This window comes from Mytilus galloprovincialis, chromosome 7 (assembly GCF_965363235.1).
Source record: "Mytilus galloprovincialis chromosome 7, xbMytGall1.hap1.1, whole genome shotgun sequence".
Lineage (NCBI taxonomy): Eukaryota > Metazoa > Mollusca > Bivalvia > Mytilida > Mytilidae > Mytilus > Mytilus galloprovincialis.
The window spans coordinates 13,465,769-13,537,857 of NC_134844.1; the positions used below are offsets into that span (position 1 = coordinate 13,465,769).

The 72,089-nt window shown below is 32.1% G+C and overlaps 1 protein-coding gene and 1 long non-coding RNA gene across 2 annotated transcripts; one reads left to right on the plus strand and one right to left on the minus strand.

Moving 5' to 3' along the window:
- Positions 1–6,719: 6,719 nt before the first annotated feature.
- LOC143082350 (uncharacterized) lies at positions 6,720–30,398 on the minus strand. The gene is made up of 9 exons (XR_012980356.1): positions 30,324–30,398; positions 29,482–29,790; positions 27,679–28,035; positions 26,548–26,622; positions 23,369–23,437; positions 15,604–15,699; positions 14,774–14,827; positions 11,372–11,478; positions 6,720–9,917 (listed from the first exon to the last, which is right to left on the minus strand). It is a non-coding gene; the product is annotated as an uncharacterized LOC143082350 (long non-coding RNA).
- Positions 30,399–32,427: 2,029 nt separating this feature from the next.
- LOC143084406 (uncharacterized) lies at positions 32,428–43,171 on the plus strand. The gene is made up of 11 exons (XM_076260785.1): positions 32,428–32,501; positions 33,357–33,440; positions 34,580–34,912; positions 35,451–35,492; positions 36,017–36,136; positions 37,699–37,764; positions 38,533–38,622; positions 39,344–39,415; positions 40,742–40,783; positions 41,471–41,534; positions 42,114–43,171. The coding sequence occupies exons 2-10, from the start codon at positions 33,380–33,382 to the stop codon at positions 41,521–41,523; spliced, it is 879 nt and encodes a 292-aa protein (XP_076116900.1). The 5' UTR covers positions 32,428–32,501; positions 33,357–33,379; the 3' UTR covers positions 41,524–41,534; positions 42,114–43,171.
- Positions 43,172–72,089: the final 28,918 nt, after the last annotated feature.

Genomic DNA, 72,089 nt, shown 5'->3' on the forward strand with positions numbered 1-72,089 from the left:
AACCTCCAATGGTAAAGCATTGTCTTGTGCTCATTGTATTGGGTATAAGATTTTGGGTTTTCACTGTTAAAATCTATATTCCTCAAAGAATCCAGAAAATATTTGATTCTTAAATGCCTATATTTCAGATTAAGAAATGTTCTCTGCTGTTATTTAAAAAATAGATATCCACAGATTGAAAGGTGATGTGACTGGCAAAATTTCATATCTTCAGTTTACTTTTTTTGACCAGCTCAAAGCGGCTCGATCATCGAAGAGCAATACCACAAAGAAATACGAGTATGTTCTGTTTGGAATACTAAAAAATAATGCAATTGAAATTAAATTAACTTACTTTCTTTTTTGAAAAGCAAAAACTACGTGGCGTTTGCTTGGCATGTACATCAAACATTACAAAGGGCACTGATTATATAATATATAAATGGGCCAATCAATTACACCTTTTTAAATTTTTCTAAATATAAATTTTGTTATCTCATGAAAAAGAAAGTCATATAACACATTTATTATTTTAAATCGTACTGGACCTTAGACGTACATGTAGTTAAATGACGCAGTAAAACTGATCTGTAAATACTAGTTTAGCTTATCTGGCCTTTATATGGGCCACGTGAGCTTTTATCATCGTTTGCCGTCCGTCGTCAGTCATCTAGATTAACAAAAGGTAGCACCCCACAGTTGGAAAATGAAATTAAAAAAGAGCCACAAAATGTTTTATCATCTCCTATTCCTGGATTTCTAATACATTAACTTAACTGTTTGTGTTGTACATGTGCATATGTATGTAATCAGTATATTCCAAAGATTTAATTTTTTAAAGTTAAAAGAATGAAAATTAACTCCTTTTGAGTGTATCCATGGCAACATTCTGCATTTATTTACCATAAAATATTGCAAAAAGGGGGGTGAACATGTCACATATCCCCCAAAAAATTTGGATCAAACTAGAATTTCAATGCCTTTGAGCGATACCTTTTTAGAAACTGTTTTTTATAAATCTTCCTAATGATCAAATAAAAAATTGATGTCTTTCGCCTCATTTTTTCGTAAAATCCAATCACAAAGTTCGTGCGATAAAAAGTTGGAAAAAAACATTGCAATATTTGCCGGACCAATGTATGGTAGGGACATGCAAATACGGACTGTCATACAGAAAACAGCCTATATTACATAACAGTCGGAAACCAGGTTGAAATAGAACAAAAGAATCGAAGCTCTCTATTAGATAAGGCGATAAATGTTTACTGTATTGTTTACTATAGTGCCAATTTTTTTTAAAGTTAATAGAAACAAACAAAACTGCAATTTTCTTCTCAATTACGAGGTGTTTTATTTCAAAAACACCATTTGCAGAAGTTTCAATTTATCTAGTACATAGTTAAGCAGAACAATTAGATATCAAGTCGACGACATGGATGTCTTTCAAGTTGGATGACAAAAATGCATAACCTCCGATTTTTTTGAAAAAAATACCACGGACGGAAAACATATCAATCTATTAGTTCAGTAATTTTCGTGTCTGCCCTTCCATTATGTGACTGAAGAAAAAAATCCAAAAAATAGGTAACAATTGTATCGAAAAGACCGAGTGCACCTTTTTATGTCAGGGCTACAGGTTGCCTTTATAACACAAAAAAATAACAGTACTAAAAGATGAAATATATAGGTCAAGTGAAATACCTATCTAATGAGTCACAAAAGCAGGGAAGGTGTGTTCGAATAACTATTTTTTTACTGAAAGTACTTGACGACAGTCTTACAAGTTGGATGATGAAAATGCATATCTTCGAAAAATTCTATTTTTTGTGTGTGATAACTAGGGTTTATAGTCTTCAACCACTAAAAAAATCTAGTCTGCCCTTCCACGAAATATTTAATTAGATTTTTTTTAAATGTTTATGATTTTTCGAAAATTCCACCTGACAACCGATCAGACAATAGTTTTAAGTTGAATCAATGCAGACAAGATCATTAACTGATGCTCATTAGCTAGTTGATACATTTGTCTTTTAAAATATTACTGAATATAAGGATCGTATTGGTGCAATGTGGATAAATTTATCGGTTTCCAAGAGCAAAATTGGTAGCGCGTCATCGCTACAATGGCTTCCATTTTTACCATTGTGAAAATGAACTGGCCTAATGGGGAGTTAATTTTGACGAAGTAGGATCCTAACTGATAAATTATATAATCTTGATGTACATATTAACCCAATACAAAGGCTATTTTAATACTCAGCTATCCAAAAATTAATTTATTGCACACTAGCTTTCATATTTGAAAAATCCACAGGGGCCAAAATGCAAAACTACACACTTAACTGTGGAGTGCGACCTAATGTGTCCGATGACCCCGCCTACAAAACAGCATGGCCGCCATATAGGGGTAAAATGCAAATTTTTGAGTTATTGTCCATTGGTTACAATTTTAACGAATTTGTTCCGATTTTTCTTTATATCTTTTTAAATTATAAATGATAGATAGAAACTTAAACAAAGTACTGAAGCACTGACATCAGATGACCGCAAGTTTTGATGGCTGGACACAAGCACTTGTCTGAGAAAGAAAAGCAGATCTCTATATGTGAAAGTTTGGTTAATTAAAGGTACATATCATGTAGATAATAATTAAAATAGATAAATCAGCAAGGCAAGATCTACTAACAAGTCTAATACTTCCGATAAAGTTAGTTGCCTGTCACTCTTTATAGGAGTAATTGCCCTTAAATGAGGATTTTGTTTTAACCTGCATTGTGTTATGAGCAAAACCTAAAGAAAGAGAGAAAATAAACAGAATAAATGATGAGCAATAATAAAATCATCAAATCAAAGAATTTTGTCATGATTTCTATTCTTGTCTATAATGTTGTAGAGTGTACTTTGTGTAGTATGCAGATAGACCCGGTTGAGCGACACATACCCGCGGAGGTAGTCAATATGTATATAATGTTATTTTCCCCTTATTAATTTTCTACTATTGACTTAATTTTTTTTAAAGTCTGAATGAGCAGGTAAAGCTGTTCAATGCTTAATATACGTTATTGATATTATCAAAAATGGCATGGTTGTAAATAACGAGAAAAAAAAGAAACAATATTCGATGGTATAATTAAGCTGTAGAAATAGCAGTATAATAACAAGAACAGTTAGAAATGTACGTGAAAATTAGATTGAGACCTTATGTGGATCCAAGATCATTAAACAAAAACTTCAAATCAGTAGATACAAGTCCTGCATCATTTAACAGTCATATACTTTTTAATACTAACTGTAAATATGTTAACACTTTAAAATAAAAAAGTAACTTCTCAAAGCTTATTCTAAATCCTTTTCACACTTGTTTTACTTCTAAATAATCAAAGTCGATATAGCCTCAATTTTTGTCCTTTAATATAATTTAAATGTGTTTATTGGCAAAACAGCATATATAAATAATCATAGTATACTATATGGTATAATTATGAAAGTAAGTCCATAGTACATCAGAAAAATCAAGATACGCACATATTGTTGATTTTTTTTTTAATTCATTTGACAAACTTGTAATTGATACTGATAAAAAAAAAACATTGTTTGGCAGTAAAACTGTTACAGATAAACAGAAACTATATTACTGGGGTCGTCAAGTCGGTGACTCTTGTAGAGTGCAACGCACTTAAATCATCAACCCAATATCACAGCAACATTCATGGATTTGAAAGTAGCATGTTGATATCGAATGATCTTGCCCTTTCAAACGTTCCTTCGTTTTCTAGTGGTGCTTGAAATTCTTTCTTTTTTAATTAATTTTTTTTTTGAAAAATATAGCAAACTATTGTATTCATAATATGACCAAGTTGATAGGGTATGGAGTTGAATCTTACAGTGTTCCGATAGGATTTATGAAATTAGGAAAAGATTGGTTTTCACTCTATAAAGACAAACAAAAAGATAAAATTCTGATTTTGTTTTTCCCTTTCATTTCACAAAATATCAAAAAATCTACTCTATATTTACCTAGGGACTTAAATTTCAGTAAGCAAGGGCATGCTTACTTTAATGGTTGTCTTCAAATGATGAAATTGAGTATAAAAATAGGGAATGTGTCAAAGAGACAACAACCCGACCAAAGAGAACAAAACAGTCAAAGGCTTCCAAGGGGCTTCAAGAGAGCGAGGAAAACCCGCAACATAAGCTCCTGCTACTGCCCGGAACTGGCTAAAACGATCGCCGGGGTTAAACATGTTTTTTAGATCTCAACTCTACCCCTATACTTCAAGCTTATATAGAAATCACAAATATAATAATTGTAGCTTTTAGTTATATTTATGTATGTTCTCATAACTTAATAATTGTAGTTTTATGAGAAATAAAATATTTGTATTCGTACAAACAAGATGAGTACAGGTAATCAGACAGACGTACTGGTTATGGATTTCTCTAAATCGTGCGACAAGATCAGTCACAGTGCCCTCGTACATAAACTTGAACACTACGGAATCAGAGGAAATGTTTATATTTATATTCAGTATTTCCTATGATTAGTGACTTTCCGTTTTGAATTTTCCTCGGAGAATAACATTTTTGTGATTTACTTTTCAGTGTGTTGATTGTGGTCATTATCCGGTAGAACAAGAAGAAGTAGAACTATCTCTATGTAGTAAATAGTATATTTTCCTTGGCTTTTTAAATAGTATGTCGTCTTTGATTTCCTATGTTAACGTTTTTCCTGTTAGCAGTTTTAATCTGCAGTTTCACTTCATGACAAATGATATAAAACAGAATGGCTGCATGTTAAGCTGGCCAATGAACTTTGACATAACATAATCCTACTAGGTATCCAAGCTTTCTATCAAATAGTCCCTAAATATGATTATTGCACCGCACGTAAATTTAGTGTTTGACGTTGTGATTGTTTTGTTGCCGTCGGGTAAACGTTATAATAATGAAAAATGTTACTGTTGTCACCCAGCTATTTGCTTTTTTCTTGATACCACCAAATTGCAAACAACAACATATACACAAATACTAAGTATAGACGAATATGCACCAACATCTAGTCAAGATACAGAGAAAGAACAGATACTAATGCCATTCAACAGTAGAGTATAGAGGGTATATCGAAAGCCAATTACGAATGTTTTCTGTCATATAAATTCCAGGCTAGAACGAACCTTAACAAATTGATTAAATCGTTTAGACATTTAGTCCTGTATTTGAATGATCTTCAGATGTTTTATATTGTGCTGTCTTGAGCCTATTGAAGTTTTTTTAAGTTATTTTAATGTATCAATAATGTCTTAAAAATATTTTGCAAAAATGGGCATTGACAATTTTAATATTCGCTAACATGGGTTAAAAAATCAGGCGCTAAACTGGTTCTAATTTGGCGCTGAAACGCCCGCTTTTTCTCTCGCTCAAATGCCCTATCAATGCATTAAAATGTCCTCCGCCGGTTATGTTGTGACTCTTATGGATCCGTAGAGGGTAAGTACATTTGAAATGAGGCTCATGACGTCATATCTTTTAATTTGTTCATGGTGACGTTATCTATTGATGTCGTTGTACTTCATTTAAGAAATACTTTATGAAACCAAAAGAAATTTTGGTTATTTACACATGGCATGGGCCGTGATATTCAAAATTCATCTTGAGCGTTTGCCATTTTTAATTTTTTCTTGTAAGCTACCGTCAAATCCAAAGTTGACATTTTGTAACCGAGGAGCCGCCATTTTGACTTGCTGAAATCAGTAAATATTGCAATAGAAAATAAAATAAAACAAACCCTACCTCAAAAAACATTTTAATAAATCATTAAACGAATTTCGATGTTTCACGTAACGGAAAACCTTCAACTCTTGCGTATGACGTCATGTTATGAAATTACTTAAATGCACCAAAAACATTAAAAGACATTTTCTAATTTCAATTTTCAAACAATAAAATCGATCAAGCGTTTGCAAGTAGGTTCCAATACATGTGGATTTACGTGGGAGGTATATCTTACCATCCATTATTATAGAGATCTTTAAGTCTGCGCTAACTATAGATATATCGAGAATTTTATCACGGTGTTGTTTACAAAGCGAAAGAAACACGTAATATTAGAATTTTTATTTTTCTACAAAACTCAGCAGGAAAAGATCTGCGAGCGGTAAATGTGTTATACGGGTCACTACGGACCTCCGACGGACAATAGAGACCACACACCACTTTAGATACGGATCCGTATACGTAGCTTTATAGGTAGGTCAGTGGCGAACCATATAACTTATTATTAATTTTGTTTTAGGGTTTCAGAAGTATTCAAACATTAGTTGTGGGTTCTGCCTGAATGTAGTAGAGGGTATATGTTTATATATCCGAATAATATGTTAATGTTAGCTAGTCCAGTACACATAACAAAATTCTGTTATTAAAAGTATCAACTATTTGTTTTTACAAAGACAGAAAAATGGCATTTCTCATCATATAGTTCAGTTCTCTGTGTGTTGCATTGTCATTTTTTGTACACTTCAATGATTCTGTTATTCGTTGTTTCCCTCTCATATTTGATGTGTTTCCCTCAGTTTTAGTTTGTTACCCGGATTTGTTTTTGTCTGAATCGATTTATGACTTTCTAACAGCGGTATACTACTGATGGCCTTTATTTTGGTAATTTCTGTGATCATTTTGTGTCTAAAACATTTAACATAAACTCTTAGGATAGAATAATAAAAAAATATCACTTTGTTAAAATAAATAACGGCAGCTTTATTCTTTATATAAATAACATGATTTCATGAAACAAAAATAAAGATATTGAAGAACGCATCATAATTTGAATTATGGTCCTTAAAACAGGATTTAAACATACATCAACAGTAATACTAGTAACAATGCAATAAATATAACATCAAAAATAACTTTTTTCACTATAATAACATATAATAAATATATGAAACAAAAACAAATCAAAACTGCAGTACTTACAGTTCGGTTGAGCACGTACAAAAATATATGCTAAATTTATACAAATGCCATTGCATGACGAGGTAGTGGTTAATGAGATCATATTCCTTAATTTCAAAAAAGATACACAGTAGAAAAATGTTAATTTAATAGCGTTAAAATCAACAGATATTTATAATATGAACTGATCATAGTATTCAATGTTATGATATATTTTGTCTCTATACACGACAGACTTATCGCCGACACTTGAATCAAAACAAATGGGGTTTTGGGGATATTGATTGGAAACATTAAAAACATTTTCAAAATTCCAGATCTTGTCTTTGACTGAGAATTTGAAGATACGTAGAAATTTCATTCATGCTGCTCGATTAAACCAATTCGGAAGTTTTTGGTCCTTTATGCTTTTCAACTTCGTAGTTTTTTTTCCATTATTAATACTGTTTAATTCGAGCGTCACTGGTGAGTCTTTGTAGACGAAACACCCGTCTGGTGTACAAAATTTTAAACCTTATTTCTGCGATCAGCTTATTAAAAGACACACAAAACGAATTGTGTCCTGTAGTTATTATACACCTTCTCTATAGTTCAAAAAATAGTTTAGTATTAATCATTTTTCTCTGAATTTCTAACTAAAGTCGTTTTGTAATCTCTTATTTTAAATCTTTCTTTGGATTAATATTATGAGAGTCGTTGTCGGATACAAACTCAGCTTATTACCAATTGAAAGTAAGTGAGTAATGGCATGTAACATGATAAATTTCCTGTATTGGCGCATTGATATGAAATATGATTATCCGAGAAGATATCCCTCTTCAAACATAGTTGGTATTACAATATGTTACTTTTGTATTTAACGACAATTTGCTATTTGTTAACCAAACCATGACAGTGCACAAATATGCATGTCATTATATATGACATCCACTTAATTAAGTTATATGAAACTAAAAGGATAGTTATTTAAGAAAAGGATACTGATTTGGTTCTGAATCCCGTCATTCAGTAATAAGACTTTAATTTTTAGCCATACAAATTTGCAAATAGTACATATACTTACAATTATCAATGCGTGTCTAATTTAGGTTCCTTCTATCGTTCTTATGGCAGTTATTGTTTATCTAAATATTTGATGAAACTCAAAAAGAGAACATATATTAATTTGTAAGACAAAATTAGGTTTTAAAAATGGAAAACATTTTCAATATGGAAAACATTTCCAATATGGTTTGCTACTTTTGAGTATTTTTACGTTTTAAAACAAGCAGCTTATACATCTAATGTATCTGAGAAAATATGCTTATACATGGAAGTCCAATATCTTTTTCTAGTAGATACAGCTTTGTATAGTCGTTATTGAAAGTAAACGCCTTTGTATTCTCTGTTTTAACCCGTAATTCAATAATTCCGAGATCTTCGCCTCCTTTCGATAGTTTGTGCACACCATGTTTTGTGGAATCCATAAAATAAATGTTGTTCTTTTTATCAACACAGATACATTTTAAATTTGTTTGGATTTCTATATTTTTTGTGTCAAAGGGAGAAAATGTTTTTCCTTTTATATCAACACGGTGAAGTTTATCAGACCCATTTGAGCTGAAATATATTAAGTCATTGCTTTCACAAAACGATAAGCTTTTTACTGAAAAATTAATCTTTACTGTTTGCAAGTACTGTGCCGTAGTTCCCTTGTGTCTTAATATATCAATTTTGTTGATCCCGCCCAAGATTATATACAGTTCTGTGCAGGCAATACAGCATTTCGCACTGCCCTCGAAACTTATTTTTCTGCTTAAGCTTCTTTTACAAGCATCTTTGAAAAGGATAAAGTCATACTCAGTGCATATAATAACAACGATTTCTGAATATGGAATGGCTGCAACTTCCCATGGTTGAAATTCTAGATTCATAGGTGTTTGTTTGTCCCCAGTTTCATTCGTCACAATGATTCTTGGTTTTCCTCTATCGCAAAGAATTATCAATCCACTTGTTGTTATGGTAATACCACTGATCACCATGTCTGGAATATCATAAATATTAAACCATTTTAAAAGTTCTAAATCTTTCGACATAGGTATCGTAACTGGAATTTGTGATTCACGTAGGATTTTATGACGGAGTTCGATGCTCTCTGGTGTATTGTATATTGTTTCGACACGTCCTAGCGATTTGTGTAGATCGTTTCGATCTTTTTGATAACGTAAATTAACGCAGATTCTATTCTCAACATAGTTTTCTAACTGTCGTTCGCTATCTCCTAAAAGAGACTCTAAGTATTTCATTACAAGAAACAAATGCTTCTCTGATCCATTTTTCGATGTGAATTTCAATAAATAGTCTTGTTCTTTTGTTCTTTTAAGGACTATCTCTAATTGATTTTTTTTCTCCTCGATATTGAAAACAATCTTTTTCAGTCTGTTTTTTAAGTCCAAAATCAATCTCGTCCTATCATTTTCAATTGCATTCTCGATTTCTTGACTAGGGTTTATATCACTTATTGTTTTTTCATAATCGTGATGTATCTGCATCTGAATTTGTTTCTTGTGATGTTCAACACTTGTAATGTTGCAGTTGTAGCTTTGTATTAAATGTTGTAATGATTTTGATAATGCACTTATCCGTTCCTGACAATCAACTACCATATTTGAAATTTGGAATCGACGTAAATTCATAAAAAGGGGTGATACAGAATCACAATCGACATGTTTTTCAACTGCACATTTTTTACAGCAGATTGTATTATGTAAGCCACAAAACAATTCCGATTTTAATTGGGAATGGGCTCCGCATAAGAATGGAATATCATAATTGTTTGGAAGTTCGCTTATGTCAACAAAAAGGTGTGGATCACCAAAATCCATTGATGAATGATAATCAATACATGTATGACAGAAAGGCGCTACACAATCAAAACACCATACAGTTGCCTTTGAAATGATTGCCCCTCTTTTTTTACACGATGCGCAGGTTTTATCAACGACAGCCTGTAAAATATGTATGTATTAATTACAAAATATGACCATATTTTATATTCATTATAAATGTAAACAATTAATATTACTTCAAACAATTTTCTTTTGTTAGACATAGCTACAATGTTTGCAAAGGTTGAGAAAAGTTATGTCAGGGTTTTATTTCTTTCAAGATTTAAGAATAATTTACTTTTAATTAACTAGATGCGTTCATGTTTTTAGAAGTTAATATAAAAAAGGTAAAATTCCACCTCAAGCCCAAACTCCCTGAAACACAGTTAATTTGTTTGTTAGCTTTTTGGTCATGAATGTTTGTCTCTCATATTTAATTAACTATGCATTTGTATTCAGATATCGCAGATTAAATTTATTCGTTCATTGTGTAATCTTACGTTTTTTTATTGAGTTAAGTCTGCCAATTGATATTTTATCGTGTGTTTTTCTATGTTGTGATGTTATCCTATTGTTTCAGAAAAAAACGAGAAGGTTTGGATTCATTAAAACGTTTAATCACGCTGCAAATGTTTGCACCTGTCCTAAGTCAGGAATCTGATGTACAGTAGTTGTCGTTTGTTTATGTAATATATACGTGTTTCTCGTTTTGTTTATATAGAATAGACCGTTGGTTTTCCCGTTTGAATGGTTTTACACTAGTAATTTTGGGGCCCTTTATAGCTTGTTGTTCGGTGTGAGCCAATGCTCCGTGTTGAAGGCCGTTCTTTAACCTATAATGGTTTACTTTTTAAATTGTTATTTGGAGAGTTTTCTCATTGGCACTCATACCATATCTTCCTATATCTATTGTCACACAGTGTATGTGCCTGTTCCAAGTCAGTAGCCTGTAATTTAGTGGTTGTCGTTTATTTATGTATTACAATTTGTTTTTCGTTCATTTTTTACATAAATAAGCCCGTTAGTTTAGTCGTTTGAATTGTTTTACATTGTCATTTTCTGGCCATTCATAGGTAACTATTTTGTATGGGCTTTGCTCACTGTTGAAGACCGTGCGGTGACCTATATTTGTTATCTTCTGGGTCATTTTGGTCTCTTGTGGAGAGTTGTCTCATTGGTAATCATACTACATCTTCTTTTTTTACTATATTTTTCTAGTTGAATTATTATACACTAGTTATTTGTGAGCCACGTCTCCATTTTTAAGGTCATACTTTGACATATTACCGTTACACTTTGCTACTCGGATGGGGATTTGTCTCATTTGCGCTCATACCACATCTTCTTGTATTTACTTAGATGCATTTGAATATTCTCTATAGACCTCTTTTGGTAAATCTGCATGTGATTAGCTGACTCATACATCCTTTGGTTCGACAGCACCTTTTGACAGTTAATATACTAAAGTGCTTAGAACCCACCAGCATTATACAATTATAATATTAAAGGTATTCTAAACAATGCTTTCAAAAATTTGCTATGCAATAATATCATATATTCAAACATTAACTTACTAGTTCCGCTTCTGGTATCTTTCGCCCCTCTTCAATTGTTACATTTATACACTCGTCTTTAATTGAATAAAACTTTTTGTCTCGTGGTTGACTTTCGTTAGCTTTATCTACAATTGAAACATAATAGCTGATACCAATGATATATTACCATTATCCCATTGTCATGAAACAAAATGTGTTCATACTACACGGATGCCCAAATTGCACTATCATGTTTCTGTTCCGTGAAATTGGGGTCAAAACTCAATTTGGCATTAATATTAGAAAAATAATATCATAAGGAACATATGTACTAAGTTTCAAGTTAAAAGGAATTCAACTTCATCATAATCTACCTTGACAAAAACTTTAACCTGAAGCAGGACAGAGGGACGGACGAACGGACGAACGACCGCACAGACCAGAAGTCATAATACTCATATATAGGGCCTGCAAACAGATGCACAGCTAGACGGTTGTATACTAAAACGGAGATAAACGTTAATCTATGAATAAACTTCGTCAGCCTACCAGGTCAAAATACCAGTTATTTATTGGTATTACCGTTTAAAATAGGTATATATCATTCGTATCTGAAAGAAAAATCAAATCTAAACGAATGCTTACAGTTTACGGTTATTTAAAAAGCACAGTAATCACCAATTCCTAAACTTTGAGTCTTATTAGGCTGTTGCGATCTATGTCTTAGGTCGGAAAAACATAAGTGAAAACGCAGCTTTTCATTCATAACCTTATAAAATGATATGAAATTCAGTAAGGACTCAGGACATAATATGAGTTCATTTAGTTTCCTATCAATAATGTTTTTTTTTGTATTATAATATGATTACAGCAATACTTTACGATTATCAAAAATAAGCATCGCGTACAACTTATGAGTGTCATACAATATGCCAATACCTGAGTGTCCAGCAAAAGTTACTTCGCTAAAAAAAAAATGATATGCCGGATGTTTTTTTCAAACATGTAATTGTGTGAATGTTTAATTGTTGATTTCTATTCAGGTAGGGATCATTTTTACGGAAATGTTGTTAAGCGTGCCCAGAAATTTAGAAATGATCCTTTTAAACTTATCACACCTTTAAATTAACTTATTTTAAAAGGTTACAAATTCAACACACTGTAATTAGATCATTGAATATTGTTTTTATTGGTATTAATATTGATTTAATAACCAGTAAAGTAAGGGCAAACTAAATATTATCAGTATGTTATATACATAAACACATTCGTGGATCTACAATCTGTCGATAGCTGTAACTTGGCATTGCACAAGGTTATGTTTTTTTCTCTGACTGTTTATGACGTCTTTGCACTTTATCTATTGGATGTTGTATGTGTACGGATTGAAAGTCTAGTCTTGGATGCATGAGTTTTTCATTAGTTCTCAGTGGCTTTACATTAGCTGTCAGATAAGTAGTCATCATAGATACCAGGACTAAATTTTGTATATACGCAAGACGCGCATTTCGTCTACAAAATACTATTCAGTGACACTCAAATCCATAAAAGTTAAAAGGGCCAAATAAGTACTCTAAGATCTGTTCCTAGTGTCTTTGTGTTGTACACAGCCACGTCCACTTGTATTTTTGTCCATCTGATGAGTTAAGCCTTTTTCAACTGATTTTTAAAGTGCGTTCTTATGTTGTACTGTTATACCACTGTTCGAGGGTAGGGGGAGGGTTGGGATCTCGCTAAGATGTTTAACCCCGCCGCCACATTATTTGTGTACGTGCCTGCCAGGAGCCTGCAATTCAGTGTCGTTTATTTATGTGTTACATATTTGTTTTTAGTTCATTTTCCTATAAAAATAAAGGCTGTTTGTTTTCTCGTTTGAATTGTTTTACATTGTCATATCGGGGCTTTGTATAGCTGACTATGCGGTATGGGCTTTGCTTATTGTTGAAGGCCTAAAGTAGTTCATGTCTGTGTCATTTTGGTCTTTTGTGGACACTTGTGTCATTGGCAATCATAACACATCGTCTTTTTTATATTCTCTTTAGGAATAATATGGCTTCAAACGCCTTTACTTTTGTGTCAGAATAACACAGAAGACTTTAGAACTGTGTTGCCTGGAATTTAGTTTTTATATAAAAGTAATACTGTTTGGTTTTCCTTGTATTTCCTGTTTTCGTAACAAATCTTCCGAATGTGAGACCTCTAATATTGAGACCCATGTTATCGTTTATATGACTCGTTACTATATACAGGTTGTATTTCTGTAAATATAGACAATGCAATTCCCAATATGAACTCCCTTTGCGGCTAAAACTGTGCCACTTTCACTATAAAGTTTCGTGAACGAAAAGTGTATATGCACTACCAATTTATTCAAAGATCAAAAAATTGGTCTGTGCGGCATGTTTTCAACATTTATAGGCCCTGAACTTCTAAGAGTGTAAACTTATGCTAAAATTTCATTCTACCCCTACCTTCACTTTTAGAACTTCTTATTAAAATTAAGTTATGTCTCTATAAGATGAAATACAGTCAGAGATCATATCTGGGAACCAGTAAAATAACAAATTAACATAAATTGAGGAATATTATATATCTACACGAAGAAGACGTGGCTTGTGAAACAGCTGAATTTACAAAGTTCAACCTACAATCGCAAATGCATGTATCTAAAAGATAAAAAAAGACAAAAGGGGAAGCAGCTATACACTGTTTTCTGGTTGGTCACTTCGTAAAAAGAACAAACCGTTGCGTTCGACTTTTGCCGAAAAAACGAGACATAGCTTTCCTACATTCCATCGTCGTCGTCGTCCCACAAATATTCATTCTTTGGTTAACGTTTTTGAAATTTTATTAACCGTCTTAAACTATCCTGGATTTTTACCACACTTGGACAGAGGCTTGTTTATGCTCATCAGATAAGTTCCCGAAGTAATTACGTAAACAAAATCCTATTTAGATATAGGAAGATGTGGAGTGAGTGGCAATGAGACAACTCTCCATCCAAATAACAATTTAAAAAGTAAACCATTATAGGTTAAAGTACGGCCTTCAATATTTGTCCGTATCTTACTCATAAATGGAGTTACATTTGTTATTCTGCCAGTTAACTTTACATTCACTCTGTGGTTTAAGTTTTTAAAATGTTAATAACTTTTTTTACACTATCCTTGATTTCTACTCATTTAAGACAAAAGCTTGTTTATGATCATAAGACAGTATCCAGTAAATTTTGTAAATTTAAACAAAATACTGTTTTTCCGTATTTAAGTTATAAATGAACTAGTTTTTCTGCCAGTTAACATTACATTCATTCTGTGGTTAACGGTTTTAAAATTTCAACTTATATATGAAGAAGCGCGCGTTTGCCTTTTAAATTGATAATTCGGGTTTTGTGATACCAAAAGCTAGATAGATGTTTTAAAGTGTGCGTTTTATACTCACTTGGTGGTAATAAATGTATTGCTTCTTTTCTATGCTTCACTTTCTTCCGTTTCTCTATATCAATAAAAAATATCCTAAATAACAGGTATTAAAAGTGATGTTTTTGCAATTGCAATGTTTAGTAATATAAAATAATTGAGTCGACAATTCTGATATCTGAAGACTTTAAAAATATGTAGTATGTGAGTTGATACACATACGTACTGCATTGGTCAATCAACGTGTACACATTTTAGTCTTTCTAAACTCTGCTTGTGCAGTTTTTATGTAAGGAGCCTATTTTTCAAATGATGTCCATATAGTATGAACATATTAAAATAACATATTTAATTGCCAATGTTACAACTCTCCAAAAAAAGGCAACAGGACACAAACATTAACACGTATAAATCACAATACAGCCTTCAACATTGTGAAATAATCATAACGCTTAGTTAGTTACACAAAACCTTATATCTTAGGCGACACACCTACTAACAATATAAAATTGAAACTGGAAATGGAAAATGTGTCAAAGAGAATAACCCGACCAAAGAGCAGATAAGAACAGAAGGCCACCAATGGGTATGCAATGCAGCGAGAAAATCCTGCACCCATAGGCGTGCTTCCGCTGGCATTTAAACAAAAATGTGTACTGTTTCAGTGATAATAGACTTTGGACAGGCGCAAAATTGCGGCGAGGTTAAACATGTTTTTGAGATCACAACATTCCCCTATACTTCCAGCCTATGTAGAATTAACAATATCCTTATTAGTCGGAAATTAAATTCATGTTAGCACATTGGTAGTATCAGTCTAACTTTAAATATGTGAATACAAAATGCACTTACTGTATTTTCGATACACACAATACCATAACGGTATGAGTATCCCAGGCAAGACAATCGCCGTCACAGCAATCACCAATATCCATAAAAACATTCGATCTGCAAAAAAATATATGAAATTTTGCTTGCGTTTATGGTTTGCAAGAAAACATTTTCATAGTGTTACGGCCAGAAATCGCCTTTAAATTGTAGCCAACAAAAGACACAAATCAATAGTAAAATTTAACAATATTTAATATACAAAAGTTTACAAAAGTTATTACACAAATATTACTGTTAACTTAACTGTCAAAATATGAGTCCAATCTGTTATCTTTATCTGTATCCGGAAATCTTTCGGAATCCAATTTGAATATTACGTTCACTACTAATGTCACAATCCAGTATGATGTTGTTTGTAGAATAAAAGTGTCAATCCAAATGCTGTGAATACTAATGTCTATCAATGTCTATGTCCAAGATTAATTATGAGAGTTTAACTTTAGTGTCTGTATATATAGTGTTGTCAATGGAAAATTCTAGAACACTCTATAATGGAACATTGTGGAAAATCCTGGAAAGTTACAACGGAAGTTTCTGGAATAACGTAGAAGTTTAAATTACGCATCTTTTTAAGGATCATTCTAGAAAGTTCCAATCATTCTGTGATTGTTCCAGTGATTCCTAAACTGCACAATTATAAGATTATTTGGTAAACAACTATCAGGCCATACAACACAAATTAGGCCAACATAAATAAACATAATAATTACAATATCATAACACCTCCCCCCTTAAAAGAAGTTTTAGTGTAACAAAAACTTATCATGAATAATATGAACAAAAATACATAATATATACAAAGTGATTTAATAAGCTCTAGATAAAGCATCAGCTATTACATTATCTTTACCCTTAATATGTTTTACAATTACATCATATTCCTGTAACAATAAACTCCACCTAGTCAACCTCTGATTCTTGTTTCTCATTTTATGCATGAAGGTGAGAGGATTATGATCAGTATAAACAAGAATAGGATATACAGTGGGATTCAAATATACATCAAAATGTTGAAGTGCTGACAACATTGCAAAACACTCTTTTTCAATAGTTGAATAATTTTTCTGATGTTTATCTAATTTCTTAGAAAAATATGATATAGGTTTTTCAACATTATCATCTGTCTCTTGATATAAAACAGCTCCTATTCCTACATCGCTTGCATCAACAGCAAGTTTAAATTGTTTTTCAAAGTCTGGAGTAATCAGAACTGGACTATTAATTAAAAGTGATTTGCTATTTTCAAAAGCTTTTTGACAATTTTCACTCCAGATAAATTTAGAATCTTTTCGTAAAAGATGAGTCAATGGTTGAACAACAGTAGCAAAATTTGAACAGAATTTCCTGTAAAATCCAATCATGCCTAAATATCTCATAAGTTGTTTTCTATTTGTAGGAGGAGGAAATTTGGAAATAGCTTCCACTTTAGCCATAATAGGTTTCACTTGACCTTGGCCAACTGTATGCCCTAAATAATCAACAGTGGCCTGACAAAATTCACTTTTACCAAGATTAACAGTCAAATTTGAATGTGACAATCTATCAAAAGTATAATACAAATGTGTTTAATGCTGTTCCCAGCTATCACTACATACAATAAGATCATCAATATAAGCATAACAACAGTCTAAATCTTTTATAACATTATTGATCATTCTTTGAAATGTAGCTGGAGCACTTTTCATGCCAAATGGCATTACAGTATATTGAAATAAGCCATCTGGTGTAACAAAAGCTGATATTTCACGAGCTCTCTGTGTCAATGGAACTTGCCAATAACCTTTCAATAAATCAAATTTGCTCACAAATTTTGCTTGACCAATATTGTCAATACAATCGTCTATCCTTGGAATCGGATAGGAATCAGATTTTGAGACTGAATTTACTTTTCTGAAATCAGTCACGAAACGAAAAGTTTTATCTGGTTTTGGCACAAGGAGACAAGGAGAGCTCCATTCACTGTGACTCGGTTCAATAATATCATTGTCAAGCATATATTTAATTTCTTTTCTCATAACTTCAAGTTTGAGTGGATTGAGCCGATAAGGATGTTGCTTAATTGGAGAAGCATCTCCTACATCAACATCATGACAAACAGCAGTGGTTTTGTTTGGCACATCTGGAAAAAGATTTTTAAAAGAAAATACCAAAGTTTTTATTTCTTCTCTATGATCAAAAGACAGATGTGCAAGTTTTGAGTCTAAATTTGACAAAATTTCTGAATTTTTCAATCTAACTGTCTCTTCCAAAGTTTTAGAACTAAAAGGTGGTTCAATTACATCTGGTTTGTCATGATTGTTCTCAAATTTAACCATGCCTAAAGTGGCAACTGGTTTACTATCACATAGTACATTAGTACGCTCAAAATATGGTTTTAACATATTAATATGACACACTCTATTTTGTTTGCGCCGACCTGGAGTTTTTACAATATAATTCAAATCATTAATTTTACTCTCTATTGTATAAGGACCACAATATTTAGCCTGTAAAGGATGTCCAGGGACTGGCAGAAATACAAGTACCTTATCACCAGGCTCAAAAATTCTGTCCCTGGCATCTTTATCATACCATATTTTTATTTTGTTCTGTACATTTTTTAAGTTTTTCTGAGCAATTTGACAAGCAGTAAACAATTTTTCTTTAAATCTAGATACATAGTCTAAAAGATTCAAGTCAGTATGTTCAGTAAGCCACTTTTCCTTAATCAATTTTAATGGTCCCCTTACAGTATGACCAAATACCAACTCAAAGGGACTAAATCCAAGGGATTCTTGAACAGCCTCTCGAACCGCAAAAAGTAGAAAGTGAACTCCATCATCCCAGTCTCTGTCAAATTGAAGACAAAAAGTTCTAATCATGTTCTTCAATGTTTGATGAAAACGTTCTAAGGCACCTTGAGATTCTGGATGATAAGCACTTGATCTGTACTGAGCAATCCCTAACTGGTATACGACTTGCTGAAATAAACCCGACATGAAATTTGATCCCTGGTCGGACTGTATAGACTTAGGAAGTCCTACTAATGTGAAAAATTTGATCAAAGCTTTGACGATAGTAGGTGTCTTGATATTTCTGAGCGGAATAGCTTCAGGAAAGCGGGTAGATGTACACATGATCGTCAGTAAATACGCATTTCCAGTCTTGGTCTTTGGTAAAGGTCCAACGCAGTCAATTAGAACTCTGCTGAAAGGTTCGTCAAAGGCTGGAATAGGCAGAAGTGGTGCTGGTGGTATTTTCTGGTTAGGCTTACCAACAACCTGGCATATATGGCATGATTTGCAGTATTCTGCGACATCATTTCGAAGTCTGGGCCAGTAGAAATGCTGCAAGATCTTAAGGCAAGTCTTCCTTATACCTAAGTGTCCAGCCAAGGGGGTGTCATGGGCAAGACCAATAATTTCTTGCCTATAAACTTTAGGCACCACTACTTGGTATACCACTCTCCATTCCTCCTCTGGGGTAGCATCAGGAGGCCTCCACTTCCTCATTAAAATGCCGTCCTGATGGTAAAAGCATTCGGCCACTTTGTCTGCTTCCTCCTGTGGTTGAGCCCGCTGGTTGAGCTGAAGACCCTCAGGGTCTTTATGTTGTTCTTCGAGTAAATTATTTCGGTCTAATGAATGGCTGTTTACATCTGGCCATGGCATAATAACATTTTTGTTAACACTAGGTGGTTTTATAATAGCCTTTTCTGAGTTACCAGGATCTTCAATATCAGCTATAAAAGTGTCAGAAAGGTCCATGTAATCAAACTTGTCTTCTTGCAAATTCTCATTTTGTTGTTTTCTAGCCATCGCCCTAGTAACAACACAAGCTGGATACAATTCAGCATCATCTTCAGGTGATTTAACATCCACCACCGGTTCACTGGTAACAATTGGTTCAGCAACCACTTTGTTCCTAGCTAGATCATTTCCTAGCAATAAGGTAACACCCTCAACAGGGAGATTAGGACGAACACCTACAACAACTGGTCCAGTTATCAAATCTGACTTCAGATAAATACGATGGAGAGGAACATCTATACAACCTAACTCTACACCTTGTAACAAAACGGAGGCACCAACAGAAGTCTTCTCGGACAAAGGCAACACACCTTCTAACAATAAAGACTGAGAAGCTCCAGTGTCCCGTAAAATCTTAATAGGCTGAAGAGTGGTATCATCAACAATAGAAACAAACCCATCAGACATAAAGGGTTTGTATTCCTCCATGTAATCACAAAAACTGGACTTAAAAGCCTGACTCGCAGGACATTCCAATGTACTGGTAATATAAGGTGTCGTACAAGCACTGGTCTTCGGCTTATTATCTCGTTCATTCTTCTTCTGGAGTCTAAAACAATCAGCCATCAGGTGACCAATCTTCTTACAATAAGCACAAGTCAGTGACTTCTTCTCAAAAGTATCAAATTTTGGACTAGACATATTATAACTGGACTGACTCTTATTCTGTGGAACAGGCTTACTATCAGTACGCTCAGTGCTTTGATTTTTGTAATTTCCACTGGAAGTATTAACATTTTGACTCTTGAAACTTCTTTTATGTGAAAGAGTATAATTATCTGAAATTACAGCCGCATCATGTATTGACTCAACAGTTTTGTCGTCTAAATGTGTTTTTAATTCTGAATGAACACATTGTTTAAACTCTTCTAATAACATCAATTGTCTTAGTTGATCAAAATTGTTTTTTGTTTTCTTTGAAGTAAGCCATTTATCAAATAGATCTTCTTTTTCCCGAGCAAATTCCACATAGGTTTGCGAATCAAACTTTTTATAAGATCTAAATTTCTGTCTATATGCTTCTGGTACGAGCTCATAGGCTTTCAAAATTTCCTGTTTCACGGTGTCATAATCGGAACCTTTTTCTGATGGAAGTGCAGAGTATATTTCAGCGGCCTTTCCTTCAAAAACACTTTGTAGCATTGTAGTCCAATATGGCTTTGGCCATTTCAAATTATTAGCAATTTTCTCAAACTGTGGAAAATATTTATCGACTGTTTTTTCACAAAATTTTGGAACCAAACGTATATTTTTTGCTGCATCAAAATAATCTGATTTCGACTGGACTTTAGTGTTGCTTTCTTCTTTGACCATTTCAATTTTCAGTTTTTCCATCTCTAGCCTTTCTCTCATTTCAAGTTCTTTTAATTTTAATTCATCTTCTTTTATTTTCTCCCTCTCCTTCATTTCCAGTTCTTTTAATTTAAATTCATCTTCTTTTTCTTTCTTTTCCATTTCTAACCTTTCCTTCATTTCCAGTTCTGCTTGTTTTAATTTAAATTCATGTTCTAATTCAAGCTGTTTTAATTTAAAGGCATCTACATTTTCGACCTTAAGTTCAAGAGCCTCTTCACCTAAAATTTCTGCGTCAACTAATTTGTCTATAACCAAATTTTTTATAATTGGTTTTCTCATAGATACTTTAAAATTTAACTGCAGATGTTTAGCAAGCAACACTAATTCGTTTTTCTTTAAATTATCAAAACTCTCCAGGTCTGGCGTTTTCAAAAATTTACCGGCATCAAATGCCATTTTGTAGAATTTTGTTGGCTAGTTATAATAAAAATATTGAAAAAAATTTTGAATAATATATTTTCAGTATCCCGGACGAGCCCCCAATTTCTGTTACGGCCAGAAATCGCCTTTAAATTGTAGCCAACAAAAGACACAAATCAATAGTAAAATTTAACAATATTTAATATACAAAAGTTTACAAAAGTTATTACACAAATATTACTGTTAACTTAACTGTCAAAATATGAGTCCAATCTGTTATCTTTATCTGTATCCGGAAATCTTTCGGAATCCAATTTGAATATTACGTTCACTACTAATGTCACAATCCAGTATGATGTTGTTTGTAGAATAAAAGTGTCAATCCAAATGCTGTGAATACTAATGTCTATCAATGTCTATGTCCAAGTTTAATTATGAGAGTTTAACTTTAGTGTCTGTATATATAGTGTTGTCAATGGAAAATTCTAGAACACTCTATAATGGAACATTGTGGAAAATCCTGGAAAGTTACAACGGAAGTTTCTGGAATAACGTAGAAGTTTAAATTACGCATCTTTTTAAGGATCATTCTAGAAAGTTCCAATCATTCTGTGATTGTTCCAGTGATTCCTAAACTGCACAATTATAAGATTATTTGGTAAACAACTATCAGGCCATACAACACAAATTAGGCCAACATAAATAAACATAATAATTACAATATCATAACAATAGTATTATTCAACTATATTTCAATCTTTAGGGATTGTGCATAAGACTTTTTAATGCTTATTTTCAAGTGTAAATGTTTCGATTTAAACAGTTTATCAACTTTTCGTTCAGGAGTAGATCTCGGGCAGGAACATTTCCAGACACATTCTCATAGTTCATATCGTATGCCGAGGTATACGATATAATGGAAGTACAGTTAAAGCCACATTATTGTTAATTATTACTTTAATCGTCATTAACTAGTAATGATGTGAAGACTGCTAATATTATACAGTGCGCAAAATGTTTAATTATGTCAATTGGAATTTTTCACAGTTTTAAATTTATATCGGGTGAGTCGAAGCCAAACTTGATATGAATTTTATTGACACGATCAATTCCGTATTAGAACAATTGAACACTGTGAAACGAATTTATCTTGATTTTGTTATATTACATATTATTATATTCAATATTGGGACAATACTGACCAAATATATTTTAGATATCTTATCTAAAACTGTAAAAATAAAAAAAATATTAGGACCATATTTAGCATCTCCCAATTTTTTTTGATAGGTCAATGGTAAAAGGGAGATTTTTCCAATTAACGTAATACAAAACTTAACTGAAATTTATTAGGAAAACATCAGTCAATCAAATTGTGAGAAATAACTCTTAATTAGGATAATGACATATCTTTCCCCTTAAAAACACATGCATTCATTTACAGAAAACATGAATAATTTGGCACTATTTAGGCTAATTCAAGGTCAACTAAGTGTATTGCCTTGATTGTTCACCTATACATATATCTTGTTCACAAGACAACTCCTTATGATAAACATAAATAACGATATAACCTACTATAGTCAATGTATATGAAGACATATAAATGATATCATGATATAAAAGATAGCAATGTCATATAATCTATTATTTAAAAAAGGAGAGTTTATTTTAATAGATACAAACATTTAGAGAAAACTATTTGAAGCGTTTTCGAGTAATCATGCTCTGAAAACTGATAAATAAGGTCATAATACTTCAAAACTTTAAAGTAAAAATTTCAAAAAATATCAAAAGCGAACAAAGCACTACATTTTGATGGAAATTGCACAAAGCTTATTTGCAGTTATAGTCCAAAAACTGGAAATGCAAACAATAAACTCAGACGGGTAAAATATAAGACTGGCAAAAAAGGAAGCTTACATTCATAGATACATTTTTAAACCATTGACCAAAGGTTCGTGGAAATCGGTGTAAGCATTTTGAGTCATTATCATGAGTACTAGTGTTGACGAAGACCGGACGGATGGCAGACGGTTTATCATAATACATCCCGTCTTTCAAGACGAACGTATGACAATATGATCTACCCTTAAAAGAAACCGTGGGTTTTTTGTTTGCTATTCATTTTTTTAATAACAATTTGTTTAATCCGACCCATCAACTCAGGAGCTTGTCTAAATATTTTTACGTATCGCTATGTATCTGAGTTTACTAGTTACCTCCAGAAGTATCCTCACTTCCCAAGTCATCTACTCTTGAAGTTGTGGTTATGGACATGTTGTTGACATCTGAAAAACAAAATTAATGTTTTTCAAATAAATCACGACCACAACCACTAACTAGACCGGGTTAGAGCGAGCGAGCGATTTGAAAATTTTAATAAAAAAATAAATATGCAAACTTTTTAGGCGACGCCTTAAAAGTAAAGGCGAGCGATTTTTTTTTTTTTTGTAAACATAAAATAGTAGGTTTTGACTATATTAAAACTTAACTCATCACTTGTACCTTGACATTTCTTTAATTTTAGAAGTATTTTTTCCCTGTTCAACAAGAAATAATTAAATCTGGTCTATGTATGGGTGACTGACAATGAGACAATTCTCCATCCAAGTCATAATCAGTTTCAGAACAACCCCTTAATGTTATGAATATCCCTTTTATGAGGGGTCAATATAAGTTATAATATATATTTTTTGTAAAAACACTTTTAGTACAAAAGGGCTAATACTTTCCCAAAGAACTATAATATCTGTATGGTATTAAATGGTCAAAACATGTCCAAGAATTTTGTAATATTTCTGGACTTAACCACGTTGTCACATTTACTTCAACAGTTTAACTGTTTAATATTATTCAAAAAAAAGTGGACCCCTCTTTTAGAAAAGTCGTTAAAATATAATGCATTGCTCCTCTTTTTGAGTTAAAAAAATTTAAGTTTTCAAAGGTTTTGTATTGTAGTACTACCGGTATACAAATCCTTAGTATTTCTATTTTCTTTTCTACAACAGTAAACATGGTAAAATGACCCCTTCAAGGCCGTTGTCTTAGAGATAACAAACATTCATGTCTAAGTACGGCCTTTTACACAGAGCTTTGATTCAGACCAAACAGCAAGCTATAAGGGACCACAACTTAGTACTGTACACAATTCGAACAGGAAAACCAACGATCTATAGTCGCCTTCACGTAAAATTGGCACCATGTTTTAATTTTCTTAAATATCGACCGCGTTTACTCGAGATCATGTTTTTCAATTGGGGGAAGAAAAATCCAAATATGTACTACTGTCCTACCTTTTATTGCGTTTACACAGTACAATCCTGACCTGGCTTCACATGATCCAAGATAATTTTGTATGGTGGAATCCGACATTGCTATTATCGGAAGTGTTGCCGTGGAGTTCCACGTGCTCTCAATGTTCTTGTGTCTCTCGGGGCTTTTCTTCATCTTTACGTAAAACGCGCGGGAAATTGTATCATCACTGACTATGATATTACCGGAGAGTAACGAATGTTATGTAGTAAGGGATCCTCAAAGAAACCAAGATGGCGGTTTTACAATGTAAACAATCTTGAAAAATGTGAAGGTCAGGATTATACAGTGCAAACACAATAAAAGGTAGGACAGTAGTATATATTTGGATCGGATTTTTCTTCCGCTAATTGAAAAACATTATCTCGAGTAAACGCGTTCGATGTTTAAGAAAATTTTGACCAAAATCATGGTGCCAATTTTACGTAACGGCGACTATAATATATACTTCCAAACGGGAAAATATCAATGAACCACAGCAACAAACGATAACTGCCGAACGACAGGTCCCTGAATCAATCAGGACAGGTGCACACACCTGCAGCGGGTATGACCGTCAGCATACATTATAATTGCAGTTGAAGGCAAATCCTTCAGAAGTTATTTGTACTTTATTTTAACAACGAACATTTTTGATAGGCAATATAAGTCAGGGGGAAAGAAACCAATGTTTTGTTCTGTACAGGTAATTTCGCTCGGAGCACTCTCACTTGGAATAAATTGGTTTCTTGCTGAAACAAATATTCTCACAGATGTTTACAGTGTTGTGGGGTGCCTATAGGTTTAAAATCTTTATATAAAGGTTAGACTGTGATTTTAAAAACAAATGTTGAGATTTTTCTATAATATTTACCAAAAAAAAAACGGTGCCGGAAATGGACATGATTACATTTCCGGATGCGGGAAGCAGAAATATAATAAAAATAAAAAATTCTGTTTTGAAAAATATAGGTGCGGGCGGGTCCGTCGACCAAGGAATTAAATTGGTGTGGACTTATTGTTTATTCGTTATTGGAACTATTCTGCTGGAAAAAATACTCAAAGATCGTTCTTTGTGTCATTTTTTCTTTATGTTAGTTGATGTAGTGTCCCAGTTTGCTCTGAGGAGTCAATTGTTTTCGAACTTATTTTATCCGTTCATTTTATATGTTGTGCAGTTACACCACTGACTAATATTAGGCTTGGGAAGAGCACTAGATCATTTGATCCCGCTACATTTATTATGTACCTGCCTTTACTCATTGGTGTGTTTTTTTAATGGACGGTGATGATTGCTGTGTAATATTATTTTATTGTTGCATCATAAATCAATCTGTTAATATTTGTAAATATTTATAGCTGACGATACGACACAGATGTTGCTGATTGCTGAAAGCCGTATGGTGACATATCGGTTGTTTACATACATGCCATTATGTTTCTGGCAAGTAGTTGCCTCATTGGCAAACAAGTCATATTGGAACATAATTTTTCTAATAGCATCAGGGATAACAATACTACTGCACCAATGGAACCAATATATTCTCATTTGGACAATTTGTCGCTTCAGTAATCGTGAGACCAATTTCAAAATCCAAAATCCAACATATAACTTTTACATTGGGTAATTCTTGTAAAATCAATTAATGCTAAAACAAAACATCTTTTAACATCGGGAACTATTTTGTAATAAATATAATATGCATACGTACGTCCAGTTCCTATGTTAATTTGTCGACATCGTATTTATATCATCTGAACAGTTGTAACGGGTATCTTAGGTTAACTGACTAAATCAATTTGATGGTGTGATCAAATGTTTATATAAAAAATACTATTCAAGACATACTAGATTTTCCGCATCTTCAATACAATTGTTAAGTAGTAACCGTAAAGACGAAATATTTGTATATAACCGTCGAAAATGTGTTTTCCTTGGACATATAAAATTGCGAAATCTGACCGGTTAATTTTATTCTGTTGTCGATGACTCATTGGCATATACCAAAACCTACCACCTTGATTCATATAAGTATCCTTTTAAATTTATAAGATCCCTTAAATGATTTCAAAATGCTGATGATGTTAAGATTACCATAGAACGTACCTCTTTGGTTTTCGTCAATCAATGGCGGGTTGGCATGTTTTACTGTTTCTGACATGCTGCCATTGTTATAAAATTCTAAATGTATAAAATACAAAAAAGTTAGGAAGCAGAGACAATGGAATATTTCATATATGAACAGATATTTTAGTCTGCGGTAAAAGTTAATATATAGATATTATTTAATGTATATGTTTTTGATGTTCATTTATAGTACTCATCTCTTAGTTGCTTAAAAAACATCATGAAGGTTCATGAAAAGTCCTTTTTATGTACGTATTACAGTGACCGATCCTTATGAAGGTAAATATAAGAAGACTTAACTTTCTCTGTAATAATAGTTAGGGGAAAACGAAGCGTTTATTTGATTCCGATATTTATATTTGGTCTAAAAAAAAAAAGGTCTGATGTTTACGACACGGGTTTTAATTGATCTAGATAACACACAAACAGTATATATTAATATGTTTCCATGATATGAAAATTCAATTCAGCGCTCTAAGCCGTACGTCCAATTAGGAGATAATTGTATTGTATTTTAAGCTCCGACGGCATCAATTGGGGATTTGATAGTCGCAAATTACGTTTACTGGCGACGCGTTAGCGGAGACAGTAAACGGGTATTTGCGACCATCAAATCCCAAATTGATGCCGTCGGAGCTTGAAATACAATATTGTTATCTCCATTCTAATGAAACTGACAGAAAATAACGTTAAAGCATGTATTTAAAATCTGCCATATGCCGTATGCGCTTGCGCGTACATCCCATATCATCAATTGTCAATTGATGCCATGTAAGAAAGTGACGTTATCCAATCGAAATGAACGTTACAAACGTTGTTGCATTATAATAGTATTTAGATTTCGGTAACAATATTGAAGTTTTATTTTGTAAACAAATCTTAAATTTGCCACAATCGTTTTAAAAATCCAGTTTTTGGCATCTTTAGGCGTATATAATTTGAAAAAAAATTGAGATACTAAGGTCAAACGTTTCAGAAGCCACACATGCTGATTGTACACAGCCATTCAAGAAAAGAAAACAAATCAAAAGAGATACCAGAGGATGCATCAAGTTAATTAAGAAATTCATTTTAAAACTTTTTTAAGGGTTTAATTCTAAGAAAACTTACGTTTTCCATCAAAATATATTGTGGCTTTTTTCGTGAATCTTGATGATAAAGCTTGGTCGACAAATCTCATATCACAGGAAAAGTGGGTACCTCCAGATGTGTTGTGTAGCTCAAATATGTGAACAAAACTAGTACCAGAGGGATCACATGTAAATTCATCTGCATGACTAATACCGATACCGTTGATACATCGGTCTGTTTCATGGTTAAACGAAATGCTGTCTATAGATTCACCGTCTACAAGGAATTCTATATTATTCCGATAAGGCTGTCGACATGAATAGCATGTTATCTTTACTTTATTCGATGATGCAATAATTTCTCCCCTGATAAAAATATCAGTTGCAGAAGCAATGCCTGAGTAAAAGAAAACATAGAAAAAACAATTTAAAGTTAATGGCGCTCAATATGAAAACAGTGAGTACTCGCTCCCACAAGCTAAATTCATACATTACAGTTGATTTTTGATAAACAAAAATAAAAGTATGTCAATAATGTGTATGACAAATTTGTTATTTTGTCCAAAATCGGAGGTAAAAAAAAATACAGCAATTAAGATGATAACGAAAAATTAAAAAAAAATGAACTCCGAAGATAATTACCAATTTAGTGGCAGAATTCAAATAACCATGGGTTGTTTGGTTCGTCTAAACATCTCAGAGCTGATAGAACTTAATATATTGAACATTTTTACCCCATGTAAAATAATTCTGAATGCTTTAGTTTTTTTATATAAAAGCCAAAAACTGCATTTGGTCCCTGTGTTCTTATTTCAGACATGTTGGCCATGTTTGTTGAAGGACAAAAACTTCCTTTAAAAAAAAAGTTAAAAGGTACCAGGATTATAATTTAATACGCCATATGCGCGTTTCGTCTACATTATACTCATCATTAAAACCAGATACCATTATGAACATACAGTTAAAGTAAACAATTATAAGGCCAAGTAGTTTTAAGAGGAGAAAATTTCGTAATGGAAAAAAAACATAATGAGCAGTTTGATACAATTGTCTTTAAAGCACAACAACTCCTCGAAAGATCAATTTTGGTCTAATGAACGTTTTTGTAGATCTGATTTAGTAATACCTTATTGCTGTTTACAGTTTACCTATATCAATAATAATAACCAAGATAATAACCAGAAACTACAGAATGTCCTTAAAATTACAGATTTAGTAACATTAGTCCAATAATGGGATGTTCGGTTCGTCTGAATATTTAAGGGTTAACAGTTCCTGTCCCGTTGAATATTTCTACACCTTGTCAAATTTGCGCTAAATTTAGTTTTTAAGATATAAGCCAAAAACTGCATTTGACCCCTATTTTAATTTTCAGCCATGTCGACCATGTAAGCTGATGAATCAAAATTTTATATACAATTTATAAAAATTATACAACAAGAAACCTACTATTGAAGTTTGAAAGTATTTGGCCAATTAGTTTCAGAGGAGGAGATTATTTTTACGACGACGACAACGACAAAAGACGATAACGACGGACGATGACGGATGCCAAGAGACGGTATTAGGTCTCATGGGACCAGTCGGGCCCCGTTGGAGCCTATAATCATATTATAGAATGGTACGCTCATATGCAGTAATATTTATTGCAAAGGTCAAAAGGGCTGTGTGGCATATTTTCAACATGTATATGCACTAACTTCTAAGAGTTTAAACTCATCTTGTACTAAATTTTTGTACTAACACATCCTTAACTTTGGGCCTTCCACATTTTTGTTAACTTGACCACTTTGCTATCACCTATCAAATATCAACATCTATGATAACATATACAATTATTTACCCTTTGATGTAGAAACTTCTGTCCGGAACTTCTTTTCGCCATTCTCACAAGTCCATATTCCATTCACATATTTTTGTTTAATTTTCTGTATTGTCAGAATAACCTCAGACGTTTTAAGATTAGTTTTGATTATTCCATAACTATGGATAGAAAAACAATCTTGTTCAATTGACGTGCATATTCCAACGACCTTCCCGTCAGTATCACGAAAGTAGAGGGGATAAGAGATATTGCTCGCTCTGCATACGAGTTCCAAATTAAATTCTTTTATTGTCCATGTTAAGCAAGAATGGTCAGTATTTGATGTACCTGACAAAAAATAGATCATTACATATTATTCAAATGTACTTTTGAAAAAAAAAATAACAAAATGTTACCTAAATGACAGTTTAACGCATCTGACAGGAGCCTTTCACGCGGTTTCATAGCTGCTCAAATAAAAAAGAAGATCGAAGTTATGCAGTACAGTAAATCATCGACCAAAATTATTTTATACCAGATAAAAAATAGAGCACGTTATTTTTAACAATCAGAAACTAACAAACTAAACAAAGACATTTTTAAATCAAATATTTTAACCTATAAAACATTCCAGTAACTCTGTTTTTTTTAAATTAAAATTATCAATCGCATAATTGAATAAGATTTAAAAAAAAACTCAAAATACCAATTTCGTTACCATGTAACAGTAATTAAACAGCCACAATAACGTTGTTGACATGTAACTGCAATTTAATGTTTTATTCTTGTTTTGGTTTTAAACATTACATCTAATGTTCATATATTTACTATTTCTCATAACAAAGTATTTATATATACAAAAATTTTACTGTTAAACTTACCTAAACAATTAAACGATATATGTAACATAAATACAAGAAGACCAAGCATTGTGAGATATCCAAGATGAAATTCACTATAACAAAAAGGAAAATTAACTATCAGTACATATACATCCCATTCAATAGTTTTTAGTTTATTTACAATGTCTAAGTTACTTAATGATGGTTTGGTATGTTACCTCAATATTTATGATGTACAACCTTAAAACGAGACCGATTAGAAGAGTTGTTTCCTTGCATATAAAACAATAGTATGGTTCCGATTATAGTATAAACACATAAGTTCGTAGTGATAATTCGCATAAAATACGGTATCAGTGACGGGTCTAAAGGGCCTGGAATTTGGACTTAGTTTAATGTATCTGTCCTTCGCTTAAGTTGTATAAGCAATTAATGTATTCTTTCTAGAAATGATTTATAAATAGAGATGTTGAGATCACACACACATGTTTAACCCCGCCGCATTTTTGTGCTTGTCCCAAGTCAGGAGCCTCTGTCCTTTGTTAGTCTTGTATCATTTTAATCTTAGTTTCTTGTGTATTATTTGGAAATTAGTCTGGCGTTCATTATCACTGAACTAGTATATTTTTGTTTCGGGGGCAGCTGAAGGACGATTCCGGATGCGGGACTTTCTCGCAACATTGAAGACCTGGTTTTTTATTCTATTGTCGGGTTGTTGTCTCTTTGACACATTACCCATTTCCATTTTCAATTTTATTACTATTGTTTTAACCAAATCTGTCACTTCATGATTATTTCACATTTCATGATTATTTTGGTATTTGTACTAGCTGTCCGAGGAAGCCAGAAATCTCACTATAAACAATTTATTGATTAACAAATTAAATTTATAGTAGATGTAAATAAACAAAATTCACGAAAACGAAAGTAAATAATTCAAAAAAGAGAAAATTGTAAATTAAGGGAACAAATCGAACCATCATTAACAAATAAGTTTGCTATATACATGTATACATATATCTTTAACAATAAAGGTGTGTCATTAATTGTATTCTGGCAAAAAAAGTAAAACACAAACCACAATAGTTGTAACCAAATCAGTTGTAATTAAATATGTGATCATGTGCAAAGACGTACTTCCTGTGGCAATACAGGTAACAATTTAAATTTAGGTTGTTTGTAATTCAATACAGGAATTTTTAAATCGTACGATTATATCCGTCAGAACAATGTCCTGAATTTAACAAAATGTTTATGGTAAGCAATCGTTTTGTTACAGGTACTTGCCCTTTCGTAAGGTTACTGTATTATAATATTTTATAATTGTTTGCAAATTTATAGGAGCTAATTTGGGGGGTAAAATCATCACATCTATGATGATATGTTCGTTTCTGCATCAACATTATCACTTAAGTAAATTTGAGATATTACAATTCAAAGCTGTCGATCAAATATTCGACCAGGAAGAATTATCCAAATGTATTAAACATATCGTTTCTACTGCAGTTCTAGTAACAAATATATATGGGCATTTGTTTAATGTCTATCACTAATAACATTTACACTTAAATGTGCATTCATTTCTGTGTTTTTTTTAACAAAACGAAAGATATAGACTTTGGTTTTTTATTAACTTAATTTTTAAATTTGGGATGATTTTTTTGCAATAGTGGTGGTGTATTTGTCTTTCTTTCATATAAATGCTCATCGCTTCGTTGGTATCAATAACTTTTTGTCGAAAATATAAACACCACGACCAAAAACATTTACGGTCCAAACATTATGACACTGAAAATTAAAGATAGGTCTATACGCATAGTTTGTGGAAATATAGTGATTCTCCAAAGGTAAGCAACTCTCTTTCTCTTATAATAGACGTGATAGTATGGTAGGCCTTGTCCATCAGGCCACAGGTAAGACTAAGACATTATTTATGTAAAGAAAACACAAGTAGCTTAAGACGGGTCTCTGTTTTTACTTCTTTTTAATTTAAAATGATTTTGATGTCAATAGTTTTATTCGTCATGGAAAATGTAAATTTCGAAGGATAATTTCCAACTTGCTGATCAGATATCTTATTTGTGAAACCCGGTACATTTTGCGTACATCAATATATGCTATTAAATCCATTTTGTTTATCTACTTGAAGGGAAAATTTCAAGGTTACAGATGGTAACAGATATTTACAATAACAGTACTGATGATTTTCGGTTAAAGGTAACATAATACATTCAAAGATAATTTTCACAATTTAAAAAAAATACCAGATAGCTATCACTATCAAAATAAACAATTATCAAACAAATTCTTGTCATTTACGGTTGGTTGAAATTATAACACACGCAAATTATTATGGCAATTTTCGGAGTTCTGGTGAAATGTCTAACAGACAGTAACGGGCCAACACATTTAGAAAATTGAGAATGGAAATGGGGAATGTATCAAAGTGACAAGACCCGACCATAGAGAAAACAACAACAGAAGGTCACCAACAGGTCTTCATAGTAACGAGAAATTGCCGCACACGGAGGCGTCCTTCGGCTGGCCCCTAAACAAATATATACTTGTTCGGTGATAATGAACGCCATACTAATTTCCAAATTGTACACAAGAAACTAAAATTAAAATACTACAAGACTAACAAAGACCAGAGGCCCCTGACTAGGGACAGGCGCAAAAATGCGGCGGGGTTAAACATGTTTATGAGATCTCAACCCTCGCCCTATACCTCTAGCCAATGTAGAAAATTAAACGCATAACAATACGTACATTTAAAATTCTTTTAAAGAGAAGTCCGAGTCTGATGTCAGAAGATGTAACCAAAGAAAATGAAAATAAACAAAATGACAATTATACGTAAATAACAACAGACTACTAGCAGTTAACTGACATGCCAGCTCCAGACTTCAATTATGTTTGTTTCGAATATCTTAGATATTCAAAGGCGAGTTTTATTTTAGGAACATCTTTTTCAACTATTATGTGGCTTATTTTAGTTCTGATTATTTGATATTTACCTTTAAAAGTAACTTTAATAAATAATAATCAAATAAATGTTCTTCTACTTTGCAGTCAAGATAGATATTGAGTCACAGATGATAACGGGTGATCAAAGAACACTTATCATCACGGTATTCGCTTTATTTAACATAAACGGTAAGAGAATAGCAATTTCGTATCAGCATTTGATTCGTATATCATCTCAACAAATTTACAAATAGTTCGTATTATCAAATGTTGAAATGTTTCTTAACTCTGCAAAAACAAACGACATTCAATGTAAGCCTACTTATAAAGCCTTTGTTGAATTGTTTGCTTCTTCTGGAATAGAAATAAAAGAAATATCAACATGAACATAGTTCAATATAGGATATGCGTGAATGAAAAAGCAACCCAATGATAGGAAACAATTAAAATTCAAAAATATAGAACTCCGAGAAACATTCAAAATGAAAAGTCAATTATCAAATGGCAAAATCAAATGATAAGACACATCAAACGCAAGGACAACAAATGTCATATTCCTAGCTTGGTACAGGCATTTCAAAAAGAGAAAATGGTGAATTAAACCTGGTTTATAGCGTTGAAAATCACACTAGTATGACAGTTGCATCAATTCCATTACATTTACAACGATGCGTGAACAAAGCATACATAAAAGGTAAAATAATCGAAATAGGAGTTCAGCAGTCATCACCGCATCACAAACTTCATCAGAACAAGAACAAAGAAGCACAACAAAAATATCAAATTTAACAATCACATTCATTGCTTTCTTATTTTTGAATTTTAATCAACTCATAAAGGCTTGAAATATTCCAAGTCCTGTGGCTTAATGACTAAATGTAGGTTCACGACAACTCTGGTGTAGAATCGCGTGTTTGACGTCAGAATGTAAACGTTACAGAGGGAAAGATATAAATAGTTTTGTCGTTCAAAGCATTTTCAAAATTATAATAGAACGACACCATAATGACAGTTAATATAACAGTTATTAAATTCCGACCCAATTTTGTCACCATTTAAAAGTCACAAAATATCAATATTGCTAAGGGATTTTACAATTAACTACGAGCATGGGCTATTCAGGATTTGTTTTTAAATTTTACAAGTACCGGTGCACCTACTACTAGGCTGATGGTATCATTGGACCTTTTTAAATACCAGAGTTTTAATTTGAAATCAGTTTTATATGGGTTAGCTTGAAATTCTTCTTTTAAAATAAACAATAAACAAATTTAGGAATTGTTTCATTTGATTATTTTTTTATTTTAACAATTTTCTATTTATTCCAGCTGTGATCAGCAGTTGTAGAAATGATATATGTTTCACCTGGAAGGTTAGCCTACAAACCTTAACGTTAATCTGTAAAGTCGATAATTTGCATCTGAGTGTTTATATTGGTGATCCTACTGGAAAGTTACAAGCTGACTGTTTACCTCCCAGCCATCCAAACAATTGCGAACCGTACTATAAAAATAGCAGTGTAATCCAATATAGATCGACAAATGAAACTGTATTTCGAGTAAATGGTAACATAGATTACAGTATTAATGGAAATTGGACATGTAGGCATGGCACAAGAAAGGAAATTGCTACTGTTGAAGTATCTGTCTTGACAATAAACGGTAGAACTATACTTTCATAATTAGTATCAAGAAAAACATAAATAGAAACTGCATTTTTCATCAATTAGCAAAGCATAAAGCATAAAGAAAACCCGTCTGTTAAACCCAAGTTTTATTGCTTAAATAGTCAGTAGAGCTCATGTTTATGTCTGTTGTAGTGGTAATTTGAAGTGACTTTAATCTTAAAATAATTTTCAACTACAACCTTTTTTTGATGAGCTGTATAATAATTACACAAGCATTATGTTAGTATCGTTAATTTGGATCTACAAATATAATAAATGCGTGATGCAACGAATTTGTAATCTGAGAATAAAATGATATTTAAAACTATTTTCATAGTACAAAGTAATGAAAATAGTTTTAAATATCATTTTACTATTTTAATAAAATTAAGATTAATACCTCATTCATTTTATTATTAATAATGCTCTGTAAATATGTTTGTTCACTAATTTATGATTTTACGAATATGGCACATGTTACGTTTATTACAATAAACAGATTGACATAAATCAAACAATTGTCTACTTTATAGGCGGTCATAATGGTACAATTCAAGATACATTATGCCACACTGGTAAGTTTCATATAAACAAAATACTTATTTGTTATCAATTTACAGAAAATGTATTCGCAAACAAACTATTACTCATAATTTTAAACTATTGGTTACAAGCGTAAAACATTTTTTATTATCAATTGTACATCAGATCTATGATTATACTAGCCTTTAATCTTCATACATGTTCTTGCATGGAATTGCGTTCGCTTATTTTTTGTTTTTACAGAATGAGTAAATCTTTTAATGAATAAACTTAAACATTGGTATGTTTTAATGCATTATATTAGATAAGAACATTGAATAGGATTAAAAAGAGGCAACGGTATTTTACCGATGTTAGAAAATCCTAAAAATATATACATACTAAGAACAAACGCCAAAAGGAGCTAAACCGGTCGCGTCGATCGGCTAAGGTGTATCCTACTATGCAACACATGTCAAGAAATGCATAAGAACACTCTCTTATTATTTACAGATGATAATACTCAACTATTCTATGATAATGATAATAAGTCAACCTTTGTTTAATTCCTTTATAGAGTTTGATTGTACGAAGTCAGCATTACTATGGAGTTTGATCAGTTATTTTTCCTCTGTGATGATCTGCATGGTTCTAATATCAACGGATGTACGGATTTTTAGCTTCCAGAGTATGAATGGTAAATGTCGTTAAATATATTAACTCTTTTCGTTACGCATGTTAAAGGAATATTCATATCTGCAAATAGGTAAAGGCTCCATTATCAAGTTAGTGTGTATGGAATTAGAGACAGATTTACATAACTTCTAGATCAGACCCACGAAATCGTGGGCATTCAGAGCGTAGTTTAAAGTATGTAAAGTGCTGTTGGAAGAATTTTGTAAAATATTGAATGACTGGAGAGCTTCAGCAAAAGTATTATAAGTCAAAGATTATTGGGGACAGGAAAATATTTTTTTATCCCTCACCATTTTTTGGTTTTCTATCAATTTCAATATGAACTTACCTTTAGAATGTTATGAACATTTAAGTAAGGAGCCTGTTATTCAGTGGTTGTCGTTTGTTTATGTGTTACATATTTGTTTTTCGTTCATTTTTTGTACAAAAATAAGGCCGCTAAATTTCTTTTTTGAATTGTTTTACATCGTCATTTCGGGCCTTTTAAAGTTGAAAATTCGGTATGGGCTTTGTTCGTCGTTGAAGGCCGTTCGGTGACCTATAATTATTAATGCATGTGTCATTTTGGTCTCTTGTGAAGAGTTGTCTCAACATGGCAATCATACCACATCTTCTTTTTTTTTGTAATCAATAAATTTTGTATAAGATTTAATGACTGGAGAATTTCAGAAAAGGTATAAAAAGGAATTATTTTAGCGCTTATTTGTATATTATGAACATTCATTACTTTATAAATAAAGTATATTTACTGTCATTTTTTAGTTACTGGCATAGATTACTTTAGCCGTATTTTGCACATTTTTTTTGAATTTTGGATCCTTAATGCTCTTCAAATCTGTACTTTTTTGGCCTTATGAATATTTTGAAATGAGCGTCACTGATAAGTCTTATGTAGCCGCGAAACGCGCATCTGGCGTATGAAATTATATATATTTACTAATGGTGGCCATTGATATAGTATATAGTATTCAGACCCTCTATTTAATAAACTTTGTGACCGCCGTGGATAGTAAACTTGAAAACGATAGCAGATAGAATTAAAAATACACATTATTCGCAGTATATTTATGTTCAAAGTATACAGAAAAACGCAAACCGGAAGTCTAATCTGATTTAACATTTCGTCCAATGACGGGACAATATCAGGAAGCTTTTTTTCTAGTTTTTCTCCCAAAATAACTCAATCTGAATAATCATATGAATGGATAACAAATGCGACTATGCACTGTACATATACGACACAGAGGCGTGTTGATTAATTTATGTGGAAAGAAGAGAAGCGACACCCAAAATGAGGTCTTCTCGTTTAATAGTATAGAAGATTCCAACTCCTTCTTTGTAGAACTTAGATGTTTACATATATATTTTTAAAAGATAGTTTAAGGTTATTCTTATAATACTGCTTTGAGTAATTTATATACATCAAGAAAGATACACAATGATATTAAAGGTAGAAATTGAAATAGACCTCTAGCCATATTTTTATAATCATAGAATTTTAAAAGCACTGCATGACAAACGTTATCATATATAGAAATTGTTTCGTATATTTTTTTTTTATAGATATGGTGAATATAATTATTAAGAGGGTCAAACGGAATCAATATAAAAACATAGCGTACGTATCAGGTGCGTATTGTTTAAAAGAGTCTTCGTTAATTAGAATTAATACTTATAGTTACAGATTCTAAACTAAAACGATACATAAAAAAAATCAGCAACAGAACGACTATTAACCAACACAACATTACAGGGGTAAACTACGGTCGTCAGCAATATAAAATTGTGTTTTTTAATTTTTTATTCTTTTGTAATTATGTCCTAGCTTTGTTTACTTTTATGTATATCCTTCATCATTATGATTCATAATCAGCTACAAAATATAAAAAACGTAGTATATTGCACAGGTCATTTACAAAACAAGCCAACTCATTTGTCTTTTGAAAGAAAGGGGGGTAGGAAAGTCTTCTTGTATGTGTTTTATAGTGAACATTATTAAACAACTAATTTATAGACATTCCAGGTTGAAAAAGGCGTGAACTTCCGTAGATATTTTTTTAAGTCATTCGTTTACCTAAATCTATCTTTTAATTCGGTTTGTTACTATAAAAACAAACTTGAAAGATACTCAGGGGACATGCAAAAGTTATTAGTAGAAAACAACTGATAACACCTTGATAATTAAAGAAGGACAACCTGAAGACAAATAGGTTCATAAAACACTGCATAGAAAACCGAAGATGAGCAACACAAACGACACTTAAATTTTTATATTAAGTTTAGACTGTCCCCTTAAAAATGTTAATAACCAAATTCAACATTAACTTATCAATTATTTACACAAGAAAACAGAATATATATATATATAACTAAACATACTTGTATTTTATTTTTTAGTTTACAAGAAGATCTCTTTTATAATATTTACTGTGGCGTTTTTCTCCCTTGTTGTGTTTTTGAACTTACTGCACAAAGAAAGTTGTCCCTGTAAGTATATTAAGTGTGTAAAGGATTTAAAATCAACAACTAGTGAAACTTTGAACTTATACCATTACCTGGCAACATGTATCGAGAATGAGTTGAAACTACACAAGTACGTAACAAATGGTACTGATCAATGTGAGAAGATCAAAATCGACAATATAAAACAAAATATAGACGAAATACCAAGAAAACGAAAACAAAAAGACCAAGAAAATACCAAACAAACACTTCAATTTGAACAAAATGAATTCTGACAAAACTATCATTGCAAAGTGAGAGCAGTTACCGTTTGAATCGTCAATGATACCCATAACGTATATTTCTTCAAGCAATCATAGTTGGTGATATTACAGAAGAGTTTCTTAAATACAAGCAATGTAATTTACCGCAATTGTGTTATTTAAATTGATCATGTACTGAATTCCATTTAAGACGAGTCATATTGTCTTATCTAACAGTAGAAAGTGAAAACCATTGAAAACCATAAACTTTGAAAATAAAACGTTTGAAGTGGAGCATGCTTTTCCATTTCTAGCTTTTTATAATAATTTGCACAACAACAAAAAACAAGAAGTACGCCATTGCTCTGCATGAACTATTTGTAAATTTTAAGAAAAGGAATACTGAGATTCCAGACGGTATACCATATTTCAAATATATGAGTAAATTGACTAGTGTTGCTATGTATGTTCTAACGGACTGATTCTGTATGTTACATTTTTAGTACAATTTGTCTCAGTCGGACTTGGAGTAATGTTTGGAAGTATAAACAGTGTACTTTTTCTCAACAAAGATGGTAATTATTTTTTATCTTATAGTCCACGCAATTACTTCAAACCATATTTTTACTACATCAACATGTTTCGTGTGATTGATGTTTGTTGGTTTTTTCTTTAACAGTCTTTTTATGTAATTTATTATCCTAATAGTCTCCATTTAATGGTGTTATCTTTCCACGTGACGCACATTCTAGTTTTGTTTAACCTATTGGGTTTTATTTTGTAAGTATTCGTCGGAAAAATTAAGAAAATAGTCAACAACTAATCAGTATTATAGGCACAAAATGAAAATGAGGTTGTGATTGTTCATTGATAAACTCTACATGTAATGACGCAATACTCAAATTTGTTTCTGGCTTCGATAGTGTGCAAGTCATGGTTTATAAACGTTATTGAATGTAGTGCAGGTGTATTCCGAATGATGAAATAGTATATATGTGTTACATGCACCGAGGGAATTAGCTACAGACGCTCATTATTGAGGACATAAGGCAAATCGGTAAAATCAATTTATAATCATATATATACAGTTCCTGAATAAACATTATATCAAATGCGCATATAAGTATGTTTCAAATGAATTCTTACTTCTTTTGCCTTTCAATACAGTTCTTTGTTCAAATTCAAACCGACACGAGTATCTACCAAGTAACTTACTGCACTCCTTTATCTTCACATAGTGTCTGAATCGTAGTGTATCTGTTTTCTTCACTTGTTTAACAGTTTAAATACATTTATACTGCACTCGTTCTATTTGAGCAGTCAAAATGCGTTGACCGTATATTTCTATGTCATATATATGGTGAATATAATTATTAAGAGGGTCAAACGGAATCAATATAAAAACATAGCGTACGTATCAGGTGCGTATTGTTTAAAAGAGTCTTCGTTAATTAGAATTAATACTTATAGTTAAAGATTCTAAACTAAAACGATACATAAAAAAAATCAGCAACAGAACGACTATTAACCAACACAATCCGTAAATTAAAAAATCAATTTTGAAAAACTCTTAATTCATGGGACAATTGTCCAATGTTCATCGTGTCAATCAACAGGACCATATAAGTACAATGTATATACACAGGTGGTCATGACTATTACAGTATGTTAAAAAATACTCATATTGTCCAGAACAGTGTCATCATGTCAAATACGTCTTGAAAATTGCATTTCTATATTTTCTCTCAAATAATTAAACACAAAAAATCAATGTTCTGCCTAAATTCAAGCATTAGTTTGTGATACTGTTAAAAATGTTAAATGAACTTCTGATTATGTTTTAATATTTGGTTTGAATTTGTTTTGTTGATGTTTTTTTATTACTCTTTTTAAACTTACAGGCACGATCGAAGCCATCCCTTGTATAAATGAAGACATTGGAGGTAACTATGTTTTACTAAGGAGAACTATTAGTTTACAGACAGTCAAATTTCATTAATCTATTTAGGAGACACAAATAAAAGATCCATAAAAGAGGCGATACCAGATAAGTCAGTAGATTTAAGCGTTTCCTGCTATCATAGCGTTTTATGTCAATACATAGAGTCAAATTCAAAATAGGAAGATTAAATTAACAATCATATGTCTTCTGGTATTTAGCAATTTTTTGTCATCTTTTTGTCATTTTTGGAAAGGAAATCTAAGGTTTTTATCGAGTTTTACATGTTTCCATGGTATCTTCAGCCTTTTTTTTAACATGCAGTTGGATAGGTAAACCACCATGTTTGTCTGGTAAAGTATTATTTTAGCTTCATTTCAAAATTTGAACACTAGAACCTGGACTTGAAGTTGCCGTCTGTATCCACATTTTAATAACTGACCATAATCAATTAAATCTCTGTGTAATGTTCTGTGATGATTGTAATTGTAAATTTTTTTTAAAAATAAAAGATTTACGCGTGATGTTTCTTGTGGCGAAAAGTCTATTTTAGTAGGTTAAACACTGCATAACTCATGTTCGGTAATGAGTTATATTTTGCGCTACAAGTTTGATTAGGTTATACTTGGTCAAGTTAAATAAAAATTATATTAAAATTGTGACTGACTTTCTTATTATTTTGTACAATAAGACGATTCACAGAGGCTCAGTCCCATGGGTGATGTAGACGAATCTATAGTATGAAAGAGACTCTAGTAAGTGTTTTATATTCATAGCATCTTTTATTATTTGAATCCTTTATTCCCAATGTTGTCCAGATTTTAAGAGATCCCAAACCGTCTTGTAGCTTGTCGGTGTCAGGTGGACAGGCGGAAGTGAAAAGTAAATAGTACATAATTTGTGTAATCAAATCCATCGGGGTTTTTTTTTTTGGGTTGGGGGGGGGATTTATTCATTTAGTGAATTCAAACCGATTGTCAACGATTTTTTTCTTTTTGTAGTGAACGTACTGTTGGTTTTTTTTATTTTAATCTAAAAAACATTTGTTTATATTCTTGTATATATTTATGTTCGTTGTTTTCTTATTAGATATATCTAATTAGTGTCCTAACAAAAGCATGGTATGCGTTATTCATCTGTTTACATGGGTTGACTAACATAATATCCATAGTAATTTTTTTATGAATAAAGGTTAGGGTTGGTCAAGGTAACATATGCTTTTTTCACCTTTTTCAAGCAGCATTTTAACGCTCAAATAGGTTAATTTATAAAGATCTTCACTTAGAAGTCTATTAAGATGATTGTTTAATTTAAAACATGTTCTGTTATTGTAGGCTGTGTGCTGGCATTTGGGATGTATATTGTTTAACATGAACCACCCAAGCTGTAATATAATGGAAGTAGTAGCTTGTTAGCAAGACATTTATGTCCGGGTACATGGTGTAGTACAATAAAAATCACGCGATTGGTTTGTGATTGTTAATGATTAAAACATTAAGTTAATGAAATTACAAATTGTAGTGAATTGGAGCACAAGACGTATTTGATCGAATATAAATTCTCGATACATTTATTGTCAAAAACACATTTTATGTGAAGATGTCATGCTTTATGTGCTTTATTTATGTTTTACCAACAGACAGATACAGACATAAAGACTTTTAGACTCCGACATTTACTTAAAGTAACATCTAAAAATGTGGAGTATTATTATAATTTCACAACACAGCAGTTGTTGAGTGTTTTCAAATCTTTCAGACCATGATTTAATAACAACCGCTTTTTTTACTTTTGTGTAGGGAACAGATAAATAACTGTGTACTCGAAACTACTTTTATCAGAAGATTTAACGTCTGAATTTTTATGGAAATAAATGTAGTATTTCAAAGTCAATATTATATATTTAATTACATAAGTCCACACCGTAGCAAGTGCAGCACCTATGTTTTCAAAACTCTTTGATAATGTGCAGTGACTATTAACTTACTAGCAATTTTCAACATTTAGATATCTGTTTAAGTTATACTTATTGGAAATACTTAGAATAAAAAACGACATTTTCCATCAAGTAATATCACTCTCTGAACATCTCAGTTTGCCAACAATTTTTTAGGCCCTGTCAACTGGATCATGGTACATTGACTGAATTTAAAGCAATGTTGCTTTCTCTCACATTGTCTTTTTTCTGAGTTTCACGTCGATAGGCAAGACAAAGTCTGTGTCAAAAGTTTATGTTTATAACAACATGATAAAACAACATACGTTAGAATGAAAAGGTTAAAAGGTCTGGCGTACTAAATTATAATCCTGGTACCTTTGATAACTATTAAAAGAACCATACGTTGAAATAAGGAAAGTGCGCTTTATACAAGGACTGTGGTTTTTTTAAGAAACAAAACTGTTAACAAATATGTACGATATTGTAACGAGTTATTGAGTAATATAATAAAAAAAGTAGTAAAACGATGATGTGTTTTAGTCCAAAAATAAACCACGCATAATGATCGTTAGTAGTTGCAACCAGCAGTAACATTTTCAAATGATGTAATTTGTTATCGACAATTTATTTTTTAAAGGGGATTGTATTTCATCAGATAGCCGACATTCCTATGGATACTGATTGTGAACTACTACTTTAGTTATGAGGCAACATTAATACATAAAAATTCCCAATTACAAAATGAAAAAGCCCAACTGCTAATTTCTTAGTATGAATCTAAGATATACTGATAATGTTCAATCATTCAATATATATAGGAAGATGTGGTATAGGTGCCTATGAGACAACTCTCCATCCAAATAACAATTTATAAAAGTAAACCATTATAGGTGAAGGTACGGCCTTCAACACGGAGACTTGGCTTACACCGATCAAGAAGCTATTAAAGGCCCCAAAATTACTAGTGTAAAACCATTCAAGCGGGAAAACCAACGGTCTAATTTATATAAAAAAAAAACAGAAACGAGAAACACGTATAAATTACATAAACAAACGACAACTACTGTACATCAGATTATAATACACATTATACACACTACAACGATTAATAAAATTGAGAAAGGAAATGAGGAATGTGTCAAAGCGACAACAATCCGACCATAGAGCAGACAACAGCCAAAGGCTACCAATAGGTCTTCAATGTAGCAAGAAACTCCCGTACTCGTAGGCGTCCTCAAGATGGCCCCTTAAAAAATATGTATACTAGTACAGTGATAATGGACGTCATACTAAACTCCGAATTATACACAAGAAATTAAAATCAAAAATCATACAAGACTAACAAAGGCCAGAGGCCTTGGGACAGGCGTACAATTGCGGCGGGGTTAAACATGCTTATGAGATCTCAACCCTCCCCTATACCCCTAACCAAGGTAGAAAAGTAAACGCATAACAATACGCACATTAAAATTCAGTGAAAGAGAAGTCCGAGCCAGATGTCAGAAGATGAAACAAAATAAAATAAATAAAATGACAATAATACATAAATAACAGCAGACAACCAGTAGTTAACTAACATTCCAGCTCCAGATTGCTTACTTATATATATTATTGGTCGTGAGATGAAGAATACTAACAAAAGTAGAAGGTTTCAAATACTGATTATTTCCCTGAAATTGGCATATATGTGGATTTCACATTTGAACCTTTGCCAAAGTGATCATTTCAACTTCCTAAATGTCAATTAGTAAATAAACTCATCATAGATACCAGGATCAAAAATATCCTCTGCTCAATCTTATGGCGTGAAAAAGATTCATGTTCACAATATATATGTTCATTTACAGAGGTGTTCTTCATTTAAATAATCAGAGAAGAATGTCTGAAATAGCCGCTACAGAAGTTTTTAAATAGACAATTATGACACGCTCAGGAGGTGAATATCCAAAATAGTGAAGTCCAGTAAGGGTAATTCATCGTCAGCCTTGTTTGTTTTGATTCTTCGTCACCTGATTGGCTTCTAATAAAATAAACGGTACAAATTTTCTTGCACCAGATGCGCATTTCGACAATACATGACTCTTCAGTGTCTCTTCTTCTAACCTGGCCGTTACCATATTTTATTTTAATCAACGTTATGTGACGTCATATCTTAAGATGTGACAAGGGTTTTTCGATGGCGAATAATAAGGTTATTCGATGGCGGCTTCATTTTGTTGAGAGTTATACACCACTCCTGCTAATTTTTGGAAAAACGTCGAAATTAAAGCATGACACATGATTCCATATTAGCCAATCAAATTATAATTATATAATACAAAACAAACAAACAAACAAACAAATATTTTATTTGCCAATCACGGCGCCCAGAATGAGCAGAATAATTATAATATAATTTTCAAACATAATGTAAAGTAAATTCAAAATAGGTTAAACAAAGTACATAATATGATTGATTTTGATTTAGTTGATTGATATAATATTAAAAAAAATGAAGTAGACAATTTGTAAATAATAAACATATATAATACAATATGACCAATACTCTGTTATTCTGGTCCCTTTATTGGACAGCACACCTCGTAGTATATACTTATAATTTATCAAATGTAAAAGAAATAACTTATGTAAATGCATATTTGATCATACATAATTTTATATAGAGAAATCTAATTTAATAGTGTATTTCTGTTTATATTTAAAACCTCTAATAACTGACAAATTATTATCAAAATGTTTTTATCTTCATTTCCCATTAGCCAAATAAAAAGAGATTTGTTATCAAGTTTTGAAATATTTTTATTTTTACTATAAATTTTGCTTAGAAAGGGATTTCTAACATTATCCAGAGTTTTACATGTTAAAAGAAAATGCATCTCATCTTCTATTTCCTCATTACAGACTTTGCATATTCTATTTTCTAGTTTAATATTAAAATAACGACCTGTTTCTATTTCAAGTTTGTGAGCTCCAATTCTAAATCTTGTTAAAACACATCTTTGAATATATGGTAATTTCAATAAGTAAGGCTCAAATTAAAATTTGGTTTAAATAATCGATAAGTTCTAAGTTTATTTCCAGAGGTCTTATTTTGTCTTTTATCATTAAATAATTCTTTCTTCCATATGCTGCAATACTTTAAATATAATTTCTTTTTCACCATATTTCTAATGTTTATTTTAGATGAGAGCACCTGATACTCTTTTGAGTCAAGTAATTTTAAGATAGCATCAATACTACTAGCCCAACAATTCTTCCAGCTTTAGATAATGTATTTGAGAGAGTATGCATTTGTTAATAAAATATTATTTTTAATATGAATTCTTTTCCAATATTTAATCATGTTTGTTAAAATATCTATGATTAGAGGATAACGACCTAATTCGCCAAATATGGCTAAATTTGTTGCGTGCTTATTCACTCCTAATGTAAATCTGCAGAATTTTAGATGCACTTTTTCATTTTTTAGATCTTTACACAATCTATAGAAATAATTAAGTTCTGTGTCATTATTTAACTTCAATTGTTCAGGCAATAATATTGATTACTGTGAATCCTACAAATACTTAGGTGTCTGGATGGACGAGTACTTGACTTTTAAAAAACATGTAACGGAGTTATCAAAAGCGGCTAGTCATGCCCTTGGAGCTTTAATGACAAAGGCGTCTATGTTAGGTGGAATGACATATAAGGTTTACACTAAACTGTATACATCAATGGTAGAGCCAGTTCTTCTCTATGGTAGTGGTATTTGGGGCACTAAAGCGTTTAGTGCCATATCGACAATTCAGAACCGGGCCTGTAAATTCTTTTTGTCCGTAGGAAAACGAACGTCTAATTTAGCATCACGCGGCGATATGGGCTGGACGTCGTGCTTTACAAAACAGCGAATTAACTTCTGTAGGCTTTTGTGTAGACTTTTACGCTCTGATCAACATAGAAACTGTACTAAAATACTTAAATGGACTTCAAGGTATAGAAAGGGTTGGGCTTTCCAAGTGCACAAAACTGTTGATTTGCTAAATGTGAGAGATCTTGTGTACGATTTATCTGTATCTACAAAAACTGTAATGCGTACAATTAGCGAAAAAATAACTGTATTAGATAACACGGAATGGAACGAGGAAGTCTTTAATGATCGACATAACTCACAGAACGGAAACAAATTACGAACTTATAGGCAATACAAACAAAGTGTGAAAACCAAACATTATGTCCGTTTGAACATTTTCAAAACTGAGCGACGTACAATGGCTCTGTTTCGCTCCGGTTCACTTCCACTTGCGTGTGAGACGGGAAGATACTCCAGGCCGCCTACACCCATTGAAGACCGAATATGTGTGCTTTGCGAAACCAACAGCATAGAAACAGAAAAACATTTTCTAATGGAATGCTCATTATATGACGATCTTCGATACAATTTGTTTAATGAATGCTCAAAACTTATTGAAAACTTTCAAGATTTTAATACAAACAGAAAATTTATTGAAATTATGAATTGTACCAATATCCAGTATTATTTTTGCAAATGTTTACATAAATTTTATTTACGTAGAAAACTATTTTTACAGTAATATTTTTCATTAATCAATTTTTAATGCATTTATTTATAAGATTTTTACCCAATTTTATAGTATTTCATATTTCATAGTTAATACATATCTTTTTTTAAACTAAGAATTATTTATATTTTAAGCTACTTGTTCCATTTAGATAAAACTTTTATGTGATTACTTACAAGTTTAAATAGTATATTTTTGTATATATTTTGGTTTTAAGGATCAGTGTCTCATAAGTCATTTTTTGGCTGGATATTGATTGTTGTTTGTATGTATATGAATATTGTGTGAATGCCTTGTTTCAATCAATATGTGACACTATAATAAACAATTTTATTCTATTCTTTCTGAACCATATAATAATACAGGTTTCACTGTGTGATCAAAAATGTGCATTAGAGTGGAGATATTAGGTTTATAATTAGTAAAATATTTTGTATATTTAAAGAATGCTTTTAAGCCTTTTTATATAACATGTTTTTGGCTTCTGAAAAGCTGCCAGATGCACTAAAAGTTACGCCAAGATAAGTATAATGTTGGGTACTTTGGATGTACGTGTCTTTATATGAAAGCTGTGCATCTTTAATACGGCCAGATGTATTAAAACTACAGACTTTGTTTTTTTTAAATTAACTTCTAACCCCCAATTTTGACAATAAATTTCCAGCTTATTTAATGCATTCTGTAAGCCTTTTTTAGATTCAGAAAGCAGTACAAGATTGTCAGCATAAAGAAGACAATTTAATGAAACATTTGATAGCAATACTGGGTCACAGGTTTCATCTAATAAAGATTTAAAATCATTTATAAATATTTTAAAGAGACTTGGGCTAAGATTATCTCCTTGTCTTACTCCAATATATGATCTAAAGTCTGAAGTTAACATGTTTCGTGTTTTTATACATAGTATGTTATTAGAATACATACTTTTGATTATATTATAAAAATGAGTTCCTACTCCAATTTTACTAAGTTTATAAAACAGTCCTGTGTGATTAACCGTATCAAAAGCTCTTCAACAAAACATGTGTATAATGGTTTCGAACCTTTTTGTGTGTGTTTATCTATTAGAGTTTTTAAGACAAAAAGATGATCACTAGTCATTTTACCTTTAGAGAAACCAATTTGTTCTTGGGATATAATGCCATGCTTTTCTAAATATTTTTCTAATCTATTATTTAATATTCTAGTAAACAACTTTCCAATATTACTAATTATTGCAATTCCCTAGTACTTGCTAGGTTCTGGGGTGTCACCTGACTTATGTATAGGAGTTAAAAAACTTTTACACCAAATTTTAGGAAAAATTCCACAAGTTATGACATTATTAAATATTTTCTAAAGGGGTTGAGAAAAATGTAGAAAACCATATTTTAACATTTCATTTGATATTTGATCAAATCCGCATTTTATCACTTTTGAAAAATAGGTTGATCAATTCGATGCGTCAGTGCCTCAAGTAAGTATCGACATGCTTTATATCTTGTATATTTAGATAATTATTATTATAATAGTCTAAAATGCAACTTTCATTCATGTGTTTTTCTTCAATTTGTGATATTTTGATTGATTATGGTGTTAATATCGGTAATACCAGCTGAAACATATGCATTAGACTTTTTTCTTGTTACCGACTTTCGACATCGGTATTTATTTTTCGACAGTTTACCTAATATGTGGTTAGACAGCCTGCTACTCACTAAAGTAAGAGCATATCAAATAAGTAGAATCAAATAAAAGATCAGTCCGCTTTGCGGGAAAAGTTTTCTGTTTTCCGATTATTTTGTAATATATTTAAAACTTAAAATAGTTTATTTCCTCCCAAAAATGTCCTGATTAAAGCTTGAATTTATTTCTTTACGTTACTGTTACGTTTAATTTACCGAGTCGTTTAACCGAGTACCAGAATGTCCAAGAAGAGATAATGTAACCTTTCAAAAACTATAAACTCCGTGGTCAAATGTCTGTATTTTCAAAATGTTCTATTTCTTCTGGGGTGTTTTTTAGGGGAGGGGTATATTAAGTATTTTGAATTGTCTCTTCGTCGCTTAACGAGATTTAAACGTTTGTATACTACTTATGCCATAATTACTATGGGTGCAATCAACATATATTTTTCTATGACGTCATATTCTGAGGGACCATGCATAAGAGACTCTTAGTGGTGAATTGATTAATATAGAAACTTTTATAAAACTATATATCAATGGAATCTTCATTTTCTCTAGTTTATTATGAAATAAAAATAAAGTGTAATTTTAAAAGTTTCATCTAAAGAACATGGGGGGAATGCCTAATCTGAACATAAAAACCCTGAAATCATTTACAGGCACATTTTCTGTATTCCAAACTGTATGAAACTCATAGGTTTTTACCTGGCCTCTCAAGAAAGTCTCGTTTCAATGTACGGTTTCCTGCTCCGATGAGAGCTACAGTGGCTGTAAATAAGTTTTCAATTTTCATTGCCAAGAAAAAAGGTGTTTTCAGTAATGTCTTCCCTCATAACATGTATATTTAATCTAATTTTTAAAGTTAATTCAATCATTCAACCTGTTTTAATTAAAAGCTCACTTACTATTTTTTTACATTCAAAAACAAACAAAAAACATAATACTTTGTCGCCCTTCATCCCGTAAACCATTAATTTTGCTAATCATAGTTTTTAAGTTTTCTCGTCCTTACCAGCATGCTAGTTTACCCATTGGTCGTATAGAACAAAACATTCACCCAATCAATCCGTATTTTTATACTCAACCATTAGTTATAAAAAATTTCAAAAAGGATACATCGGTAAAACAAAATAGTTAAGACAATGATAAACAACTCGGGTACAAACTTCTTCAATATTTTAACCAATAAACTGTTTTTTTTAATTAACCTGGTTAGGCAGTATTAAAAACATTTAAATTGTTTGGTAATGAATTAGACAGTTTGAAATGATATAACTTGCAGGTTTCATCTGAGTTGCATTTTAATATTAAACTTGTGCAAGTATTGTGTCTCATGTATTGAGGTAAGTCTGCTTTTAGTTTGCCCTCCGCCTCAAGGTCTTCTTTAATCCGTAAATTTAGGCTAATTTTGTGAACATCACTGCTTGATATAGCTGTACAATATGTATGTTCATCTACATTCTCTCGTGTATTTTCCAACGATTGGTATAGGTTACAATACCTATTGACTACTTCTTCGTATTCGGAACTATATGTCGACAATGAGAACCTACTGCCAACATTAAAATTTGTGGTGTTATTTGGTATGACATTTTCTTGAAGGAGATGTTCCTCAATTAATGATATCGGATTATTCATCATTTCATTTTCATCGATTGTTTCGTAATGTGCTGTAATGTCTTCTGTGCTCTGTAATTCCGCACTTTCACGTACGTTGTTTTGGTTATCACTGTTTGATGTTTTTATTCTCACAATTCTATATTTGCCTCTTATTCGTACCTTGTAAAGAATAATCGAAATGACCACCAGTGAAATTACAATTGATGCAATAACATAGTAGACAGAATGTTCTTCTTGACCTGTATAAATAAACATCGCAGTATTATATAGTGATAATGCATACACAATACGTCAGGAACATAATTATGTGTAATGGAGTGAAACATGGTATTTTTTTTACTACTTTCAACAACTGAAAAAAAATCAATTACCACAAATGTGTAAACCGTTATATAACTTGTATCATGTAAACACTAACTGAATTTTAACAATGTTAAAGAATAACGTATATATTTATGATATAAAAATGTATTAGTCATTATTTGTGTATTTGAACTTTTTTTATATAAATGTCTCGACAAAAGTGATTTTTTTTTATTCCTTCGTGTAAATACATGTAGTTATAAAAGGATTATAATTTAATACGCCAGACGCGCGTTTCGTCTACATAAGACTTATCAGTGACGCTCAGATTAAAATATATATAAAGCTAACCAAGTACAAAGTTGAAGAGCATTGAGGACCCAAAAATCCAAAAAAGTACTTACCCGACTTTATTTTGTCTTTCATATTACTTTCGCGAGTAACTCTGATTGCATCATACTGTTTGCCTGTTTAAACAAACGTAACATACATTTGAAAACATATCTTGCTTTTAAATTTACAATTCAATCTCATGTAATACAGTTGTATAGAAATAAACATCCATACAAAAAGTTTATCTTAAATGGGTCTAATGTTACTTTTCACGTGCTTCGCCCAAATTTATGGAAAAAAATAAATTAAAATGTCAAATAAATCATGTCATCCCTTTAAAAGCAGTAAACCAGGTATGCATTTATTGTTAGTATAATGCTCCACTTTCAGCTCTCTTCACCATTTTATGGCGACAAATCTAGTTAGCAGAGAAACCTGAGTATCCGGAAAGGACCACAGATCTTAAGCAGAAAAATTCGTAATTCTAACCAATTAACATAGGAGTTGAACGATCTTGCCACGAGCAGGGTACGAATTCCTAATCGCAGTGTTCACTTTAGAAAACAGAAAAAAGAAGACAACATGGCCAACGAGGCCCAGTTATTTGTGTATTTGTAAGCTGAATGAAAAGTTTATTATAGAATAATAAATGAGCAGCTCTTTTGGTCAATTATGAAAATACGAAGAAATGATCGGCAATGAGACAACGGACTTCAGACCAAATTTGTAGATTATTGTAATAAAAATTAAACTGATGGTGTCAACCAGTGGTTACTACAATGTAATAAGTCTTTTTGATTTAGAAATTTTTCGATATCAAACCTTTGGATGCTGTCATATAAGAGGTTGTTTCTAATGTTGTTGTCCGTGCCTGTATCAACAATTCATCTTTCCTTGATAATGGTGTATATGTGCTGCTGCCAAAACCACCATCGTCATTCAAGCCTTTATTAAATACCACAAAATCTTGAGTATGAAACATACTTTCTATTAATACATTGTGACTTGGATGGAGAGATGTCTTATTTGTGTTCATATCACATTATTCTATTTACAATAGTTACGATATGTTACGTAGTGTATCTCTTTAAGCTTTTTGATACCATGGGATAAACGTTCAGCTTTTGCATCTTTTTAAAATGAATTAACAAGTTGTACAAAACAAGCATTTTTATATCTTTTGCAATTTACCTTTAAAATTATTCCATTATCATCAAGCACCTTTCGCCAACACTATTAATTGTCAATTGTGTATAATGTATCGCAACTCTCTTAGTACTGCAACCAGAGGTCATTTTTTAAAACTTTAATGGTCCGGAAGAACACACACCTAAATTATATATCGATGGAAAGAGGAAAACGTGTACAATAGGAAAAGTTGGGTCGTAAAAAGCCAGAGAGGTCACAATTTTGTGAAATTGAGGTCAAAGGTCGGACCTAAAAATATCAACATTTCAACCACAAGGACAAAAAGGAGAAATATTCTGATATTTATTCAATAGAATGCTACAAAAACAATTCGATCATAAGCATATGCTATAAACGATGTTAAAACGACAAATTTGAATACGTATATGAAGAGCTGCCATTACAAAATGGCGTTGATTTGGAACCTTCTGATTTTTTTTCCATTTAAGACCTAGCAAAAGAAGAAGTGGCCTTGTCCTTTTCACATCCATAAATTTTTATATTGTGTGTAGTGTTTCACTATAGCATATTACAGAATTATTTTCTAAACTTTGAAACACCAGTTTATCAAATTATTTCAATATTTTTTCTATCTTAAAAAAAAACAAAATTCAAGCGCTGAAACAGTATTTTTTATTTTGCATCTAAAAGGTTGTGTATTTTGTAAAAATCAGTATCTAGTCATAGATAAATACATATTTTATATTTGCAAAGTCTAAACAGAGCAGTAATAACACAACATATACTATAGTCACCCGAGGCGAATGCGAGGTTTAAAAAGAAATTGAGAGTAAGACAAAGTCACCAGTTTGGTGCATGAAAATTTTTATAAGTGGGATAATCCTGGTAAAAAAAGTTAACTCATTCATTTTTTGAGAGAAGGATGAAAAATTATACAATGCAATGCCAATTTCATAATGTTGTAATTCAAAATCAGTCATGATCCTTATATAACTTTTAAAAGCGACGCACAGTAGCTCAAGTATTCATTAAATAGGGACATGAATCATCTCTTAGTCATCATATGCGGATTCAGTAGAGTATAAGCATAACAAGACACTTCCTTTTTTTGTATATATAAGAACAAGTTCGGTGCAGGACAGAGTTTGTTCAAGGCAAATACAGTTTTTGAGTACAAATGCTATTTGGAGCGTAAATACCGTCATGATTCTGTCAAACTCGTCAGATATAGTCTTACCTTTGCATATGAATCACAAAAGCAATGTGAGTACAGTTTCGATCAATGTTCGTGACCCATATTCCTATATGCATATGCATGATATATCTGCACTGCCAATCCTAAATTTAATTGGGCGAATGTTGCTACAGAAACGATTGATTTTGTAATAGCCATACATTTACGAATTTTTGTTATCTTAAGAGACAATATACGGTCAGAAACGCATTTGTGTTATTTTTCATCAATTAACTATAGCTAACAAATGAACTTTTGAGAAAAAGCTCTATGTTGAAAACCGGACCGTGACCTATGTGGAGCAGAATCTGCTTACCCTTCCGGAGCACCTGAGATCACCCCTAGTTTTTGGTTGGGTTCGTGTTGTTTATACTTTAGTTTAATATGTTGTGTCATGTGTACTATTGTTTTTCTGTTTGTCTTTTTCATTTTTAGTTATGGCGTTGTCAGTTTGTTTTAGATTTATGAGTTCGACTGTCCCTTTGCATGGTATCTTTCGTCCCTCTTCTATAATGGTTTACTTTTATAAATTGTGACTTGGATGGTATGTTGTATCATTGACACTCATACCACATCTTCTTATATCTATTAAGAAGCTATGCGGGTATCATTTCCATAGAAATACCAAAACGAGGACATACACATGTAGCTCATTAGAGCACTGGTGGCAGGATGAAGTAGTTGTTCTTCTTTTAAGGTAACAGGTACGTAAATGGCTTGTCCACCGATTTTTTTAAGAAATTGTATTCACGTACAACTTTTAAAAATAAACAGAAAAATTGAAAATTTTGAGTGGATAACCGATCTACTTTCAAAGTTACAGTCATTTGAATTTGTTAGAAAAACACTATGAAGTACATAGACATAACGTCAAATTTATGCAAAAAGGAAGAAATTTCCAGCTTATTTTAATCTGCAGTTAAAACCATTCCCACGATTTTTCTATAAAAATTAAACGTTTTTATGATAGAATTTTCCTTTCTATTGATATATAATTTTCCTATGGTTACCGGACTCCTTTTTTATATATCAACCGTTGAAAGGGTATTGCTGACGGTAAAAGATAGAAATTGCATGACGTCGCCGAAGAGGATTACGCAACGTCAAGTCTCCATCAGCAGAATAGTCACCAACATAAAAATCTTGTCAAATAAAGACAACGACCGCTACCTCAAGGCGTCTCTTTGATTATAATGTGTTTTTAAACTAATTATGCGCTATAGCGCTTATGAAATAATTATCCTGTCTGAAAAAGTATCACTAGTTATTACGGATATTCATTTGTTTACGGATTAGATGAGACCCTAGTCATGTATAACTTAATTTTTCTATCAGTGTGGGGTTTACGTCAATGAACAACAATTAAGGCACTGATTTAATGATAAAAGGAAATCTTTAAACAATGGACTGGTAGTTTAGAATCTGTAAAAGTTTAAACCAAGTAAACGGAAACTATCATTGAAATCCACAGAATGACGATATACATTCATTGAATACATTTTCGACCCGAAAATACATCAAATATATGCTGCACAATCAGTACCTGAAAAAGAAACAATTCAAAATAAGTCTTTGATATTAATACTTAAAAAATGCCGTCCTATCATTCATCTTACGATGCACACAGTAAAAACTACAATGATTATCGTTTATGTTACTTAGCAATACTAACGGAAACGCATACAATCCAATGCAGAAAAAAACCTGTTGTTGTTTCATGTTAAATATTATATGTAGCGATTGCGGATGAGGAGGGGATTTTTTTCTTCTTGTAGTGTCCTCTGAATTTCTGAATTCCAGTTAATTTCTCTCTTTATTCATAATTATTTAGACTATTTATTATGTATGTATAATGTTAAATACATTTGATATTATTATTCGAACTTCTTAGTACAATGTATTGGTAAAAACGCTAAGACATTTTATATATACTGTGATACTATAAAGATTTCTAATAATATATTCAGGTCCTATAGAATAGCAACGCATTATATTCCAAGTTGTCTTTTGTCCTTTTTTGAATGACAATAAGACATATAAATATTAGGCATATATATAACATTTACATACTGGTGTCGCCTGATCGTGTTTTTTTATTTGTTGTTTTTGTTTTTTGTTTATAAATTTCCAATTACTCAGTGTAGATTCAAATCAAAGAAGATCTGGCTGTTTAAATTCTTCATAAATAGGAAAATAATCTGTAGCCGAAAAAAAGATAACGATTCTATTGGCTATATAATAAAAGAAAGCCAACAACAAAAACAATTAATTTCTTACCGAATCCTGTAGTTTCAAGGTCAAAGTAAACAAATTTTTCGTCTTTCAAAGACACGGGATCTTCTGTCACATCTGGTTCAGAATCAGGAATGGGTGAGATATCATCAGCTTTCTCTCTCGAATTGGCTGGTGCAGATATAGAGATTGCATATGTGATGCCTTCTCGTATTTCTTTGGCCTTTAGATTTATGTTGAATTTTCCTTTTTTGACTAGTCTTTTTCTCTTTGCCTCCCGGGTACTTGCATTCACTTTGTCATGCTTGCGCTTTTTGTCTATTTTTGCCGTATGCATTACTGTAAATTTTCCAGGTGACAATTTATGAGCTTCGTATACTTGTGGTATATAAGAACGACCTTCGTTTTTCTGAATAACACCCACGCACACTCGGAAAGGAAGGGATTGACTACTCCCAAAATGCTTAGCTTTTGGTGCCTTTAACGCGATAATTTGATTTAAGGATTCGTTTCCTTGTGTGCTGCCACAGTTAGCTAATTTATGTGAGTTCTTTGCGTAAGAATCAAACAATTTTGACAAATCAGCAAACATTTCCTCTCCGTTTAAATCTTTGCCATACGGAAGACTTTGGTGTTTGTAATTTTCTGGATCTTTATGGTAGTTACACCACGATAAGTCACATTTAGAATGATCACCAAAAGAATGGGAATGATAGAATAAATATTCTGGCTCAATTGTTCTGCATGATTCTGGTTTTGGGCTATCGCATAATCTAAATCTTTTGTCAAGTAGCTTATAGTACTTGTTGACAATTTACCTTTGTGTTTTTCATGTAAGCGGTATAAGTCACTAACAATATTTTTTCTCTGGTGGTTTTTGTCTGACCTTTAAACAATATCAGAATTAATGTTTTGTTTAAGTCTAGCTAGAGTAGTGGTATCGTCATCCATTATTATACATGAAACTGTGCATCCTTTGCATTGCAGGTCCTGCACCATTTCAACGGCTAAGTTTGGCTCCATCGACTTTGCACTTCCGCTGTGATTTTTCCTACAATCATGCTGTCCATCTCCCTTTTCATCCACATACATACACTTTCTGCAATCTGCTGATTTAGTTCCTTGACTCACACATTTTCCAGTTTTTTCACCAATCATTGTAGCATGACCTACCAATATAATTATAGGATTTATAACGACATTCATATTGAAACAAATACTGCGTCGCCGAGCGCAGCTGGATACGCCCGCAGAGGTCTAACAATGAACAGTTGTGGAAGAAACGTACACAATATTCAAGCTTGGTACAAGTCAAATATTTGAAATTTTACAGGTTTCTGAATAAATGTAGTCAAAGATCTTAAAATAAGTAATATAAATTGAAATTCTATTCATATATTATTACTGTTGTGCAATACAAGGTGCTGTTGTGCAATACTTAGTACATCTGTTGTCAGACTATAAACAAATAAAGTTCAATTTATTCTCAATGTCATATAAGAAATTTATGAAAATCAAAATGGATCTTACATATTTAGATATAAACAATTTCTGAAAAACGAATTGGAGCTCACAACAATAAATATTAACAATTCACCAAAGTTATATGAGAATTGGTTAAAGCGTTTTTGCGGTAATGTCTGACATGTTGATGACAGACGGACGGACCGACGAATGGACGAACAACAGTATACTATAATACGTATCATAAACGGACGATGTATAAAATTGAAAATAATAATTTATCTGAGAACACAAATGCCCCGACCAAAGCTTTGAAATATTTCGAGTTAAAAAGAGCATAATTTCAGAACGGCAAAAGACCCAATACTGAAATTCGAATACTGTTTACATGTTGTGATTTGATACTCAGTAATGTATATGAGATTTATAAAATTCACATGACATATATAATAAGAAACAATGTTCCCATTTAAAAGGGCATAACTCTAGAATAGTAAGCGATTCACTGCCCAAACTTGAACCATGCATACCACTGTCCCAGGTTAGGGGGAGGGCTGGGATCCCGCTAACATGTTTAACCCCGCCACATTATTTATGCATGTGCCTGTCCCAAGTCAAGAGCCTGTAATTCAGTGGGCTTTGCTCATTGTTGAAGGCTGTACGATGACCTAAAATTTTTAATGTTTGTGTCATTTTGGTCTTTTGTGGATAGTTGTCTCATTGGCGATAATACCACATCTTCTTTTTTATATGTCTGCAAATTGTTGTATTTAACACTGAGAATTTCTTTTATTAAATTTAAGCAAGATTGTATAAACAAAGATGGGACAGACGACCGGACGGTGAAGGATAACTCTTAATGCTCCTTCGCCTAGACTCTGGGCATACACAATCATTAACTAAAGAAGAAGTGATTTTTCGGGGTGACGTGAAATCTCTGTTTTAGCTATTTATCGTTTTACTATGCATATAGGAATACCTGTCAAGCTACTGTAGCTTCTTCCACTTCCTCGTTTCTGCCAAGCACCATCAAAAGAAACTGTTATTGAAGGTCCATTTAAATTATCATCTTCATCTCTAAAAATATATGTTTCTTGTTAATGGGTAGTTTATATAACTAGGTCTATTTAATCACACACGCTGGCAAGCCGATTAACTTTGTTTTCAATATATCTGACTATAAATCATCATTTATTAAATTAAATATTATTGATTGTGAGGAGATCCCTGAATTTTGTTTCGTTTTTTTCATAAAACTGAACACATCGACACTTCAAGATTTAATTTTAGGTGTTCACCATTTGCAATGATTTATTTCTTCATAAAGGAATTTTCTTAAATTGTTCAACAATAAACTACATGTATAGAGACATTACTATCCCAAGTGTGTGGTAGCCAGGATAAGTTTAACCTCACCACCTTCTATATGTGCTTGTCCCAGGTACGGAGCCTGTAATTCAGTGGTTGTCATTTATTGATTTGTTTCATACTTATTTTCATTCTTTTATTTTGTACGGAAATTAGACCGTTAGTATTTCTCGTTTAAATTGTTTTACAGTATTTGGGGGCCTTTTGAAGCTACCTATTCGTTACGATCAGCCGGCCTTACGGTCTTATACATGTAGTTGTTATGTCAGAATGTATCGCGTGGATAGTTTTCTTAATACATGCATCATACCAAATCTTCTTATTTTTAATAGATATAAAATTTTAACTTACCTGCTTAAATCTATTTCTTCTTGTAAAGCTTTCTGACAAGACATTTCAGCACACTTTTCAATAGTTTTACCGATTTCTCTTTCTCTGATCTTTAAATTCTTTACTGCTATTGGGGGGATGTTAATGCCAGCAAGAAAATTCACTGTCTGGTGTGGACCCATTCCAGCATCTAAATAGGCTAAACAAAAGATTTTTTTTTCATAAATACAATGTATCTGATATATATGTAATAAAATTTGATTTTATTGGAAAGACATTTATATGAAATGTTTGTACTTGAAAAATACATATTACAAAAACAAAAACCAACCCCAAAGTCTACATTTTAATTGCTACATGTTTATACTTTTATTTAATGAAATTGCAATAACTAGAGACATATCTTTTCCTATTTCAAAATGAATTAATCAATGCACGCACAAATTTCCTTATTTTCGTATACTATATGAACTCGCCTTATTTTTTAATTTTTGAAGCGGCGGTTATAACGGATAATTTTCGTGCAGCGAAATCGTAATTTTCCCTTCTCGTATTTTCATGGTTGAAACTCATTAAACACCATACTATTCTTATCAAATTAAAATAAAATAAACTTGTAAACTTTTTTATATTTTTTTTTATTTGATTTAAAAGACTATTTTACTTCCCGTTTGTCTGTGTGTGCACAATGTCATCCATATTTCGTATCACAGTCAATTTTATTTTCCCTTTCTCTTGCTTATAATAATCACTTCCGATTTTAGCATTCTGAAAATTTCATTTCACGCGAGAGTTAAAATTTTATGTTCAATATTTCTAGTAAAAATTATTTGTTTTAATCCTACTTTTTTCACTCTCGGTATTAGCAATTTCCACTTCTATTAATAGACCATATTGCGGACGCGAAAGAAAGCACTGTAAACAACGGTTTTTATTTGTATGAACGTCCAAATGTTTATATTAGAGTGAGAAAATGATTGTCAAATCAATAAAACTCATTATTTAGCATATATACAAGAGTATTTACTCTTTTTTTTTTCGAATTGAGTGTAGACAGATGTTTTTACTTTTAGAAACGATATTGTACATGCAACTACTGTAAAGTAAGTGTCAGTCTTCAACTTCAAAGATTAGAACGAAAATAAAAAAAGTCAACGTTACATAGTACGCTTTTATTTGTTATTGTGTGTATATGTGCAAGTGTTTGTAATATTCTTACCCAAACTGCATTTTGTATTCACATCCCATATCAACATTCCCTTTTTGGATGTTTCTGATCTGTGTCGTTTACCAGTGTTTATTAAGTTGGTGTAGGGACAGCTGCCACAAGGTATATACAATATACTTCCTAGGCCATATCTTTGTTCTTTTGAGCAGTTGTGAAGATATAAAGGTGAATAACAGTTCTTACACGCTTTAAGTTGGTCAGCTAATAATCCCAACTCAACCACTCTTCGACCATCACGCCATGCCAAGGTACTAATTCCATCATTTTCTTGGGAGGGAAGCAATGTTTCATTTGGACAAGACATTTCATTTACTACTACCAAGTCTTTGTTAGAATTTGACGAGAATTGTTGAATACCTTACCACCAAATTGACCATTTTTACGTCGAAGCGGAATTTCTTCCGACATTTTGAAAATATTTTTTCTGGTGTAAGGGGAATAACTCTCATAACAATGAACGCAAATTTTCCCGTTTTCCGCTAGAGACGTTCATTTACGTACCTCTCACCTTAATGTATCCTTGATATTTTCAGACACACGTTGGTGTAATTCTGAAAGTCTTAAAATAGATTTTGAAATATGGTCACTTGGTCTTCTCCCGACCGGCAGTAAAACGAAGTGGGACGTTCGTTTGGCTGTGCGGGATGTATATGTATATTTTTTGACGTATCAATTTCGCAGGACTTCACGTCCAGTCAGAATGGGGACGTTCAATCCGATGTCTCGTGTAAAGGGAGTGCCACGTTCTTTGTACGTTAAAAACTCTTACAACAACTCTTTGAGGGGTCCGTAGGTGGTCTATTGCAATGGCAAATTCTGTCCCAATCCACCATTTTTCAGTGGCAGTCTAAGTTTTCCCGACCATCATACCGAATGACCTCTATTATGACAAAACCTGCCTATTGTTTTTATTGTTAACTTGTTCTCGGCCTGAAGATGCATGACATATTTGCCAATGGATGTTAAGCAACCAACAATCAATCAATCAATCTAATTTAAAGCCTTCTGGTGCAAGTCTCATAACACCACTGATGATTTGCCAACTTGAAAGGAAAGTAGAATATCAAGAGAAGTTGGTTTTAGCATCACCTTGTCACACACCAAATATATGCAAAACTTCAAAAGTACTTTTCCCCAGACCACTTGCATGCATTTTTATTGCTCTGAGGTTAAACATTGAGATACAATGTATTTTCACACAATATCAACTATAGTCATTATCCGGAAAAACCTCTTATCCGAAGGATTTGATTAACTTTTATGAAAAGTCAAAATTTTATTAACAAAAATAAAACTTCTTTACAGAAAATACACGAAAAAACTACTATATATATTCAAATCACTCAAAAATAGAGTAACTTCTCCTACAAAATCAACATAATCACATCGAAACTATCAAATTGATTGTGAAGGAAAAAGTAAATGGTGGAGCTGATTGACGGATAGGAAATTTCCGTAATTAAAAAAGGTACAAATGATGTTTTTATTTTTGAGTTTTTGACAAAATTATTTGGAATTTGCCCAACAAAATTTGCATGCAGTATCGCAATAATATGTTTTGTCCTCTCAAATGTCAAATACTGTTTTTGAATTATATTTTTTCTCGTTTTTAAAGAAAAACGCGTTAAATTTCTATCTAAAAAACAGCCAACTTTAAGTTTGAAAGTTTTACTTGGAGATGGTATTATATTTATGTCTTCATCATTACGACGATCCTTGATGATATGTGCATAGAAAATATTTCCGAAAATAGCGGCAAATTAAACCAAAAAAATACATTTTTTGATTTTAAGGTAACTACCCCAAACCGTAAATTGAGGGTACTCCCATTAAAGGGATAAAATACAAAAATGTGACCATAGAAACTTTTTACGACCCGACTGAAATTAAAATATAGATATTATTCTATCATTTAAAACAATTTGCAGCGTGTGTTATTCCGGACTATTAAACTCGTTAACTAAGCGTCTTTTTCGATGTCAGCAGTACTATCAATGTACTTACTAGAAATTGATAACGCCATGTTCTAGGTTTGCCTCCTCGTATTAGAAGTGATTCATCTGTGATTTAGTTGCATTTGGTTTTAGCAGAGAGCAGTATTCAGACGCATTTTATTTGAAACATCCGATAGCAAATTAGAGAACTTGTAAACCTCAAGCTTCATTTTAACTTCTTTTGATATATGCAGAACGAGTTTGCACAGTTTCCGAAGCTAAAGATATTACCTCAGAACACGTGGTTCAACTTGAGACTTTTGCAACAATTTCAAGCTGTATTTTCAGATTGCAGAACGTTTTAACGGTTGAACAAATGATTCCGGGGAAGCTTGTCTAAATTGACAAAGCGTGCTTACAGGGAGAACTCTAATAATACATGTAGTGAAGGGTATCCTTCTTTTATTGAATTGTCCAGACAAAACAAGATCATGATTACACACACTTTTCTGCCCTGTTCGGTGGCTTCGTCTGGGTTCCAATGCTTAGTATTGACACTGTTTAACTGTATTCTATTGCATTATTATAACAAATCACCGTTCGCCAAACACTGTTAGTTCTCAATTGCGTACTATGGGAGGCAACTCTCTCATTTTATCTAATTTTTCAATGTCATGTACTAGGTTTGCCTCCCCTTGTTGCTTCATACAGGGCTAAGTTAGCATGATTTTTTTTTTAAAGCATGTTCCAGACACATGTATTAATGTATTTCATTTTTTTGTCTTAACGTTATTCATTTATCTTTATTATTACCCAGATCGGGTTCCGGTGCTTCATATTGATACTCTTTTCATTGTAGCTTAGTGATACCATACATGGTACGTGTAAACGTATTATGGCATTATTATAATAAAGCCCCTTTCGCCAAACAATGTTACTTGTCAATTCAGGAAATTTTTATATCAAACCTTTTAATGTTGAAATAATAGAGGTTGTTTCTAATGTCGTTGTCCGTGTCTGTATCAACCATTCATCTTTCCCTGATAATGCAGTAAACGTGCTGCTTCCAACATCACTATCGTCATTCAAGCCTTTATTAAATACAGCAAAGTCTTATGAAGCATACATGCTTTCTATTGATACATTGTGACTTGGATGGCGTGATGTCTCATTGGTGTTCATACCACATCTTCTTATTTATAATTAGTACGATATGTATTACACTTCTTGATGACATGGGATACAAAAAATCATCTTTTGCATTTTTTTTAACATGAATCAACAAGATGTACAAACCAAGCATTTTTATATTATATTGGTTGTTATTTTGCAGTTTTGTGACCCTCGTCTTTAAAAAATTATAAAACAAGTATGTTAATTATTTTTGTATGAAGTAGAACATAAAATTTAGCTTCTGAAACATTATAGCTTTCCATTTTCTTTCATGTTTGATACCTATACTAGGTTGGCATTCTGGAAGGTATTGTACAGAGTTCGTATATCTAGTTTTGTTGGTTCTAGGTCTTGCTGAATATTTTTAGTGTCAAAAGTAAAAATACAAAATTACTGATCTTAGAGGAAAATTAATTCGGAAAGTCCATAATCACATGACAAAATCAAATAACAAAACGCATCAAAAACGAATGAAAAAGAACGGTCATATTTCTGACTTGGTACAGGCATTTTCAAATGTAGAAAATAGTGGATTAAAACTGGTTTTATAGCGCTAAACCTCTCACTTTAATGACAGTCTCATCAAATTCCGTTATATTTACATATGGGTCACTGGTTCATGTTTTCCATTCAATGATGGTGTAATATGTAACTTTCTTATAATTGTCTCTGCATTTTTTTGTATCTGTCCTATGTCATGGACCTGTTTTTCAGTAGTTGTCGTATGTTGATTTGATTCAAAAGTGTTTCTCGTTTCTCATTTTTTATATAGATTAGACAGTTTGTTTTCCAATTTGAATGGTTTTACACCTTTTTCGGACCATTTATTGTTTTTTGTTCGATGGGAGCTAACTTAAAAGCTCCGTGTTGAGGACCTATGATGGTTAACTCAAACAAATTGAGACTTGGATGGCGAGTTGTCTCATTGGCATGCATACCAAATCTTATTTTATATATGGTGAATCATTCTACTATTATAATTCTTGCAAAATACAACTTTAAAAAACGCAGAAAGAACATCGAACGTCATTTTTCTAATTCCGCATTTACCGATATGTAATACAAAAAATTTAATGACTTTCACTAAGTCAATACGATATACATGTATGTGGACCTTTTAAATTATAGTGACATCTAGACTTTGTCCTTAGTCATTATAATCTTAAAAAGAACAGGTTCATATATAACGTATTAACCTCGTCAAAAGTCAATTTTTGATATATTACTATCTTATGTCTTCATTTTATGTAACTAATATCAATTAGATAAGTACAGAAAGAAAAATAGGGGTACGTTAACAATTAGTTCGAACATATGTTTGAATACTAAATGAACTTACCATTATTCTCTATGACTTTCCGCAATAGGACATGAGCTGTTGCTGTGTCCTTACTAGTTCCGTGACGACATGTCCAGTTTCCATTGATGCGATAGTCAATATTTCCAATAAGTTTGAAAATGGTTTCTTTCGTCCATTGATTATGTATTATACTCCCATTGCTGTAGTATGCTTCGCATTCGTATGGAATAGGAGGAAAACACTCTGCTTGTGTTTTGCCATATGGATCATCAACAAACACCCCAAGGTGCAAAAAATCAATTTTACAGGTCAATATCAGTTCGGTTTTTGTTACTTCCCATGTTAGACATATATTTTCCTCGCATGCTCGTGTTCCTATAAATTTAAGGAATGTAATTTGAAAAGACATATTTTTTAATAGATAAATTTAAACATTTCTACCTGTAATTGAAAATGCTTCTGAAAACTTAGTTAATCTGGATTTGTATTTACTCACTTATTACCTTCTCGAAGAAATATGCTGAATTGATTGATAATTGATTTTTATACTATGAAAACAAAACAACAATTGTGTTTGCATATTTGCAAAAACGTTGCTATAACCTTGCTACATTCGATTCCAGAGTTATTTCAAAAGCGGTTTAGAGTGCAAGGAGTTTGATATTTTCCCACTCCGAGAAATCAGCCTTCTCAACTAAACAAGGCTGAAACTTAAAAAAACATAAAATTATCTGAGAGCAAACAATGGTCTTAACTTATCTTATATCTATATGATGAACTCTACGATCAAAATTGTTTTATACTTACCCATTATACAGAACAATATACCAGTGAATATCGCAATGTGTTGACTCTTTGTCATGTTTATATTTTTTTCAACCTGAAAATAAAAATACCAGATTTACAATACAGACGTAAACGCAAATTTATTTAGTTATATTATAATATCGCGTTTGTTAAAATGTTAAATTTTGCATTTCATCATGGAAAGGCCCAAATATATATATGTTTGCTTCTGCAATCAACTATTCTTAATTCAATTCGGTTTAAAAATCAAATCTCTTAACGGTCTTCGCTAGAACTTATCTGACAATTTTGGTTATAAGGGGACGACCATTTGATATTCTGGGGGGGGGGGGGGGGGGGGGCACAGGAGGATTTTGAAAATAAATAAATCAGCCTTGATAATTACAAAAATAAATGGTTTGTTCTTTAGTAGTTTGAAAATAAATTACCTGACTTGCAATGTATTGAAAATAAATAACTCAGCTTCTTGGGCCTTCGGCAGTTCCAAAACCCTTCAAAAAAATGTTTGCCTCGCTCCGCTCGACAAAATATGTTTGACAATACTTTTGAAAAAGGCTAGGAAAAAACAAACTTAAATATTATGTATGAATGCAATACATATATGTTGATTGGGAATATAAATGATTCATTTTGTAAAGAAAAGTATAAAATACTACTAATTATATACCAATTGTCTTTTATAATATACTATGTATTTGTGTTTCGGTTGTCCTGTCTCGCTATGTATTATCTTAATATGTTTGTATATACTTTCCTCTTGTACACAAGTATAAGTCTGAGTTGATGAATAAAATGTTGAATCTTAAAATTTCTGCAGGGGGTAATGATTAATTTTGATTAAATGCATGGTACACAATAACTCATCTTCGCTAGCCAAAGGGTTAAGATCCACATCTGCTTTCTTCTTGAAGAGAGCGGGAGTGAATCATAACCCTTGGCTAGCGAAGATGACAATAACTTGACTATACATGTATTATTAATTCATAATTAACAAATATTTAAAAAATTGTATGTTTTCGAATATCATAAATATAGTTGTGAAAATGAATAATCAGTCCCTTGCTTTAATGAAAATGAAAAAATCTTGCTTCAATATTGCAGAAAATGAATATTATGTCCTCTCATTTTACAAAAATAAATAACCGATCAAAAACAAATCCTCCTGCCCCCCCCCCCCCCCCCCCCCCACCAGAATATCAAATGGTCGTCCCCTAAATACTTAAAAGAGGTTTCAGGTGGAGAAAATTCTTCGAAAGCAAGGCTTCTTTTTAATTGCTTGAATTAAACCAAATTCGACTTCTTTTCGTCAGATTTGTAAAAATTATTAACACTCTGTACTTACTTCATAACAAACATTTACACTTGATTTGTTATCATATCTATTATGACTAGAATGTACAATGAGCAGTTTGACCACTGCCGTTTGCTAGTTAGTTTCTTTTCAATTCCAACCGTCATTTTGAATCTCCGATAGGCTCCAATTCACGACTTTAATAAACTTTCGGTAAATTAAAGAAATAAGATGATGTGGTGTGATTCCAAATCAGATGAGAGAAAAAACAATCAGAAACCAAATGACACAGAAATTGGCAGACATAGGTCACCATACGGTTTTTGTCATTCAGCAAACCAAATACCACATTGTCAGCTTTTAAAAAGACCCTTAATAGTCAAATGTTAAACATAATTTAGATGATTACAAATAGAAATACAACTAACAAAAACACAGAGTTGATGTGGCAGTGTACTTATACATCTCCACAACAAATAAACACTAAGTGCAGATCTGAGCGACTAGCAGCCAATTAAAAGTCAATAACAATTAATGAAAAAAAAACATAATGCATCTAAAACTCTAGTTAGATTTCGATTTAATGTATTATTGTAACTTTTCCCTTAATTTGAGCCAATTAGATATTATAAATCACCACGGCGGTAATATGTTTTGAGGAATTAGCACCAATGCGACTATACTTGGACATGGCCGTGTAAGGATGATCTTGGACACAACTGTGAAACGAAACAAACGCGATTTCTTTCTACTTTCTGTTTGCTGTTTTTACTAGGCCACACCACTTCCAGTTAACATGATATCCTTCAACTTTCCTGGATTGATATCCTCCAAAAGATGAAAGATTTTTTAAAAGTTTATATATATATGTTTCAATTCAGCATAAACCTTTAATCAAACAGAAAAAAAATCAGTTTAGAAAAAAATTCAGAAAAAATGTTTGTTTCCCTCCATGTTTTGATGCACCGGAAACTGGAGTTGTAATACAAGACTGGTACCTTTACAATACAGACGTAAACGCAAATTTATTTAGTTATATTATAATATTGCGAAATTTTGCATTTCATCATGTAAAGGCCTAAATATATATATATATATATGTTTACTTTTGCAATCAACTATTCTTAGTTAATTCGGCTTAAAAGTCAAATCTCTTTACGGTCTTTGCTAGAAAGTATCTGACAATTTTGGTTAAAAATACTTAAAAGCGGTTCCTGGTGGAGAAAAGTCTTCGAAAGCAAGGCTTCATTTTTTAATGCTTAAAATAAGCCAAATACGACTTCTTTTCGTCAGATTCGTAAAATTATCAACACTCTGTACTTACTTCATAACAAACATTTACAGTTGATTCGTTATCATATCTATTATGACTAGAATGTACAATGAGCAGTTTGACCACTGCCGTTTGCTTGTTAGTTTTTTTTTAATTTCAACCGTCAATTTGAATCTCCGATAGGCTCCAATTCACGACTTTCATAAACTTTCGGTAAATTAAAGAAATAAGATGATGTGGTGTGATTCCGAATTAGATGAGAAAAAAACTCCACCAGAAACCAAATGACACAGAAATTGGCAGACATAGGTCACCATACGGTTTTTGTCATTGAGCAAACCAAATACCACATTGTCAGCTTTTAAAAAGACCCTTAATAGTCAAATGTTAAACATAATTTAGATGATTACAAATAGAAATACAACTAACAAAAACACAGAGTTGATGTGGCAGTGTACTTATACATCTCCACAACAAATAAACACTAAGTGCAGATCTGAGCTACTAACAGCCAATTAAAAATCAATGACAATTAATGAAAAAAACATAATGCATCTAAAACTCTTGTTGGATTTCGATTTAATGTATTATTGTAACTTTTCTTTAATTTGAGCCAATTAGATATTATAAATCACCACGGCGGTAATATGTTTTGAGGAATTAGCACCAATGTGACTATACTTGGACATGGTCGTGTAAGGATGATCTTGGACACGACTGTGAAAGGAAACAGACCCATTGCGGACGAAAGCAGTACGTTTTGGAAAAAGCTCACATAAAATTTGGCATTACATGTGATTCACGTAAAATAATGTCTATGAGGGTTTTAAAACTTTATGTGTCAATTCAATATTTCCGTGTGGTGATGTACTTCAAAGAGCATACATTTAACCACAAGTGTTAAATCCTGTCAACATTTCCCCTTTAAATGTATTTCTAATCATTTTATTTTAATATATGATGAACTGTATACCCTTCTCACAGTGTAACAAATTATGAATTTCCAATGTTTACCTGCTGCTTACAATTATCTGTATCTATAATGAACTTGGCCCAGTAGTTTCAGTGGAAAATGTTAGCAAATGTTTTTATTAAAATGGTTAAAAATTGACTATAAAGGACAATAACTCCTTAGGGGGTGAATTGACCATTTCAATCATGTTGAATTATTTGTAAATCTTACTTTGCTGAACATTATTGCTGTTTACAGTTTAACTCTATCTAAAATAATATTCAAGATAATAACCAAAAACAGCAAACTGTCCTTACAATTACCAATTCAGGGGCAGCAACCAAACATCGGGTTATCCGATTCATCTGAAAACTTCAGGGCAGAAAGATCTTCATTTGACCTGTTAAACATATTAACCCCATGTCAGATTTGCTCTAAATGCTTTGGTTTTTAGTTATAAGCCAAACACTGCATTTTACCTCTATGTTCTATTTTAGTCGTGGCAGTTATCTTGGTTAAATGGCAGAGTCACCGGACACATTTTTTAAACTAGATACCCCAAAGATGAGTGTGGCCAAGTTTGGATTAATTTGGCCCAGTAGTGTCAGAGGAGATTTTTTTTGGTAAAAGATAACTAAGATTTACGAAAAATTGTTAAAAATTGACTATAAATGGCAATAACTCCTAAAGGGGTCAACTGACAATTTCGGTCATGTTAACTTATTTGTAAATCTTGCTTTGCTGAACATTATTGCTGTTTACAGTTTATCTCTTTCTATAAAAATATTCAAGATTATACCCCAAAACAGCAAAATTTCCTTAAAATTACCAATTCAGGGGCAGCAACCCAACAACAGGTTGCCCGATTCATCTGCAACTTTCAGGTGCAGATAGATGTTAATCTAATAAACAATTTTACCTTGTCAGATTTGCTCTAAATGCTTTGGTTTTTGAGTTATAAGCTAAAAACTGCATTTTACCCCTTTGATCTATTTTTTAGCCAAGGCGGCCATCTTTCTTGGTTGGCCGGGTCGCCGGACATATTTTTTTAACTAGATACCCGAATATTTTGTGGCCAAGTTTGGTTTAATTTGGCCCAGAAGTTTCAGAGGAGAAGATTTTTGTAAAAGTTAACGACGACGGACGCCGGACGCAAAGTGATGGGGAAAAGCTCACTTGGCCTTTCGGGCCAGGTGATTCAAAAATAAAAAAGCTATTGTATATTTATTTGTTTCATTTTAGACAAATTAGCATTCATTGCGACTCAACATACCTATATTGCTTAAGCCGGGTTGAATGATATAAACATATATTTTTAGACTTTTGCGTTGAAAAAAAAGAAACGTATTTTATGTTATATCTTCATTGATTATTTTATATAAAATCAAACCAAATTGAATAACATGTGACGTAAAAGCATAAACAGACAAGTTTTACCAATTTGGTGCTAATCTTTGATCTTTAAAATTTGTGATATATCCTGAAACACTCTCCAACTTTTGTCCAACTTTATACTTTCAAATGACACTTACAAGAAAATTGGTACCGTTAATTTTATTACAACTGTAAAATTGTATATTAACTTTTAGCTGTTCGTATTTTACTGCAACATAACTGTACTTCGCGACGTTTAATGATTCTTCGGTGATATTCAATGATAAATAATTGTAAAATCTAATATTATATATGAATGTCGGTGGTAGAGAAAACAACTGCAAAGTTTAACACGGACATACAATCAGTATATGCATAAGGAAGATATATTCCTTAGTTTCAACTGAATTTCGAAATTTATGAAACATGATAAGCACTTCTTCTAACTAAGTGACTATAACCAAGAGAGAATTTAAAAAAAAAGTTAACTTATTTCTAGACTATATTTCATATCTATTCTAATCTCCCTTATCACCAAATTATGAATTATCGGAGAACAATGGGTACTATACTGCACAATGCTCCTATTTGGTCAAATAAATAAATTTGGTGTTTTTACTGTATTCTGATTGGTTAAAAATATTATTTTTATTTTCAATGTTGTCAATTTTGATGGCGACACGCCCACTCTGACGTTGTGTATTCATACGCCAACATGAAAGTTCTTTGAACCTTACTTTTGATGGACTTTTATTTATAATGAATGGCAATAATTTATTTTGATTTTATTGAACCATAAAACTAATTTTTTACTCTTCACATTTTACATAATCCGCTAGCCGGCCACGTCCACTTGTATTTTTTGTCTATCTGATGAGTTAAGCCTTTTTCAACTGATTTTTATAGTTCGTTCTTATGTTGTACTGTTATACCACTGTTCCAGGTTAGGGGAGGGTTGGGATCCCGCTAACATGTTTAACCCCGCCACATTATTTATGTATGTGCCTGTCCCAAGTCAGTAGCCTGTAATTCAGTGGTTGTTTGTTTATGTGTTACATATTTATTTTTCGTTCATTTTTTTACACAAATAAGGCCGTTTGTTTTCTCGTTTGAATTGTTTTACATTGTCTTATCGGGTCCTTTTATCGCTGACTATGCGATATGGGCTTTGCTCATTGTCAAAGGTCGTACGGTGACCTATAGTTGTTAATGTTTGTGTCATTTTGGTCTTTTGTGGATAGTTGTCTCATTGGCAATCATACCAAATCTTCTTTTTTATATATTCGCGGATTATTCAATGTGAAGAGTCAAAAAATAGTTTTATGGTTCAATAAATTCAAAAAAGATAATAGTCATTCATTAAATAAGTCTTCACAGGAGTTATTTATTGGAAAACATTGTAAAAACAGCTGGAAATGTCTTTATTTAATCGTCAAATTGATTAAGAATGTTCATACTTACATAATAGCTATATTATCATAACTACTGCATCATGTTATTCGTATTTGAATATTAAACATGTAAATAAATACATCACCAAACATTAATTTATATAATGATAATTGGTTATTGTTTTGAGGCATCGTTTCGTTATAATTCACTTTCAATATCGTTATCGGAAATACCTAATTATGGAGGTTTGTTTCCGTGATACAAATATATTTGTCTATTTTTTAGCCTTGAATGCGAAGTCGGTTTTGTTTTCGTATCAATACATTAAGTTTTGATTTTAATTATTTCATTAATTGAATGCTTGACGAATCCCCGAAATTTTTCA

What these genes read in the sequence shown, in the direction of transcription:
- LOC143084406 (XM_076260785.1), top strand. Translation starts at nt 33,380, where the DNA reads ATGATAACGGGTGATCAAAGAACACTTATCATCACGGTATTCGCTTTA. An exon ending in TAGCTTCCAGAGTATGAATG is followed by an intron (nt 36,137 to 37,698) that starts GTAAATGTCGTT and finishes TTTTTTTTATAG; the next exon opens with ATATGGTGAATATAATTATT. An exon ending in TATAAATGAAGACATTGGAG is followed by an intron (nt 40,784 to 41,470) that starts GTAACTATGTTT and finishes TTGTACAATAAG; the next exon opens with ACGATTCACAGAGGCTCAGT.